At 37.4% G+C, this 72,089-nt stretch overlaps 1 protein-coding gene across 1 annotated transcript; it reads right to left on the bottom strand.

Moving 5' to 3' along the window:
• Positions 1 to 12,550: 12,550 nt before the first annotated feature.
• LOC150084559 (uncharacterized) lies at positions 12,551 to 34,645 on the bottom strand. Its single transcript, XM_090376287.1, has 3 exons — positions 34,615 to 34,645; positions 15,760 to 17,016; positions 12,551 to 12,701 (listed from the first exon to the last, which is right to left on the bottom strand). The coding sequence occupies exons 2-3, from the start codon at positions 17,007 to 17,009 to the stop codon at positions 12,551 to 12,553; spliced, it is 1,401 nt and encodes a 466-aa protein (XP_090232413.1). The 5' UTR covers positions 17,010 to 17,016; positions 34,615 to 34,645.
• Positions 34,646 to 72,089: the final 37,444 nt, after the last annotated feature.

Genomic DNA, 72,089 nt, shown 5'->3' with positions numbered 1-72,089 from the left:
AAACAGGAATAGCCCAAATGCAAAAATCTGATGTCAGCTAAAGTAAATATAGCAACATTGTCAGGTATTTCATCAGGGGACTATACCTGACCATATATCTTGAACTGCGTTTCTATTCTTGTCCATAACAGTGGAAGAGAGGCTAAATAAAGCAAAAAGAATAAAATTACAAGGGATAAAGCAACACATTCTCTTACAGCATGGACAAGGGACTACCTTGTCCATGTGCTGCTTTATCCCTATGTAATTACAGTATGTACAAGGGACCCTTGTAAAGCAAGATGTGCAAGAGAGCTGGTACTACTTCCATCCTTAGAAGAGAAAAGGAACTACCTTGCCCATGCTGTAAGAGAATGTGCTACTTTAATCCTATGTAATTACAGTATGAACAAGGGACCCTTGAAAAGCAAGATGTGCAAGAGAGCTGGTACTACTTCCATCCTTAAAACTGTCACCCTAGATTTAAAAGAGAGTAGCCCTAAGTTGATTCCTCCAACTTTTCCTTACATATTCAAAACAGCGTTCCCCCTTTTACAGCTGAACCATTATAAAATGGAACGCCTAATATTTTTATTTTTTTGGATGGTGCAGCATAATATTATGCTGCACCATCCAAAAAAATATTTCTGAAGTACCCTGAGAGAGAGAGAGAGAGAGAGAGAGAGAGAGAGAGAGAGAGAGAGAGAGAGAGAGAGAGAGAGAGTCAAAACTAGAAGGGAATCGCCAAGAAAGAGAGGAATGATGATATCCAGCTCAGGACCCTGGGTGTGCCAATCCCATACTCACCAGAAGTGAGCCTCTATTTCTATTGGATATAATGAATTTGCATGCCAGGATGTCTATTATATCAAATATTCGTCTTGGACGACACTGTGCACAGTAAAATATTAATGAAAAACATTTTGTTCTGTTAATTTTGTCCAGCAGTACTATATCTGCAGAGTAGCTTCGAATCCCACTATCGCATATGGCAGCTTAAATTACAAGAATGACAAATGTCAAACATTCCAACATTTTTATAAATAAATAAATATTATATTTAATTTATTTTTTATTTTAATGTACAGTATAATATTTGACTAGGTTCATAATTTTATTTGCCAAATCCAAAAAGAAGTGAAAAATTCTCGAAGATAATAATATTACTTTTCTCATTTAATTAAAAATAAAACTATTGAAACTTGATACGTAAAAAGAGTTTACGTATCAAGTACGTAAAACTTGATACGTTCGCAACTTGATAAAAAGAGATATTAATAGATTTTAATGAGCTACATCGTTTGGTGTACGCGGCGCGTGAAATAGTTTCTGAAAACGGAGTAGAGCCACCAATGAGGAATAAGAACAAGACGTGACGTAAGTTCATTAGTGATCTGCACAGCACTTTGCTCGTTAAGCCAACTGACTAGTACTGAAAGTTTGATATTATTCTTCAACTAGAAGAGTGAAAAGAGGGCGGAACGAAAGTGGAAATTTTTATATATCCGGTATTTCCTGATTAAGTAAGCTTTATTATCATTATAGAATTTAATAAAAGTTTAAAAATATATACTGTATATATGTTTTAAAGGTAGCAACAGTTTAAAATATTATTAATAATAGAAATAAAAGTAATAATGGATTATGGACCTGGGAGACACTGCTATAAGCAGAAAGTACCCACGACCATAATTTCTACATAAGTTAGTAGTCGTGAAGGGTAATTGTGCTAACGTTACTGGAATAGTAATGCTGGTTATGGAGAACAAAGGGCGGACGGAACTGTGATCGCAATCACGGTGAACAGAGCCGGGAACTAATATAATGGGAAGTAATAATGATTAATAAAAAATAATAAGCATAACTTTGTGCTGTTCGTCCTGTGATTTCAGTGCCTTTTTCTAGGGCCAGCCGCCGAAATCAAAGGAAGAAACGGCAATAAGTGGGTATAGCCTCTGTTTCTGACATGAAATACAGCCCCACGTGGTGTACTTAAATGGTTTAGATCAATTAAAATAATTAGTTTAAATAAATGGTTTAGGTAAGTTAAAATAATTGTTTAATTCGGTTAAAATAATTTGTTTAACTTTAATATTAATATTGATAATGCAGTTGTATTTCATGGCTGACCCCACAGAGGCTGGAAGTAAAGAATAAAGGAGGCTATACCTACTTATTGCCGTTTCCTCCTTTGATTTCGGCGGCTGGTCCTAGAAAAAGGCGCTGAAATCACAGGATGAATAGCACTAAGTTATGCTTATTATTTCTTATTAATCATTATTACTTCCCATTATATTAGTTCCGGCTTTGTTCACCGTGATTGCGATCACAGTTCCGTTAGCCCTTTGTTCTCCATAACCAGCGTTACCATTCCAGTAACATATTACACTTCACGACTACTAACTTATACTGTATATATAATATACCATGTGAAAATAGAATATTGCTATTATTAATGCAAATAGTTTATTTGTATGAGTACAGGTTATAGTAGTACCTTGTAAGCAAAATTACTTGTATTGTAATAAATATGAGTTATATGACGGCCAAAAGCAAAACTAGCCGAAATATAAATAAAAGAAATAATTAAGAAATGATGACCTGTGAAATAAAATAGATTACATGAAAATAAAGGTAATGGTAACTGGCATCAGATAAGGGCAAATTTGTACATGGTTGAAAAACGGGAAATAAAGCAAAAATGCAATTAAATATGATGTCATCAAAGGTAGTTCGTACATGATCAGGTAATTCATCAGGGGACTACACATGACCATGTATCAAAAAACTGCGTTTCTATACTTGCCCAAAACTGAGTAAGAGAAAAAAAAAATTTAAATAAAGCACATAACATCGTATGGACAAGGTAGTCCCTAAGTAGTGTTTATAAAGCAAGTTACTGTAAAATTAACTGGATACAAAATTATTTTAAGTACAATAAGCATAGAAGCAAACGATGAAAGTCTAACGCCAATACCAAATGCCGACGTAATGAAAGTTAAAAAAAATCTAAAATCGAAATTAAAGCGTTAAAAATTTTAAGTCTATACCTGAGATACAGAGAAGAAAGGGTTGGAAATGACAGTGTAAAAATACTTATGTCATTATGATACCTGCAACCACAGCGGTAACAAACAGGAACAATCCTATGCGTTAATAATCCATAGTAAACAAACTAACGTGAGAGAGAGCTGTTGTTTGTTTGTTATTTGGTTTTTAGGAACATTAGCAACTAAGGCCATATTGCTCCGGGAATATGCGGTGGTCATTTCCTGACCTTTCCGCATCCTCCGAATTTGGTGGTGACGGGCTCGAACCCGAGAGAGAGCTGAAAAAAAAAAAAAAAAAAAAAAAAAAAGAGACACCTAGTGACCTCTATAATCAATTTCGAAAAACAATATACAGTATAATGAATCTACTTTAAAATTAATCTACTTTGAATTTTAGACGAAGAAAAAATGAAGAAATATGGCAGAAATTCAACCAACAGACTATCAAGATAAATAAAACAGAGGTGGAGTATATTAAGCATAGCATCGCGCAAAGCAGCAGATAACTAAAGCTTAAATCGATATAAAATCAAATATAATATTAGTGAGTTGAAACCAAGAGAAAAACGTGGAGTGGTAAATATAGATTGATATAACAAATGCGCAAAGCAGCAGCAATCTATTTTATTTTACAGGTCACCATATTTTAATTATTTCTTTTATTCATATTTCGGCCATCTTTGTTTTTGGCCGTCGTGTAACTCATATATATATATATATATATTATATTTATATTATAAATATTAATTTTATTTGCATTTAGTTTTTGTTATAGTTTCTTTCGAGAACCTTTATAACGTTTGCAGTCGTTTTTACTGTGTGGATAGAACGGTTTCTTTTTATTTTTCTGGCATAGCGAGAATAATAGTTTCAATTGCCTCAGTAAAAAATAATAATTAATAATAAAACAGAGATAAACGAATAAAAAGTAAATACAGTAAGTAATTAAATGAAATGATAAAACTAAAATTCAGTTGTTTTGATGAAATTAAATTTTTTGTTCATATATAAACATTATGTAATTGCGATTTGGACTTGATGACTGAACTGAACGTAAAATTAAATACTTATTACCACGTGAAAATAGAATATTGCTTTTATTCATGCAAATAGTTTATTTGTATGAGTACAGGTTATAGTAGCACCTTGTAAGCAAAACTTGTGTAATAGCAATACTTTCAAGTGTTAATAACGGTTTAATTTTAATTAACTTAGAAGTGAAAAAAGAGAAAAATATAACCACTTGAAAGAGAAAAAGAAAGACAGAGAGAGGGAAAAAAACGTTAAACACGTTGATTTAATGTGACACTGTGTGACACGTTAAGCCAACGTGCTGCCTCAGCCTGCGACTTCCCGGCTTCAAGTCTTCTAACGGCCAGCTATCTCAAAGAACCATCTAAACGACGATGACTTGATATCCCGAGTACTGTAGGTGTGAGTATACACCTGAGCAAGCCAAAAAAAAAAAAAAAAAAACGGGAATGAAGTGATGTGGTTGCAATTCGTGTTTTTAGGCATGAATAATTTCCATAATGTGCAGCTCTCTAAGATGGTAGATCGATTTCTGTTGGATACTCGGAATTTGCATGCCAGGATGCCTATTATATCAAATATTCCCTTCGGCGACACTGCTCACAGTTAAATATTCATGAAAAACATTTGTTCTGTTAATTTTTTCGAGCAGTGTAATACTATACAGGGTGTTTCAGTTAAACGATTCAGAACTTCTAAGAGGGGTAGGGTACATCCTGACAACTCGAAATCATATAGCAATGTGGGGTCGGAAATGCTTTCCTGAAGCGGTATTGTACACAGAAGCACCATAAAGAAAAGAGACCGTAAGTGAGAAATCGTTTTAATAATACATGAAAAGAAGCAAAAGGTACATGGATTAAAGTAAGTGTTCGAAGTTTCTTCCACGGGCTACAATGCACGCCTCACATCTCCGACGCATGGACATCCGAACATTCTGGAATACTTCAGGCGAATTTCGAATTTCTTCGGCAGCTACTGCGATTCCTGCTAAAGTGTTGTTTTCCGATGAGACATCCTTCACAAGGGAAGGAATTTTCAACACGCATAACGACCATATCTGGGTGGTCGAGAACCCGCATGCAATACGACGTCGTGCAGCACAGATTCGATTTTCGGTCAATGTATGGGCCGGTATTATGGGAGATCACCTCATCGGACCTTACCTGTTACCGTGTCGTCTAACCGGACCTATCTACTTGATCTTTCTGCAGCAAGTATTGCCACAACTTTTGAGAGATGAACAGATTTCTGCATCGACGCAACAGACAGTGTGGTTCCAACACGATGGAGCCCCTGCCCATTATAGCGGAGATGTTCGTAACTACCTGGATGTCACATTTGGTCAACAGTGGATCGGACGTGGTGGTCCCGTGCGTTGGCCTGCTCGGTCACCGACCTATCATGTCTTGATTTTTATTTCTGGGGTCATATGAAATCGCTAGTATATGACACCCCTGTTGACAATGCTGAGGAGCTGGTTGCAAGAATCGCAGTAGCTGCCGAAGAAATTCGAAATTCGCCTGGAGTATTCCAGAATGTTCGGATGTCCATGCGTCGGAGATGTGAGGCGTGCATTGTAGCCCGTGGAAGAAACTTCGAACACTTACTTTAATCCATGTACCTTTTTGCTTCTTTTCATGTATTATTAAAACGATTTCTCACTTACGGTCTCTTTTCTTTATGGTGCTTCTGTGTACAACACCGCTTCAGGAAAGCATTTCCGACCCCACATTGCTATATGATTTCGAGTTGTCAGGATGTACCCTACCCCTCTTAGAAGTTCTGAAACGTTTAACTGAAACACCCTGTATATGCAGAGTCGCTTCGAATCCCACTGTTGCAAATGGCAGCTTAAATACAAGAAAGACAAATGTCAAATGGTGAGCACGGTGCATTAGTAAGCTGCATCTTAATTCTGAACAGTACTCCTTAATTCTAGAGGGGATTATTTACTTATTTAACTAAAATATACATAACACGATAAAATTCCGTTTTTATGCATAGCAACCGCAACTGCTACACTGATAGTAGGTAACTGTTGTAAGTAGATCAATAATTTCGTACTGGTTTTAATTTTTAAAGGAGAGCGTCTATTTCCTCTTATTTCTTAAATCATTTCAAATTTAAAAAGGCAGTGCAAATGTTGGGGAAAAAAAAAAAAACTGACGTTCAACTTGTGGATATAAAATAATGATAACACTATGTAACAAAAACGTTCATGTTTATACAAGGTGTGTCCAAAGTGGAAGGATCAAATGCATGAGCGTATCATATATGCTCATGCATTTGCCAAAACTTTGAAAATAAAGTTCCTGTAAATTTGTAAAAGTTCTTGTTTCCAAGATTTTTAAACATTCATCATAAATTACAACACATCATAAATATGAAAAAAAATATATATACAGGGTGTTTCAGTTAAACGTTTCAGAACTTCTAAGAGGGGTAGAGTACATCCTGACAACTGGAAATCATATAGCAATGTGGGGTCGGAAATGCTTTCCTGAAGCGGTGTTGTACACAGAAGCACCATAAAGAAAAGAGACCGTAAGTGAGAAATCGTTTTAATAATACATGAAAAGAAGCAAAAGGTACATGGATTAAACTAAGTGTTCGAAGTTTCTTCCACTTGATCCACCTATCTACTTGATCTTTCTGCAGCACGTATTGCCACAACTTTTGAGAGATGAACAGATTTCTGCATCGACGCAACAGACAATGTGGTTCCAACACGATGGAGCCCCTGCCCATTATAGCGGAGATGTTCGTAACTACCTGGATGTCACATTTGGTCAACAGTGGATCGGACGTGGTGGTCCCGTGCGTTGGCCTGCTCGGTCACCCGACCTATCATGGCTTGATTTTTATTTCTGGGGTCATATGAAATCGCTAGTTTATGACACCCCTGTTGACAATGCTGAGGAGCTGGTTGCAAGAATCGCAGTAGCTGCCGAAGAAATTCGAAATTCGCCTGGAGTATTCCAGAATGTTCGGATGTCCATGCGTCGGAGATGTGAGGCGTGCATTGTAGCCCGTGGAAGAAACTTCGAACACTTACTTTAATCCATGTACCTTTTGCTTCTTTTCATGTATTATTAAAACGATTTCTCACTTACGGTCTCTTTTCTTTATGGTGCTTCTGTGTACAACACCGCTTCAGGAAAGCATTTCCGACCCCACATTGCTGTATGATTTCGAGTTGTCAGGATGTACCCAACCCCTCTTAGAAGTTCTGAAACGTTTAACTGAAACACCCTGTATATATATATTAGTATTAAACCAAGCTTGCGCGAAAAACCGTAAGTGTATAATAATAATAATAATAATAATAATAATAATAATAATAAATTCTTTATTGCTAATAAGTACAGGACATGTACTTTTTGCATCGTACTACTCAACAATAATACTCAACACAGCGACATGGCCAGGAGTTTTACATTATAAATGAAATTATAAATGAAATTAATTGACAAAAAGGAAAAAAAAACATACCGTTACATGGAAATTATGAGTTCCAAACATGTAAATTATAATAATGAAAAATGAGGACTAAACGTCATAGGGAGGAAATTATCCTAGTTCCACAGATGGAATCCACTCGAGCAGCATGTGACGGTATTTGTAGTCGGTAGCTAATTTCTGAAGGTCGACTCCAAGACGGAGCAGTGCCTGAATTTTGGGGAATGCCTGGGCAGGTAGGAACCGACTACAGTTTCAACCGGTTGTATTTGAGGATTAGTGTGGGCTCTGACCTCAAGGATGGCGTAGGATTGTGCCACTGACAGAAATCCCAGATGTTTGGGGCGTTTTTACTCCTGTGTACATTTTTACTGAAGTCATTAAACGCCTGCTGTCAATTAACCTCGGGATCGTGGGTACATTTAGCTGCTCAGCCATGTCAGTTGTTCTCAATTGAGGGGGTCGGCGATGCTTATTTGTGGCCCATTTCAGGGTCCAGTATTCACACGAGAACACCGGTTTTTGAAGTGAAGGCGACGCAGATGCCCAAATTTCAGCAGCATATAAAATAGCCGGATAAACAGTGGCTTGAAGGTATCTGGTAGTGGTTGCGGCATCGTTGGAATGAAATAAGTGTTGTTTCGCTTTCCAGCGTAGGGTGTTAAAACGCTTCCGGAGGTATTCTGTGTGATAATTAAATTTCAGCTTCGGATCAAAATAGACCCCGAGATTTTTATGGCAGGTAACCACTGGAATTAGAGTACCTAAAACTGAAGGTTGAATTATTGTTGGTTGCTGTTTCAATGAGTAAGTCATTATTGCAGATTTTGACGGGTTAAGGTTTAATCCAAACATCTTCAAGTAAGTTGAAAGAGTGGTCAAGTTCTCTGTAGAAGTCTATGTCTGTAGAAGTCTATTTAATAGCCAATTCGGATGTTGTACGGGTAGAAAAACCCGGAATAATTCATGAGGGGAAATCCTACACCTTCCGCTAGAGATCGGCTAACTACGACCTCGAATGAAGATTACAAATTGCTCTAGGCATCGACGGGAATCGAACCCAGACCGTTACAAACGAGTGGCAGACGGTAATGTAGTGTGCCTGGTAGGCTGCTATAGAGGCGGGGGAGATTAAAAAACACATATACGGGGTGTTCTGTAAGTCTCGAACTATAGGAAAAATAACTAATTCATATATTTTAACCTTGCAACCCCAAGATTCTTTGAGTAAGGAAGAACGAGTCCAGATAATTCTTCTCGTAGGACATTGGACTCAGGGAGGTCGCCGCAGAATCGAACAGACTGTATCCAGACCGCGAATAAACAGAGTTCTGTTAGCAAACTTGTTTAGGAAAAACATGATCCATAGAGATAAACCGCGCAGTGGACCTTCGAGAAGGGCCACTACCATCTTTGCTTATTTATGCAAAAGTCTCTTCGAATACTGAGACAAGAGTGTCGAAAAGCAGCATTCCCTACATCCTTAATGCTCACAAATGGCATACATGTAAACTTCAGATCTTGCAGAAATTAAACGGATTATTCAGACCGACGGATGAAATTTTGTGAATGGGCTAGAGAACAATATGCTCAAAACGCAAATTTCCCGTCCACAATTCTGTTGAGTGATGAGACTGTTTTCTTTTTATAGAAACTGTAAGGTAAATCAACACTGCTTTCAAAACAACCCTCAATGGTTTACTCCTTGGATGGGACAAGGTGCAGTGGTATGTGGAAAGATCTACTCGTGTAATGGTATGGTGGTATGTGGAAAGATCTACTCGTGTAATGGTATAGTGATATGTAGAAAGATCACATCATAGGCTCCTTCCTCTTTTTCAAGGAAATGTCACTGCAGGCGCCTCTTTACTTAATTCCGCCTGATTATTGAGAGATACGAAACTTTCGGTCAAAGAACGCATGATTTATCTGGCTGAGAAACTGTTGATCAGGTATATATGCAAAATGAACCACTGACTCAAGTTCAGCTTTTATTTATATCTTGTGGCAGCAATTATTGTACAGGCGTGAAGTGAAATGGATACAATTCTTATTCATGCAATATCTCCGTACACTTGTAGATGAAACGTTTACATGACCTGACAACTTTCTGGTACTTGTGGTAGGAGATATCTGCACAGTACGAAGTATATTTCTATTCAACATTTGTAGTTCGTAGAAATTTTCTACCAGCTTTTGGTCGTAAAAATTTTAGCGTACCTGTTTTTCAAGTAGTCTACTAACAGCCACAAATATTTTATGATTTGGTACTCGTCGAGTTGATAACTTTATCGCTTTATCTGCACACAGTAGCTACGGAATTGTTATGAATCTCGCATTAAATTAAAATCAGATAACATAACTCCACAAAAAATGCAGATATGTGGAGTCTCCTACGGGAGCAGTTTAACCAGTTATTTAATGTACTCAATGCTTTATATTTCAAGCGCGTTAGTATATTGTAATAATTCTTGATTTATAACAAACAAAAAAAAAAAAAAAAAAAAAACACATACACATAGAGAAAGACACTTTTCATGGGCTTATGTTTGTTGAGGTCCCCGACTTCCAGCCTATCTTGGCATAAGCCCATGAAAAGTGTTTCTCTGAGTCAAGAAAAAGAAAATGGAATTTCGTTTTCGCTCTCGGCATTACTTTTCTTCTATTATGTGTGTGTATATGTTAAGCGTTGAAGTAACTAAGGTTATGAGTTATCAGTATTTTGTGGTCGATTTGTCTGTCTGCTGGACGAAAAACTCAAGTTTCCGGATTAAAACCTCGCCAGATACACTGACTAACTCAGCCACGTTGCGTAAAGACATAAAAAATTCCTCACTTCATTGACGGGATTCGAACCGAAGCCTTTTCTAACCGATGTATGTAGGACAGCAGTTATATCTACTGTGCTAGTGCAGTGGTTACTTTCACTGCTTGCACAAATCTCAAATCTACTCTACTTTGGAACATTGTTCTCCTATCTGGAGTAGTTTCCCCGAAATCCCTCTCTCTCTCTCTCTCAGGCTCCTTGACTATTTAAAAGAGGATAATCAAATTAACTAATGACCTGTATCTTATGAAGTCTCTCTGTTCATCTGTCTGGTGCATGGCTTTTTCTACAGATACTTCCATGGGCGCTATTCTTCTGAACTGGCGGTAGAATTATAGATATAATTCTACCGCTCTCATCCAAACAAATCTGATGAATCACTGTTCAAGCTTGTGGAGTTCCTCAAATATTCAATTTGCAACTGCGGTAAGCAGTCGCACGCCTTCATCACCTCATTGGGTGCATTCTATGATAAATCCATACTGTTCTGAGGAATACACATCTAATCTCGAACGTACCTAATAAAGGGGCCGCTAAGTGTATTACGAAATAAAGTTCGTATACTGCCACAAGAAATGTTGCGAAGGTATACTGGCTAGCCCCTTTAGAAGTATGTGGATCATGTGATTCCTTAGCCATATATTGTGTCCTCGTACCATTACTCCATAAACGCCAGTTTTTCAGATCAGATATACTGCCGGTGTTCCATATTTTCTCCTAAAGTTAGGAGCACTGTTAAGATGACATCGCAGCTATCCACCGCACCAAACATCAATTCCATTGACATCTGTGCCTGAATTCCCATCGACTCTTATTGCATGAACTGTAAAGACCTGTTGTCAGCAAAATCCTCTGCTCACTTCACCCCAGAACAGTTTTGTTACACGAGTGGTCCAATATTCCTCTTTTTGCGTTTCAACGCACGCCTTGTCGACTCCATGATGCGTCATGTCGAAGCAATGGTTCGAGCGAAGGGCGGTCCAACACGTCATTAGCTTATCAAGAAAGAAAAATAGAATGTCAGAATGAACAAAGTTTAGAGCAGACATTTTGGCGACAAGAATTTGTACAATTGCCACAAAACCAGTGCATTAAAGTTGTTTTGAGAAACCAACTTAGTGTTATGAATTCTTATGTTAAAACGACTACAATAAGTTTTGTAAGCACAAGTAGACGTAGGATTTGTTTTGATGGGCTATTAAAGCGACTTGGAAATTTGATAATGTAAGATGTACAATACGTGCATTGCTATTTATTACAATAATATTAACTGCCGTTATAAATTAACAAAATTATATACTGTTAATTTTAACTAGCTTTACTAAAAAATTACTTTTTTTAGTAATTTTTTAATTAAAAAATTAAGAAAATTACTTTATAAGAAAACCTGGATAAAAGCTTGACCCGAAATCGTTTTTCGAGACACCCTCAATAAATTTGAAAAGAAAAAACAGGATGTCTGGTCGTTCTGTATTCTTTAAAAGCTGTTATAACAAGTGGTAGATTTAAGTTTATTATAATAAATAAGTTTTGAAAGGATTAGGTCTAAGTAATTTCGCATGAATTTTAATAAAAATATACTGAAAAATATGAAATTTTTGGAAGCTGCAAAAAATTTCCTACAAAATGCCGGTGAAACCTTTAATTTAAATTTAATGGGATGGGGGAGGGGTTCGAAATTTAGTACTGCTATTCTTAACACGCATTAATAATAGCAGTACATAAGTATGCGTAAGAATACTAGTAAATAAAAGTTTTGTTACGTGTTGCCTGTCATCCCCCCCCCGGTTGTGTAATATTAGTAGGAGATTATCAGAAATAAGAGTAAATTCATTTTTATTTTTCATTGATTCACTAATTACATAGATCAAGATAATGAAAATGGTTACCTTCTACGTATTTTTTTCTTTAGAGAATAAATGTTCGTAATGAGCAGATGTGTACTTTATTATTTGCGTTTTGTAGATGGATGATTTCAGTCTTTGCTCCGCGTTTGTAAACAAGGTGCGTCTGCAACTATTTAAAATTATTTCATCACATTTAGAATATGTGAACTGCAAAAACTCGTGCTGTACATCGTTAAATGCAGCTTGCTCATGGCCACCTGAATTTAAAGTAGTGTGGCGACGCATTGCATTCGATTTTAATCAATGTCCATAAATGTACATTTTTTGAAGATTTGCTCCAACAGAGAGCCTTCTCAGCGAACTGTATGCGACTCTCCTTGCTTCTGTTCCGTTTTCTTCCTGTTGTTCTTCACAGAAGGACACTGAAAGGCGTCGCAGTGATCTTGCTTGATGGCCCTTACAAGAAGCTTTAGTCCAATCTTGTCAGCCCACTTTTCGTCCACTCTAGAGGAAAGAAAAAAGATAGTACGTTATAAAGAGCATCTTAGCAATCATTATGTATTACACGTTCCATCAGATGGAGCAACTTTGCTCCAATCATCACTTTAATCGAGATGTTTTTTCGCAAGTTATTCCAATTTAAAGTTAACTGTTATTTAAGACGAATAGCACTTCACTATAATTATTTTAAAATAAATAATCGTCCTTACTTGTGTATTTATTATATACAGAACGTATTCAGGAAAATTCGTATAAAGGAATTTAATGCCAGCAGGGATTCACATTTATAAGAGTATATTATTGAGAATATTCAACATTGAAGTGTGGTACTAAGCATATAACTATATTGCAAGGATTAGCTTGTTTAAATAGAATTAGAAACAATACAGCTCGAAACTTTCACATTCTCTCGGAAACATCTGCACAGTGTTATTTAAGCTGTACATACGTGTATATACTGAATTATATAAAATATCATAAAGATTCTATTGTAAGTGATTATATAACCATAGACTTTATATTTAAGTACCATATTCTGCTGGTCTTAAAAGAACAGTGGAGTACAGTGAATTCACCAATTGTTACTTGTTTGGAGAGGTCTGGATTCGATTTCTCTCTATACCTGGAGGAATTTCTAAAGGGCTTTTCAATCGAGGCTGTAGTTAGCCGATCTCAGGCAGAGGAAGTAATATTTTTCGCCGTTAGTTATGTCGGGTTTATCAGGAGTATAAACAGAAACTTTTTAACACGCACACAGAAGAGATAAAATACAGTACATGCGGTGTCCGTCTACCGGCAACATAAGAACACCCATAGAAGTGTGTGTGTCAAGAGGTCTTTAACAAACGAACTTTCAACCTTAGCTTAATCATTCTGTACGGAAAACACTTTGTACAGCATACAGATTAGCTCGAAAACATTTTATCAGTTTTTTGTTATTATAATTAGTTGGGTTCGGTGTATGTTAAGTGCCGAAACAATTAAGGCTATGAGGCAGCAGTCTGTTGTATCTGTAACGTTCATTCTTCGGTTGGTTTGCTGGGCGACAAACCATACAACCCTCACTTAAGAGCAACTAACTTATCCACGTGCGAAAAAAAAAAAAAAAAACACACACACATAAAATATTGCACGATATTGATGGGCTTCAAACTAATCGCTTTTCCACTGGGTCTAGGAGAGAGGCGAGTATAACCACGGTGTTACATGCAAGGACATAATAAGAGAAAAGAGTTATCTTATCAGTTATATGCAAATATAAAACTGCACCGCTTGCCATTACTTGCAAAACAACCAATTGTTAACTGTCTGCCTTAGAAAGAACATACACAATTCCTGGTTGGCTGTGTAGAGTGGAATAACTTACTTTTACAGTAGTAAGGCTGATTATTGTTCAGTCGTGTTTTTTTTCCTCTCTCGTCGCATTTAAAAAAGAAAAATAGATGAGAATTCTATAACATTAAAAAATCGGATTCATGCCATCGGCATAACGTTATGCTGTAGTTCTTCGATTATTGTGCAATGTAAAAAATACTTTTGCATCAAAGTATACTCATAATTTTAAACAACAAATGGCAATTTCACTCCTACTCGTGAAATTTTATTTGAGGAAAATATTGTACGCCGTATTCTGTTCTTATAGCAGAAAGTAAGTATGCTAAGTTATTGGAACGATTCAAATTTTGGATCGGCAGAATTACCAGTACCCGAGGGACTGTTCTGAAACTGAGCCATCAACTTGGTGATGGACATGTGGACATGCTTTTTTTTAAAACCAAAGATAGGAAAGTTGTGTTCTGCTTCGCATCTAATATGCTGCAATTTAAATTCTATGTATTTCTCAAGGACTAAACATTGCCTGTAATATCTATAACGGGTAATGTTTAGTCCTTGGGAACGCCATATGTAAACGGGGAATTGAGATGACGCTTGTGGATGGCTCAGCACATACCGCAAGATTAAATGGTGCAGATAGAAATAACTGTTACCGTCAAGCATCGCAAGTAGTACTAGAGATAAGGTAAATATTATTTACCAAGAAACGAGTATCGTATGTTGATGTCACTGTTGCTGTCGTATTGCTCAGTTTGTAATTTGCATTTGCGGGATGTTCCATAACCTGGTTATCATAACTGCACAGAACCTTGCAGTGATTTTTTTACACGAGTCCACCTTAAAACGTTAGCGAAGTCTTATTTTTTAACGTCAACGCATGAATATTCATAGCTCAATCATTTTCGGATTTATTCGAACTTAGGGCTGCCAAAATTACACGATTGGTCCGGAATACGTGAACGTCATCGTTCTGGAAATCGGCGGGTTTGTGGAGCCAGGCGAATTAGAATTCTAAATAATGGCCTTTGTCACAAATCCAGGAACACAAACTGTGCCCCAAAATGCTCGTCAACATTATTTACAATTCGAATAATAATTAAAGCAGTCGCCAAACATATAACTTGATTTCAGCGTCTTATGTTTTAAAAAATATATATATATAAAAAAAAAAAAAAAAGATTCCTTCAATCCAACAAATTGCTAAAAAGTTAGGAAAGCTGTGAAAGTTATGATTAGCCTTTTTGAAAGTATAATGATTTCAGCTCCATTATCTGTTTTTTGAATGATTTGGTTCAAAGCTATATTCACTGCTCAGAACGAGCAGATATGTGTTATTTTCAGGGTGGTTATAAAGTCTCCTTCCTCACTTTTAAAAATTAATAACTCTAATACTAACTCATGTTGAAAAACTATTTTTTTTCTTCATTATAATCGGTATACGTGGGAATTTTCAGTTAATAAAAAATTTTTTGTCGAAATGCTAATGCCAAGTTTTATCTATGATGCATAATTTATTTTCTGAAAGTAATTTCTAGAATGTGTGTTGTGTAGCCTAGGGAAAATTTATATTTTTGTTGTTTGTGACCTGCGAAGCTTTTATGGTTTTCTTCGTGTAGTGTGAAAAATTCAGTTAGTTTTTTTTTATCAATCGATATCATTAAGCAGCTTACTACTTCTGAAATTGATATTTTAACAAGCGTTGTACTTAAAGTGCACTGATACTTACACATTAATGAGGCGGAAAAACATCTTTTGGACAATGTTGGAATTCGATTCTCTTCCACTTCTGACAACTTTACAGAATATGTGCTGGAGGCATGTTGGGTCATCCAAGTTTTCAACCCCAAACTTAGCTATTGTTTCTAGTACAGGACTTTTCTGAAAGGTCAAACTTCGTCGCTTTCTTCCCGAAGCAACGGCCGTAGTGACCGGAATGGTTACAACACTGGGCACGAGAGATGCTAAGAGTAAACCAAACGGTAGCAATCCAAGAGCGAAAGCTAAAGGTCCATATCGAGAACTTTTTTTTTTGGAATGACTGAGGCTAATGTACTTCTTAGGGGGAAGGCTGTAAGCGTCGTAGCTCTCGTAAGGGGGATGATAATGATCGTACTCCGGCCCGTAATAATCTGAATCTATGTAGTCGCCGCTGTCGTACTTGCTAGCTCCAGGATTGCTGCCGCTAGTAGCATATACAGGATATATGTTAGATGGGGATGAATAAGTGGATTTAGGTGGCACGCTGACGTGAAGCAGGTCTTTTGCTCTTTCGACAAAACTATCGCTGGTTGTAGTAGAGAAGGCACTGTAGGGATCAGAGAGCTCAGGCGAAGGGAAAGAGAAGTCGCTGGCTGTTTTATATGGCTCGTTAGCTGAAAGATCGCTGTCTTCGTAATCGTATCTCTGACCGCCTGAATTAGGTTTGCCTTTTGGGGTGTAACGGTGACTATACGATTGGTACTTGTCTCTTCGATCCGGCTGCTTGAACTTTTGTCCATTTTTCTCCCTCTGTCCTGCGTACTTGGCATCACTGGCGAAGAATTGGCTGGAATACTTTTGTTTGTTGGTCTTTGCTGTTGGCAATGGAGGGTGGTAGTAAGACACAGGGGTAGGAATAGCTGATTTAGGGCTGGTGGTGGTGGTAGTAGTGGTTGTTGTGGGAGCCGAGGAATAGCCATAATAGGAGTACCCTAGATTCTGTTGGGTTGCTGGCCTCCCATATGCCGGAGGAGAATAAACGGCATGGCTCGTTGAAGCTGCTTCAGGAGTCAGTCTGTGATTACCCATCTCTGGAGATGATGTGTAGTTAGGGTCAAGCAGCATATTCCATGGGATACTACTGACTGGTTCTGAACGGTGGCTGGATGCACTCTGATTATAGCATTGGGCTCCTCCGGCCATGCTCACAGTGAAGAAAACAATCCAAGCACCTGGGTTTCGAGATTTAGTAGTCACACGATACTTACTGGAACCCATCTTGCACCTAAATAAGAAGCAAAGGAAGATTAGAAAGTGTAGAAATATAAATTGGGTGAAAGAAACATTCATCTACTTAACTTAACCTAATATCAAAAGTATTTATTTGTAAGGATCTTTTTATTTCAACTGGTTTGACATTTCATTTGGGAGGATCATTTCAAGGATCAGGAAAGTTATACATTTCATTTGGAAGGATCATTTAAATTGGTTTCAGTGTATGAAACACATGAATTCAAATTTCTTCTTCATTCATAACGATTTTTAGAGGAATAAGTATCAACTTATTTGTCTGCAGAAAGTAGAGGTGTACAAGGAAATCAAGCAGGATGGACGATCTTTTAATTAAGCCTAATAGCTAAACCTAAGTAAAAAAATGTTAAATTGACCTTTTCTGCATCTGCCATCTACCGATACCGATGGTAGATGCAGAAAGAAATTACAAATAGTTTAGTTTAGCAATTACAAATAAATCTGTAATTTCTAAACAGTTTTTATGCATTAGCGAAATTATATGCAAAATTTGAGGGTAAAAATTGAGAGGCTAGCATTAAGAGAATACGAAAAGCAGAATACATTGTAGTCGGTTTTTGAGTTGTGGAACAGAAGAAAACAGTGTGGCGGAGCCATGAGATGTAGAAAATACCCTTCCTTTAGACAACCGTTAAAAGGGGAAGGTGTTCAAAAATATATACACTAGCAAGTTTGAAAGTTGATTGATTTGATCTTTAACAATTGTATAAATAAGGACAAACGGTGCGTGGGGATGTGAGAGAGTCGCAGTAGGGACTGTGATGTCAATGTTCGTTAAGTTTAATGTGATTTTATTTTTTAAATAATAATAATGTTTTGTCCTCTTTTATAAGAAAGAGTTTGATATTTTAGAAAGTTTAAAATTTTTAAGTTGGTGCTTTTATATAATCATTAATATTTTGATCGGTGGGTAATTTTTAATTCTTTCTAAAGGGCGTCTGCTTCAGCGAAAAAAGCTGATTTGTTTTAGTATCCCAATGGTGCTTGCATTTCCTATTATAATTGCATTCTAAACTAGTTTCAATAAAAGAAACTCACGGATCAAAAATACTTTCTTCGCCATTGATAATGATTTTTATATAGCGAATACACAAGAACGACAATAAAAATATTTTTAAAATGCCAACTTCGTTGAAAAAAACAGGCTGTAGATGTATGGAACTCTTCACCTACCAGAGAATACGGAGATCTTTAACCATTTAGTGGAAATGCCTTTCGTTTCTCTGTCATAAATGCAGAATTATTTACAGGCTGAATCCAACAAAAAAAAAACCTTACTTATCATAAATTTATAGGTCTTCTGTTTTTTTGTTTACTTTTTAATCTCTACATCGTATAAACAAAGTGTGAACAAAGCGATTAAGACAAACTATCGGCAAATTGAAAGAGAGAGCGCGAGAGAAAGATTTTGCATTTGTGAAACGGTTTTGTTATGCTGGGCAAAGCAAGATATAGTGACGTACCTGAAAACGAAGACGGACTGATAGAATGACTAACTTGTACTCAAACACTGTACCGCTTACCCCTAAGGCATACAGTTTAGAAAGTTCCGCGTCTAGAGAGAGTTTGTCCTCTTAAATGACAGCTCAAGCCTGTTACCTACATTCGAAGCCATTTTGATTTTAAATTTCCCTTTTTCACGCTTTTCAAAGAGCCGTAGAGAGCATTTTCCAAGACCAGGAACTACACAAAAAGGAGGATGTTTTCACATTTGAAGTAGAGGATTGCGTGCAACGTTTGTGACATTTCTATGATAGTTTCTACTTCTAACTCTACTTACAGGCTGGTGATCACGAGCACAACACAGCCCCTCCCTCCCGCGTATAGATATGGGCACTTTCTTATGTATAATTGAATGTGACATTATGGGTCGGCACTGCTAAAGCTTTCTTTGGATGGTCAGTTCTAAGTTGAACCGTAAAAGAAAGTGAATAGAGGGCGTGGTGTCCATTTCTGAACCCAAGACGGTGCTTATTCGGTTACACTTGCTTTGCTAACTAGAAAAGTACGTTCGGTAGAAATGCGAAAGGGTCGTCGACCGAGCACAGCTTGGCTTTGTTTTTCGCTCAAATTTACTTCACTGTGCTTTCTGTTATTGCTTGGGTTAAACTTTACGCTTATGCGATTAATGCGTATTGAATAAATACAGGCAATTTTTTTATTCTTCATAAAATTTCGACACTGAATGCAGTGTATGGCAAATAACTGGCGTGGTCACTAATGTCACTGATTTAAACCCTTGAGATTTTACTGTCAACATTACTGGTTGAAGTTTGTAATTATCCTCTCAACGTGGTATAATAGTGTTTTAATTTCACAAAAATCAGTTCACACGCGTTTTGTTTTCCTTTTAATTTGTTCTTTCTCTCTCTCTCTCTCTCTCTCTCTCAAGTTGATGACGAGATTCAACTTGAAAACGTTGCCATCTGGTTAAAGGAGTGTATTATGGTTTAAAACTTGCTTTTTATCCTTGAACGAAAACCTCTCGGGAAATTCACAATAATTTTGCAAGCCATAGCCTACAAAGTAATGATAAATATTAAAGAATTAAAGAACATGGAAACGGCACTATTGTCCCAATTAGCCAACTTGTCGAGGAAGCACAGGACGCCAACAATAAGAACTTTAAAAGATACAGAGAATGGGATTACAGAAAAAATTCTAGAATAGCAACAAATGAAGATGCACAATTTAAAAAAAAAATCTGGTTCTATACCCCAGTCAGAGAAGTTAACACAGTCAATTCGACATTGAAGGCAGTAGTTAATCGTATTTAGCAGTCTCTCGAGCTTGAATCACGGTCCATTCAAGCGCGTGTGCTGCTGCTGATGTACTCTCGCGATTGACCTAATAGTATCCAATCCATTCATTTCAAATGCGAGACATTAAATTTGAAACAAAGGGAGAAATTGAAGGAAGCGAGGATGAATAGAGTGAGGTACGGTATTTAAATGTTAATTAGTGTTATGATTAACTCTGGACAAAAATTAGTGCCGTTTTAAGGCGCTCGGATTTTGTAACATCTACTGCTTCAAAATTATAGTATTTACTATTTCGTATATTTAAAATTTTAAAGTATGTTAATTACAAAAAAGTGGCACTTTGACATTTTGATTAGGGACTTTTTCTGTATTTGTGTGGAGAAGTGTGGCTGTTAGCATTTTAATCGCATTGTAATTGCAAATGATATGACATGTTATAATATATTAATTTATTTCTGCTTTTTTTTACTGTAGTATAAGTAATGTGCTAATAGAATATTGAAAAAATAAATATATTTTTTAAACTTTTAGGGGCTGCAAATTTTTGGGCCCTAGGCATGCGCATTTGCTTAAACATGTCACTGATCAATATGTTGTCCAGACTAAAAAGAATAAATCCTGAAAATTTCCTAAAAATACCACCAAAAGATTAGTCACAAATGAGAAATTTCCGGATGGCTTAACGGTTAAGAAATTGGGCAGTCTGGATAAGTGGCACACTGGTGTTTTTTATAAATCCTATTAGCATCAGTTCAACGCCGAAAAACCCTAATTCTAAACCTTTCTTCTTCTTCTTTATATTATTATCTCTCTATACATTAAAAAAAGTTTTCCTCCTAGTGTTATTTATTCGAGCCAATGGGAGAAGAGGGCGAGGCAATTACGTCACTACAAATGCAATTAATTATTAATAACTGCCTCCATAACGGTCACCATAACGTGCACGTGCTTCGCTGTTTAACATTTGACTTTCCATTGTGACGTTTTTTGTATATTAATGAATATTTTATGCTTGTAAATAGTTTAGTATTTTGTAAATATTTTAAATATTTGTATAGTTTGTAAATATTTTAGTCCTGCTCTTTAGGATGCAACAATATTCCTCATGCATTATAAAACCCAAAGCAAGAGGACTTTTCCTAACTGACCTATGTAAACGCAGGTAAATAATTACATACTGATATTTATTCGACCTCGAGAATGCCGCGGACTACAAATGCACAGTTAAATAATTACATAGGTCATTTCCTGATTAGATTTCGATCAGTGCGTTTAGACATGTGTCTTTTACGTAGAAAAGATTTCACTTACTCCGCCATACCTCTACATATTATGTAGCAGAGCATGCGCGGGGTTTGGAGCAAAGCGAGCAGGGGACTAATCCCACTAATTATTGTTATTATTATAAAAAAAGGGGCGCGATGGTCCAGTGGTTACAAAACTGGACTATCACCTTAATGGACCCGGGTTGGAGTCCCGCTTTGGCGGAAGTGAACGCGGTTCCATCATGCTGAGAAACCGGGATAATAATAATAATAATAAATTAGAATAATAATAATAATTAATTAATTAATAATCATAAAAGATAAATAAATAAATAAACATCGCGAAAGTTCGTCCAGTGGACCTACTTTCCCCAAGGTCAGAGTGGCGGATAAGTCAGACAGTGGCGCCATCTGATGTCACTCAGAAGAACTAACACTACCAATGGACATAAGCACAAGCTAAACAAGTCCACCTCCATAGATGGATGATGTCACGAAGAAATAATAATCATACTGCATCGAGTGTGGCGCAGAAAAAATTCACTCGCGTTCAAGCCTTAGGCAGAGGGGTCGGTTCGAAAAGTCAGAGACAGTTTCCAGAGGAAGGAGCAAGTGGCGGTTGAGCAAGTGCGGTGTCCCCGATGGCTACCACAAGAGAAGGGCAAGACCATCCAGCCCCACCACTTGGAAGTGCTTCCTGTGCAACTACGCTAGTGACCACTCAGGAAGGAAGAAAACGCCAACGCATGAATTGGAGCATCGAAATGAATACGTAAATCATGCAAGCATACTACGAAATAACGAAGCTAGAGACCGATATGTAAAAAAAAGAAAATCTTGAACACCTGTAGGATACCAACAGTAACACCAGACATAACAACAATCACCCTGTGCACTTGGTAGCAATACTCACCACTTGGTGGAAACCTCAATCGGAGAAATAACGTAAGAGAAACAATAATAATAAATAATAATAGCCACATCTTTCATCTTGAAATGCTTGGTACACTCGACGTGTACCAAGCATTTCAAAGAATGAACGAAATCAATCAACCGTAGGAACCAGTCAACAATAATAATTAACTGAAATGCTGTCAGTCGAATGCCGGCGTCACCCCTTGAAGGACATTGAGTTGGGATTACTGTGATTACACTCGTAAAATGTTACGAAAACGAAAATACCCAGTCTTGACTAATTTTATGCTGCTGAACACGAAAATCACATTAAAATTTGTCGATTGGCTCTTGTTTTCGAATTACAGTTGGGAGTCTCATATTAGCGAGTTACTCTACATCAGGGGTGGCCAGCGGGTCGATCGCGGATTTAATTTCGGTCGATCACAACGAATTTTAAATACACAGTCATCCCTCGATTTGTGCACCTTGTGCAATATAATTTTTGAGATGAAGGAAAAAAATAGATCGCATCACAAATTAAGTAGGCCACTCCTGCTCTACATTATGAACTATGGCTCTCAGCAAAACGCATGACAACACCGCAGTTTCAGTTTTCTGAACTTCTTCATGTCACTCCTCACGATCATCTCTAATAATCCGTGTTTATTATTTCCCAAAAAAATGCTTACTGCATTTTTAAAGCCAGTCCAAGCATCTCTTTCACTTTTTTTCATGGATTCTTCAAATGTAGATGCAAATAGCGGCGTCCTGCTCTGATTTTTCTTGTATAAGCAATAGAATTTAGTGCAAACATACTTGAACAATTTCCTTTTTATTCAGGGCTTGGACGAACTGCTTCATTAAACCTCGCTCTTTTTCAGAGGAGGTAACAGTACTTTCTTTCGAACTACTATTTAATATTCTTTGAACCTGGTATCAGAGACTGTCTTGGTGCATATGCCTGACTGTCCCACTCGCACAGAAATCACGACAGTGTTGTAACCAAATTGTTGATCGAATAGCAGCAGGCCAATAAATTAAAAATCTCCACACACTACCGTGTGGGAGATTTTAAATTTATGATCCGTGTACTGAAATTTTTTTTTTCCAAAAGAAGCTTAATGTTTTCGTAGTTTTGTCTTAAATCCGCATTATGGGCTACAGGAATGGAGGCATACTTGTTTCCCTTATGAAGGAGAACTGCTTTGAGACCTTTCTTCGATGAGTCAATAAATAACTTCTACTCTCTTGGCTGGTAGAAAATTAAAAAAATATATATAACTGCAGGAATTTTGCAGCAATATATCATTGTGCCTTCTTCGGAAAAATGGGGAACCAGTTCCTTTTCATGATGTCTATATCATGAAAAGACTGTTCCTGGAGACAACTTATTCTTGAATTTCAGTCTTGATACTAAAAGCTTTACAGACCATTTGGGTAGATTTAAATCTCTCACGAAATCGTCGAGTTCACTTTGTGGTCCAGAATGATATAAATATCTTCGTTTATATCATTCTATAGATCGTAAATGTCAGATTCGGGATATGATAGTACAAATTTGTATATGCTCAAGAACAACTGTAGAGGTGGAATCGGTAGTTCGGGTCCATGCGGTACTGGCCTTACAGCCAAAGTAATGTCGTTGGGATGCACAATGCACTGTTTGTTCTTCGCGTTATAACCTGCTACATTTACAGAACAAAAGTAGCAGTCATTAACATGATCCGGTGATTCCCTTCACACCATGGAAATGGCAAATTATGACTTCTTTTTACCACATTTTCACAATCACCAGCCCTCCCACATATGTATAGCACGCTTTATGGGGGATCCAACTTTTATATTCGTCACTCAATTTAATCCCAAATTATGCAGCTTCAAATTTGTTCACGATTGACGTTATATCCTATCTTTGTTTCACCACTACGTAGTTACCGCAAATGCAAACAAAATTACATTGGACTGTTCACAGAACCACGAGTTGCTCAAAGATGTGGAGTATGAAAATCCTTTAGGAGCAGATACTAGTTAATACCACTGCATTATAAAACAGCTGAATGCGAAAGAAACATTTCACAAGTTTCACATAGCTACTTGACTTCTGACTTGCAGGTCTTGACATATTAACCTGTCAGTCGCATATTTTTTTTATTAACCTGTCGCATATATTTTTTTTTATGTAAAACCCAAACACGAAAGGTATCAAAACCTATAGTACCATGCATGGGTTGAAGGAGATGGGGAGGGAGGGGATGCCGGAAACTTTTTTCTGTTGACTAAACTTGGGTTTCACCTCTTCAAGCCTCCAATAAGCAAAGTGGTGATATTGCACCGGTTGATGAGAGTCATCTGCCACTTAGTATTATTATTAGTATGTATTAGTATTATATTATATTATAGTATTTTATTATTAGTGCTATTTTACACCGATGAGCCAAAACATTATGACCAGCGAGTCGTTATGCAAATCGAAGCACTGCAGGTGAACTACTGCGCGTGCACGGTTCCGGACACGGTATAAAAAAAACCTGATAACTGAGCTCCGTTAATCAGTGCTGCTCTTGTTCTTCAGATAGGAAAGGCAGCGGACTTAATCGAGTTTGACAAAGGCCAAACTATAATGGCCAGACGACTGGGTCAGAGCATATCCGAAACGGCACGGCTGGTGGGATGCTCACGGTCAGCCGTGGTTAGTAACTACCAAAAATGGTCCGAGGAGGGGAAACCCACGAACCGCCAGCGAGGTGTTGGACGACCACAGCTCACTGATGTTCGAGGTGAGCGAAGGCTCTCCCGGGTGGTACGTGGCAACAGAAGGGCGACTGTGGCGCAACTTGCCGGTAATTGGAATGCCGGTGACGGAAGTAATGTGTCACAACACACAGTACTTCGAACCCTGCTGAAAATGGGGCTGCATAGCCGCAGGCCGTTCCGATTGTCCATGCCAACCACGGTTCACCGGCGACAGCGCCTGCAATGGGCACGCGAGCATCGAAACTGGACCTTGAGTGATTGGAAGAACGTCGTCTGGTCCGATGTGATTAGAGTGATTGGAAGAAGGTCGTCTGGTCCGATGAATCACGTTTCCTGTTGCACCATTGGACGGCTGGGTACGTGTGCATCGTTTACCTGGGGAAGTGATGGCGCTGGATGCACCGTGGGACGAAAACAAGCCGGTGGCGGCGGTGTCTTGCTTTGGGCAATGTTCTGCTAAGATACCCTGGGTGCAGTCATCCATGTGCCGGGCACTCTGACGCCTACCTAAACATCATTGCTGACCAGGTACAACCTTTCATGGCAACGGTCTTCCCCTCTAGCGGTGCCGTCTTTCAGCAGGATAATGCGCCATGCCACACCGCCCAGATTTTCGAGACTGGTTCGCAGAACACGAGGAAGACTTCCAGGTATTGCCCTGGCCTCCAAATTTCCCAGAGATCAATCCCACCAAGCATCTGCGGTTTGTGTTGGAACAGCAACTCCGATTCGGGGCGTCTCAATCAGGACCTTACAGGAGTTAAAGGATCTGTTGGTTACGTGTTGGTACTAGATACCACAAGACACATTTCGAAATCTTGTAGCATCCATGCCTTGCCGGTTATGAGCTGTTTTGGCTGCTAATTTGGCTGCCTTGCCGGTTATGAGCTGTTTTGGTCATAATGTTTTGGCTCATCGGTGTACATCGAGCAATATGGCCTTAGTCGCTGATTGTCCTAAAACCCTACAACAATAACAACAACTAGCCACTTTTTTTTTTTTTATGAAAACCCTAAACACGAAAGGCATCAAAACCTATAGTACTTAGTACCGTGCATGGGTTGAAGAAGTATGGGGGGAGGGGGATGCCGGAAACTTTGCTCTAGAGACTAAACATGGGTTTCACCACTTCAAGCCTCCAATAAGCAAAGTGGTGCTATTTCACCGGTTGATGAAAGTTATCTACCACCTTTCATTGAATCCGCAATTAAATATCTGTGCTGTGGATATCAGATTAATGCAAGGGTCTATAAAACCTAAAGAGATCTTTGAGAAACGTGGAACAAGCAGCGAGGAAACCAAACTTCAGTTATACCTCCTCGTGAATGAACACATTCCAGCATGGTAGAATGGTGAAGCTGAACTCATTTTTGCAGGTATGTTTGATTGATTTTGTTATTTTTGCATGGGCTATTTTTGTCATATGGGAAACCTCAGAACAGATGGTTATTGTAAAAGGAATAAAGATAAATATATATCTGAAGATATTTGAAACCAATACAGTAAAGAAAAAATATATGTACACAGAAAAAGAATATCGCCGACCGGGCTAGCCGAGTGGGTAAAGTACCTGCCCGGCAACCCAAAGGTCGCGGGTTCGATTCTCGCCTCGGGCTTGGATCAAAGTACTGCAAAAACCTTGGGAGGTGCAATATGGCCACAGAAGCCAATGCGCCAACAACTACCAAATCAAAAAAAAAAAAAGAATATCCAAATAGAAGAAATAAATAAATTCAGGAATAACTAGAAGAAAATGAATAGCATCCCTAAATTTTAGTAGATTGAACAAATTATGGAAAACAATGTAAATATATTTATAAACGAAAATAAAATTGTTTAATACAGTGCTTTTAGTTAGAACAACACTTACCTTTGAAACAGAAAACATGGCCAATGAGCAAACAAAAGAGAGAACAGATAAAAGCAATGGGAGAAAAAGACGTTTAAGGGAAATGATGGGAGCAGACCTAACAGAAAAACCAGCAAAGAAAGAAATAAGACAGAACAGGATAAAAAATACTTCGTAAAACAGAAAAAATGGAAATGGTTGAGACACTTATTGAGAAGACACAGGAACAGTAACATAAGAACAGCATCGAACTGGAGACCTAATCGCAGGATAAAAAAAAAAAAAAAACAGGCAGATCTAAGACAACCTGGCAGAGAATGATCAAAAAAGAGAGAGGACATCGTGGGAGGAGCTAGAAAAGCTGCAGTGGACACACGGAGATGGACAGAGGCGAACTGGGTCAAAAATTCTTACCGTGGCAGCGCCTCCTTAGCCAGGTGGGCAGGAGCAGCAGTGCGTAGCCCACTAGACCGGGGTTCGAGCCAGTGACCACCAAATACGGAGGATGCGGAAAGGTCAGGGAGTGACCACCGCATATCCCCGGAGCAATATGGCCTTAGTTGCTAATGCTCCTAAAAAAAAAAAAAAAAACAAGTAACAATCTTACCTTGGAAAATTTGCAGCGGCGTCATACTAGTGTTTATGGCCAAAATCACACCGGCCTCAAGCCTACCGGGGTTTCCCCAGTAAGTCTTACGTTCCATCTCCAGAGATGGAACGTAAGACTTACTGGGTCATACCTTCGGGCCATAAGACACAGGGGAAATTTTAGGAAAAAAGTACGTCTTATGTCCGGAAAATAGGGTAAGTAATGCGGGAAAAGGGAAAAGTCTTTCATCTATTTAACCAACCACATCAAAGAAGTGTATTTGAAGAAATGCCAGCATCAAGATTTCAATAGCCCTGTTTATTATTAGCTACTCCATATAACCATACATTTTTAGGTTAGTTGTAAAACGAGAGGAGCTTAAATGGCAGATTCATTACTTGTTCTAAACTTCTTATAAGCAGGCATCTCTCTCTTACTACCTTTTTTGCAGCTTATCATCAGTAATTTTTCAGAACTATAATTCTTCCTTTCCTTCCAAACTATCTATTATATATAGCTATCTTTTCGATACTTTGATCCGTCTTTTTTGTCTTAATATTTTTGGTTCGTTTCAGCGAATGCAGCGTTTAAAGGTGAACTAAGTTTGATTATTGGAAAATGGAGTTATTAACAATCAGAAATAATATATTTTTAATTTGGTTTCTTACTGTTTGAATTATGATTTCCTGAGAATGATTACTTCATGCTGCGAGTTCAGTGTTAAAAAGAAGAAAAAAAGTCAACTAAACGACTTGTTTTAATACTAAACAGCTTCCCCATAATAATGTTTATTTGATAGGTTTCCACTAATCATGGCTGACGGCGTTTGTCAGTCAAGCTGTCATTACTGACCACTACTGCAGATCAAACTACGCGACAAGCTTACGTTTTTCTTTAACCTACTTTGGATAAGTTAAGTTGGTTTACTAACGTTACGCTTCCTAAATGCGTCATTAAAAGTTAACCACTATTCATCGTATTTTTGGTAATTTAACCTTATTTCATAAGGTCAAGTCACATTAATAAGGTTAAGTCGTATTTAATAGGTCGTAACTTCCATAATTTGACGCAACTATAACATCCACTTTACATCGTAGTGATATGCATGCAACATTACGTTTCCTGAATCTTTAATTTAGCACTAACTGTTAGTTGTATTTGCTAACCTTATTTAAGTAAGTTTAGTTTACCTAGAATGTTTATTTAAATAAGTTTATTTATATAATTATTTATTTAAATAAGTTTAGTTACGGTTACCTACAGTAAGACATTTAGTGGCTAGTTTCTAATCTATTCATTTAAAAACATAATGCTGTATAATAATGCTGGGTGTTATCTAAATGGTTAAAAGAAAAACAGATTGGAAGTTGGTTACATAACGTTTTATTTGAGGTAGCTATCCGTAATGATAGTTTCACTGGTAATAGTTGTCAGTTTTAACCAGTAGAGACCAATAAGAGACTGTTATCAGAGAGTGAGATTGTCACGCTATCGATCTATCATATTCGAAGTTAAGGGTAAGTCTTCCGAAGCCTTAAAAAAAAAAAAAAAAAAAAACTGTGCGCGCGCCAAGCACGTATAGCGGAAGTTAAGTGAAACTTCTTTAGGCGAACACTTGACCGAGGAATCCGTATTGACCGTATGAATGCCGCAGGCAACGAATCTGCATGAATGGGAGCCTCGAAGATATGAGACGTGCCGTTACCAAATCTAGTTTCAGCAAGTGCTGTGGCATCTGATGATATTTAAACCCATTTGACTTAGATAGAGTACTGTTCTAATCACTTTGTTCTTGAGAGCCACTTCAGCTGTTACAGGCCGACATTTGACTTACATCCTCATTTGGAAATGCTGTTTGAAGAAGAGCGTGATCTCGAGTTGCTACAATCTTCACATCGTTCTTGACCCAAAGCCGATCACACACACGGAACAGACTGAACCGAAATTATTATCCAGGAATGTATGTTTAAACTGTGCGTGGATGCGTCGGTGTTTCTTTAAATCCTGTTGCTGCTCCTGCTGTGTATTACGTGTTGAACGAGTTGATGGAGTACTTCTGGCAGTCGGTTTTGGCTTCTTCGCTTTTCCTTTACGACTGGGCTTCGAGGACTCTTCGTCGTTTCCATATGCAGTATCAACTTCTATGACTCCTCTCAAATTCACATCTAACATTTCTGGGGAGTAATGTTAGAGGAGAAAAATCAAGGAAAAACAATGACAGTCACTCAGCTTTAGACGAGAGCTGCTCCCTGGTGATATATCTTCTGTAGGCTTTGACCTCAAGAATTTCTTGTAGTCAGCATCCATCTCCTGTACGTTTTGGAGCAACTCCATTGGCAGGAATCTGTCGCTCTGTTAATGAAAAGATTGGAAATTCCCCCCGAATTTCCAATTACACATGTACCAAAAGCTCTTGGCGTATTGATTTCACCTGCTATCATTTTATGTTATTAGCCTTCGGCACGCTGAATTATAAATTCTTTTCCGTCGAAATTTTTTATTACATAATGTGGAGAATGACGCAATCAGTATGGGTACTGATTGGGTCATGCGTCGCTCGTGCGTGGTACGGAGTGGTGCAATGGTGGGGGGGGCGAATCATTTCGTGTCGCATTTTCTTAGCAATTTTTGTCAATCGACGGACGTATTGCACGTGTACATACGTTATACACCTTACAACACTCACTACAGTGGACCCCCGCTTTACGATTGTTCCCTGTATGATCAAATCACTTTACGATGGACACTCCATAACAAAATACCGTTCACTTTAAGATATGTAGTAAGCACCGGTCATTGTGATCACGTTTACGAATTGAATTTTAATTGTATTAATGTCGATTCTAATAAGCGAAAATAGGAGGAATATTGTCCACAGGCTATAAAAATAAAGATATAAATAAAGCACAGATTTAGGCTTTATTACTTTACCAATTAACAAAATTAAATGATACGTGAAAATCAGAAGAATATTTTCCACAGGTTAACAAAAAAAAAAGCAATTACATTGGATATTTCCAGGTGGACATCCTCCAATTAATAACCATACTTAACGCTGCTTAACTTCGGCGATCGCATGAGAATTGGGGTAGTGAACCTAGTAACTATAGTTAGTTATTTACCCTCCCTGTAATGCGTTTACTTATATGGCAATAGTTGCATTTTCGTTGCGTTTTTTTATCGATCCACGAACTCAAGTTACTCCCAACTGAAAGCGCGCCTAAAGAAGGTTCACTTCAAAAGTCGTTTAATTAACTCTTTCTAGGTTGTCTTTACATCAGAAGAACTGAAATGAAATGCTATTTCATTTCAGTTCTTCCCAAAGGATGCTGTTGTTATCCACAACATTCCGTCTTCAAATATACCCTTTACTTCTTTACTTCAGGTTTCACTTTTTTGAGATTAACACTTTTGAGATTCACTTTTTAACACCAAATCAAATCAATCAGTTTTCATTCCATCTTTTCTTCGCTGACAAAATCGCACGTAATAAAAATCTTTACATTTTTATTACGCGTGATTCGTTTGAATTTTCATTTCAATATATTTATATTGGACAAACTTAAACTTGGTACTTTATTATTCAACAAACTTACGCACCTTCCTTACAGAACAAATTAAAGAGTAGGGAGTATTGGAAAACAATGTTAGACACGTGGAAATGTGATCGTCAGCAGTGTTAGGTGAAAATTTACCTTTATGTTATTTTTCTAAATTAATAATTTTGCCAGTACCTTGTGGTCAGTTTCGAACATTTTGTCCCAAATATACAGATTACCATTGAAAACATTTGGCAAGTTATTAATTTTTAAAAGTGGGAAAGGACTTCATAACGATCCTATATATATATATATATATATATATATATATATATATATATATATATATATTTATTTTTATTCAATGGATAAAATATATATTTTTATTTTTATTCAGTAAATAAAAAAAGTGTTTTTGGGTGTTAACGACAGCCGTATAAAGGATTTTTTAGCATATTAAAGCTAACCGATTAGGTTGCATAGGCAAAATATCCACGTGGTATTATAAATATCTATGTGATTTTATTTTAAAAATGTAAAAGTTAATGAAAAGATATATGGTAATTACAAATTCAAAGGTAATGTAAAGGTAACATAACGTAGATGCCACAAGTTACCTGTAGATAAAACCCATGAAAATTCATTTTAAGTTGGTATTTAGATTTTATTGGCTGAACAACAAAGGTACATGTACAGGAAACTATTGAAACGTTATAGGTTGCATATATGGATAAACCCAATGTACATTGCACTGAAATAGTGAAATCGGGTGCCATCCTTATGAGATATCGTTTCACATATATCAGCCAGTTACCTATAAGCAAATAATTATAAGATAATATTTAAGCGTAAGATTATTATAAGATAATATTATTATGATAATAGTAATAATAATGATACACATGCAACTATTTATATATAACTGTAAGATAATTACAAGATAATCTTTAAATATAAGATTATTCTAAGGTTTATTAAGCAAGCAACAAAAATACGCGTATATCTGTATACGTGCAACTATTTACTGATTCACTTATCTACAATGTCCAGGGCCGTCACTAGCACGGACGGGAAATTGCGCGCCCTGATAACCCGAGCACTAATTTTGTATTCTTCATTCATATACTGTTCCTCCAACTATTTTTTTTCCACACTCTGGGAAAAAAATTTCTATCCTAATTCCTTATCTTATCTCGCCTCTAGTAAGCTAAACTCTACTACCACGCTCTGGCTTTGTAGCCAGTCTCAAGGTAGGCCAGTAGATATACCCAATCACAAATACCACATATATGCAGAAAAATGTCATAAACAATATATATATATATTTTGTTTTATTATTATTATTATTTTTTTTGTTGTTGTTGTTGATGATGATGACTATATTGCTTATTAAGCCTTCAAGTGACTCCAGCAGTGAGTACCAGCTAAAATGGGATATGGGAAAAGTTTCTTTAATCAAGACTTAACTATAAGGGTTCCACTTTTGAACAGCTAATCAGCTAAAAGCAGTTTTGACCTCTCTCTCTCTCTCTCTCTCTCTCTCTCTCTCTCTCTCTCTCTCTCTCTCTCTCTTTTGTAGTCACCGCCATCCTTTCCAATTTTTCCCTGCCACTTCATCTCCCTGATACTAGTTTAAAAATTTGGAAATGAAATACATAGACAGAAAATTCGATTTTGAAAGAACTTTTTTTAAAGCCACGTTATTCCCAACAATAGTTTGAAAAAAAGAACTGGTAAAACAAAAAAATGGCGTATTTTTGGAGGCCTTTTCGCCCCCCACCCCTTGGGCGTTGCCTCATCCCATGGATAAGAAACCCTCAACTAAAGGGTATATCATGCAATTTCAGTTGCAAGAAGAGGCGAAAAACATGCAAAAATATGACGAACTTTATCGAGGCAATACATTTATGCATAGACATGAATCACAAACAAGTGGAATATAGTTTATTATTGTTTAGTTTTAGAGTTTGCTAATTTTAGAGACTTTAGGGTGTTGTCATTAAAGTTACGTAGATAATTTAACTGAGTGGGCATATAGTCAGGTGGTTAATCGCGAGATTACAAAAATGCATGCATTTTGAATGGATGTGGTTCATGGCTGCATGACGGCTAACTACTGTTAACGTTCTCGTATTCTGTCTGTTTTTTTTTTTTATTTCTCCCACCTTAAAAAAAAGGTAAAGTGCAGCCATTATCAACCCACTGCAGGATGGAAGCCTCCTCAACAATTCATGCTGGGGGAAATGAACCATAATCTGCCACGCTGATCCGCATTCAGCAGTCAAGGGCTTGAACGCCGGTCTACTCAAAGAGTGTGTGCTACTGCACTCCCGCTCCTGACCACTCGGCTACGCGACCTTATGGGATTATAAGCAGAAAATGTATTTTTTTTTATCTTAGACTTTTAAAAAGAGCACGTACGTTTTCGGGTGAGGATGTAAAAATTGCATAGAAGGTTGCTTCTCAAAGGTAAGAAGGAAGGGGTTGTCATTGTTTCTCCTCTCGTCTCATAATAATGACACAAACTCTCGAAATATGGGAAGAGTCATTCTTCTTTGTTAATAGGTTTGCCTTTTTTTTAAGGTTATTCAGAAAAATCTGTCTTAAATTTGAACTGCGTTATCATACAAGGCTTAAAAGTACCAGTAATGAAAGAGAGAGTTCCATTTTAAGAAGTAATTATTTTTGATTTTGTTGAAATGCGAAAGTTATTTATTGATTCTGTTATTATCATTTTAATTACTTCTTTCTGTGACGTTTATATTTTGATTTTCTAAATCTAGCAGAAATAAATGGTTTTCCTATTAGTTGTGTATATTGGTTTCCCCTGTATTAGGCAAGTGATGTTCAGGATAATTTAAGTGGAGTACCAGCATAACTTGCTGTACTAGAATTCTAATTGTTGCATTGTGTTCATCATATTACCACCCCTTAAGCTTTATAAGCTGATATCCCAAGATTCCTCCTCTTCCTCCTTGCCTCAGAAGGACTAGTGCTAACCTTTCCAATAAGTTGATCCAACTTCGCCATGCTACAGTTCACCTTTAGGCAATAAAAATAAGCGTCGTTAAAAAGGATTAAATCTTATTTCGTGTTTTTTAAAGAAAAAACTCGAGTCGAGCTTCCTGTGGTAAGGACAATGCAAACCTCTTCCAAAACAGATATCTAACCGACAGTGTGTGTAAAAAAAGAAAGAAGAAAAAAAAAAAGGTATTAAAGTTTCTCCTGCCCAAAAGAAATTTGAACCTAGACTTTTCCCATGAAGTATTTAAAATGCAGCAGCAGTTATAGGCACGAGAGCTGGGTTGATAAAAGTTTCATATTATATTATAATGACACGCCAACCAGTAAATAAAAAACATCTTTACTCTTAGTAATGACCACTCTTATACCACGTGAATATTAAGGTAGTTTATTCAGTTAATAACTAAATTCCTGTATATTAAGGCGACTTTTCAGGAACCTTGCGGATATCCATCATCAGATCATATATTAGCTGTTGTCAGCTCCTGCTTGCCCAGTGTCTCGATAGAATGCATAGTTCATATTTTTAACCATACTAATAAACAAAAAAAAACAGGCAAAGCAAATCAACATAAGTTTTTCTAGTCAGAGCAATCACACTTCATCAATGAAACACTTGTTATCCAGACTCTTCTTTTTCCTGTTTTTTTATAATTGTAAAATACCTTTTCTGCTTTCTAGTACTATCCTCTAAATTTTATTAGTTAGACTGCGATTAGAATACAGCATGCTAACAAATTTGTTATACTCTGTTGCCACAACAAAGTTCGCCTCATATAATTGTAACTTACTACTAGCAATAGGAATTTTGATTTTATAAAAGCAAAGTGCAATTCTTTCACTACCTGGGATCTGGGAAATATAAGAAGAGAAAAGTGACAAGTTCTACTTACGCTGTCTTGAAATTGCGAAAGACTTCCTGTGGCTGAATTACATAGTTGAAATAGACAGACAAGAGAAGGACGGATTGTATTTTATACGGACATGCTCGACTTGTTTTCCTCTTCGAAGTAGGAGGGGGGGGACAGAACACATGGTATTCTGTGAATCATTCTTACAGGTTCACATTTTCCGGTCATATGCCACCTTCAGTTTGTTGCTTCGTTGGGCCCGTGCTAAACCAGTGTCTTCCGGCTTGTGAACATGTGATGTGGTAAACCACAGCGAGATTTCTTTGTGGTGGGGCAGTAGCGTGGAGAAACGCTTGATTTCCGGTGTTCGGTTGCTAGAAGTTGTGGAACACTTTATGTAATCTTGAGTTGTGGTTCACTAGGTGACAAAGGGTCAGGTCAGTGTTACTGTGACACTCAAGTGGCTTCTTGTAGACAGAGTTGTGAATAGGTCACCGAGTCGTCATTGTGCATTAATGGAATCAGACAACATCCTTCCTCTAATTTTATACAGGAAGATGTCTCCCGCCCATGTCATCTTAATACTATACGCCCTGTGAAAAATTCCGCTTGGAGAGACAAAAACCAGAACTTCCCAATCAGCGAAAAGTTGATTTTGTAGTGGGAAAAACTCTTTCTCTTCTCAATAAGTAAGCGATGCAATCGTTTGGCAATTGTCATTCTTTTGGATAAAGATATTTTTGGCACGATATTCTGTGGTGTATCCAAGTGGTTTCGTGTGTATTATTCTAATAGTTAATACATCACATTAAACTTTCAAATGCAATATCTATGTTGTCTGTTTTTATACGACCAAAAAGTATAAGATATATAATATACATGTACAATTTTTTTTTACCTGACCCATCATAAACAGCATAACTGTTTATGATGGGTCAGGTTGTTTAGGTTAGCATCAAGCCTCTAAATCGAATGTATTCTTAAGCTGATTTTTTTTTGGATAAAAAATTAAAAACAAAAGGGGAAAATTCCGGGAGAGACTCTACATTTCCATATTTCAGTGGGAAATGAAGGTGGAAATATTTCAGGTGTAATTTTTTTAAACTTAACACAGCTTTAAAGTCTTGAATGAGATTCGAATCAAGAATGACTAATAGAACTGCAGATTGTAAACTTCATTCCAGAAAGACGGAGAAATTTTATTCCACTGCATGCACTTCTTCATGAACATTCCCCCTTCCCCCAAAAAACAGGTCTAGGCATTTAATTCGTGAGCTGTGAGTGTCAGCATATCTGGTTGCTTCCATCTACATAACTGCCCTTTTATGTCCATTGCATCTGTTGGGTAACTTTTTGGATAACTACTGTGTTCTTATTGCTGCAGATTTTCCAGTCGATAGCCACTATTTATAACCCTTGATGTAGTTTGTGACGATACATATGTATCACCTCCGTGCTGCCCTAAGGGATTTTCCACTACACAGGCACTGATTATCGCGCCTCTCGTTTATATTTCATATCCTGCCTTTCCCACAGGAAAGCATTAATGACGACACCGGGTCTACGTAGCTCTGTATATTCATTTCTGTATTTACTAAGTGACCAGCTGCGCTACTGGCTGATGCTTGAAGACTGAGTTGCTTTAGAGATTAGTTTAGCGATAAGGAAGGAATATATATATATAGGTTCCGTTTATATTGCGGCACGACGACTAGGTCAGAGGAATTTAATGAATACAACAATTAACCGTGTCTAGTAGTCACGCTGGTTTAGAACGTTATATTTAGCTATTTTAGAAAGATTTGTCGGGCCATCCCAAATTTCATTTAAATTGGACAAAGATAAATCCGGCAAATATTGTTATTATTTTTTCATACATTACCACATAGACTACCCATATAGCTTATATTGTAGCCGAAGCAACAATATTATGTATAGCTCCGTCTTCCTGACTACGTTCTCCTTCCATCTACTGACAGTTCGCCGAAGCTTCAATGGTTGTACGGTGGCGCTGCCATTCTATAAATTAAATGATCAGAGGGTATTTATTTAAACTACAATTTGACCCATGAAAATTATTTTCTCACTCTGTATTACGACTATGGCGACAATATACGTATTACATGTGCCATACTGTTAGGCCCTCGTGGGGAGCACAGTTGGTAGGCACGCCGCCCTTCCGCCCTTCCCCACACCGGGTGGAAAAGACCTGAGTTCGATGACGGAAGGAAATTTTTATGGGCCTTTCACAACGTGGCTGAGTTAGTCGGTCTCCGGCGAGGTTAGCAAGGTTTTTTTTTTTTTATCCCGGAAACTCGGGTGTTTTGTTTGGCAAACAGAAAATCGACCTCAGAATATACGCAGTTTACAGATAGTGTACACGGAGCAATGTGGCCTTAGTCGCTGATGCTCCTAAAACCCAAAAATAACAATTCATACTGTTAATAATATCTGTTTACATTAGGTTGTAGAATAGGATAATAGACAAAAAAATAATAATTCATTGATACTTAAATATGATCATAAAGATTTCATGCAGAAAGTTGATTTTAACTGTTTGGATAAATCTTGTTTTGATTTTCGAAATGTCATCGAATAGAAGCAAAACATAAGCATAAATGTAATTCAGACATTTTCATTTTATTACCGATGACAACACTGAAGTCTCATACCAGCTGTAACATATGAATATTTCATTATTATTAACCTTGAACAGTTAGGTGTGGCCAGAAGAAGTAATTCACGTGATTGCATTGCAGAATGCAGCGTGACTCTGGAATTAAACTGTATTGGCATCGCTAGCACATCCATTTCTTCACTAATGGGAACCCTATCTTTATTTATTTTTACTAATAAACGTTGCGTGCCATTAAACCGAGACATTCAACTGAGATAGGTGTGTGAGATAAGCGCCAAAACAATCATGTTATGAGGTGTCAGTTATTGGGTCTTTAATTCGTGTGTTCTTCGGTGGGATTTTGTTTGGTGAACCAAAAGCCAAGTTTCCAGGAAGATAAAACCATGCAACCGAGGCTATAGGCAGCAATGTATTGAATTTGTCACTGCGTGTGTTCTTTTAGTCGGTTGCTGTTTGTTGGAAGAAAATCCATAGTTTCCGGCAGAAAAAGCAAGGCGACCCTCGACTGAGACTGATTAACTCACCCACGTTATGATAAAAGTCCATAAAAATTCCTCCCGTCATTGCGGGATTCAAACTCAAGTTTTTTTAGCACGCTGTGGGAGGAGGGTGTTATATTCACTGTGCTACTGCGAGAACTGACACTGATTTAAACGAATCAAGAAATAATTTTAATGCAGAAATTAAACTGCAAATGGCACGGAGGTTCCAACTGAGGATATCTTGGAGCTTTTCCAATGTGAAAATGGCTTACGGGTTTCGGATCCCACAATTCTTGACAGAAAAAAAAATATATAATGGGCTTTTTTTTACACCGAGGTCGAGTTTGGTTTCGGGCGAGGAGAGAGCATGATCGTCACCTTCACAAACCCTTGTTTTTCTTCCGGGAAAACAGGCAAACCGATCACAGAATACACACAGTTTACAAGCTAAATACAAAAATTAAAAAATTTCATCCCCAAACTTTAGTTGTTTTGGCGAAAAAAGAAATAAGAATACCAGTATTGCGACTTCTTGACCTTTGTACTGAATTTTTTAAACTTTTGAAATTAACCCCCCCCCCAAAAAAAAAACCTTACAACCTACTGATGTCATTTGTGTTATACGTAGTATCTCTGCAGAGCTGTTGTTGTTGATAGGTTTTAAGTGCAGTGGCTACTTAAGCCATATTGCACTTCCTCTGCAGAGCCAGTCATGTCTGTGTTTTGTGAGTTTGTGTGTTTAGTATTGTGTTGTGTTTATATAATTGGCCTTTTTAGCAGCCAGTTAGCAGAAATTCACCCCGAAATTCGCTGGCTATATTTCATCCCATGCCAGGCGGATGCAGATTTTCTTCCCTATTAGCGGAAGCTCTATATAGGGCTGCTTCCAGAACTGTGTGAAAGGATGGGCTGATGCCTTTTGAAAGCTTTCGCTTGGCAGGCGTTGAGTACGGAGGATGAGGGAAAGAGAACAATGATGCTTTTAACCAGAAATCACTGCTTGGGTTAAGTTAGGTTAGGTCATGTTAAAAAGCAAAGCAATTAAGGCTGTGATGTGTCAGTAGTCAATATACTCTGCCTGTAAATGCGTGTATTTTTTAGTTTGTTGGATGAAATATCCGAGTTTCCAGGAAGAAAACAATGAAACCCTCGCCTCAGACCGACACTAACTCAGCCACGTTGTGAAAAAAAAGGAAAGAAAGAAAGAAATTCATCAAAATTCCTCTCGTCATTGACAAGATTCGAACTCCGTCTTTTCCATATGGTGGGGGAGGACGGTGATTATAACCACTGTATTACTCACGATGGCAAAATCATTGTAGATGGCAGGCGGTGTAAGCGGGTTCGTATGTCATAAAATTAGTAGACGACAAAACCGTAATAAGAGTGTGGTAGGGGTTTGATTACCAGTTCGATGTTTGCCGAGTCGCGCACGAATTCCAAAAAAAAACTACTTCAGTTGTAAATTAAACTTTTGAGTTCTATTATCTCTTTAGGCACTATACCGTTCATAGGAAATAATGAACGGTAATAAACATACACACAAAATAAATTATGGATGAATTTGAATCCTAGCTCACAAAATGAAATAAGAATGTACAATTCCACATTTCCTTTTTTTCACCTAAAAGTGGTAAAATCATATTTCCCCCATGAATTTCCAGTCTGCGATTCGTACTACTGTATAAAGTGATTGGTTAAATTGGGAAATTTTTGCTTTTGCTATACTCTTAATTTGATTCACTATACGTACATGGCGGATGCCATTTACCCTAGCCAAGAATTACAAATATTTGGTGTTTTGACCATTTGAATTTGTGTCGAAGGAACTAAGGCTTGTCTGTAAGCTGCGTGATCTACTTGCCTATTTGGTGGGATGAATAACATGAGTCACCAGGAAAAAGAAACAAAAAGAAAAAAAAAATTCTCTCGTCCAGACGGAACCTGGGCCTTTTGCACAAGGGTGAAATGAGAGCAATTATATCACTGTGCTAACAGTGATGCGTTTAAATTTTGCCGACGTCATTATTATCCAAAATTATGTGTACTGTAGTGGAAAATTAAAAAAATATATATCTTGAAATACACAGAATTTATAAATTATAATACATTGAAAGGAATATATATGCATTTTTACGTTTGGATAGATCAGTAGATGGCACTGTTAAGAGCCTATTGGATAAAACGATTCGCTGATATAATCACTCTCCTGCGATGGGTAAGGTATGGTCTTAAGAAAATCTTTTTCCTCAAATGGCCAGAACCCGAACTTGGTGAGATTCAAGTGAGTTTTTCTATTTTAGGATCAGTCCAAATACTTTCAAGAGTAAAGTTTTCAGTGCTAGTGTTCGGTGTTTGTAATTATCTTCTCATTATAATGATATGTTAAACCCCCTAGCATTATTGCTGTTATGGGTATTGCAGTAGTCCTATGTAATCCATTTATTTCTATTCACTGATTGCAATAAAGATACATACAGTACTTACCATGTTTTTATAGCTCTGTTTCAAAAAATGAACGAAATAGCTTTTTTCGTTCCGAAGGACGTTCGAATATGGATTTATTATTTAGCCATTTTTCATCTTTTGAAAGGACCAATTACATAATCTTCCTTAGACTTAGAAGTTAATTATGCTCTTTTATTCTGCCTTTTAGAAGCATTTCTTAGATGTGGTTAAAATGCAAAGATGTTTCTCCCCCCGCTTTTGCATTAGAGACAAATGAAACACCATCTATCACTTTTGACAGGAGAGAGAGAGAAATAATAGATGTTAAGAGATTGCATTCTTTTAATTACGTTGATAATGGGTGTTACTAAATATTCTGCTTTAATATTTTAATTTTGCTTTTTGACAATTACTGATTTTTGAAAACAAAAAGTTGATTAGAATTTGAACAGTCATGAGCATGGTTTTTAATCTGTAGTTAAGTTTTTTTTAAAAATGTTTTCTCAGTTTTGTTCAATTCATATGAGGTGTGATAGCCGACCGGGCTAGCCAGGTAGGTAAAGTGCCTGCCTGGCAACCCAAAGGTTGCGAATTCGATTCCCGCCTTGGGCTTGGATCACAGTAAAATGCAAAATTTTGGGAGGTGTATTATGGCCCTAGAAGCTGATGCACTAACAACGGAGAAAAAAAAAAAAAAAAAAATGAGCTGTGATCTCATTCGAAAATTTGGAATCTCATAGTGTAACTTTATTTTTTTGTTTATTTATTTCTCTTAGTATTTTTAATTTTAAATTATTTTATTAGCATTGTCTAAATAAAATAATATATAAAAATGCTTTTTCTGCATTTCTTTTATATGGGAAACGAATGACAAAGAACCAGGAAAAACAGCCGAACTTCTTAGTCGTTGAAAACAAAGTTTTATTTAAAGTGACATTTTGAACTTCAAATATGAAGTTATACATATATATATATATATATATATATATATATATATATATATATACACACACACCACTTTAATTAAAACTTTTGTGAAGTTTTACTAACTTTAAATAAAACTTTTGATAACTTGTGATAACAAAATTAAATGTCTTCGTGTCAGTCTGGTGTTTTTGCCCGAACCAAAGCGCTAAACAATCTGGGTGACTGGTTTCATAACTTGGACTTCCTTCTGCATAAAAATCATAACTGAGAAATTTCTGAATCACTTTGAATTTGTGTGCAATTGCTTCTTATTAACGTATTAAAATAAAAGTACTGTAAAATGCATTTTCTGTTTATTCCGTGCGGCCATATATTTTCAGAGGAATTTCCAAGATAGAGAACAGAAGAAAATCGCCGTATTTAGCGGTCACATGAGTTTTAACCACGGCCAATTCAACGCGTGTACTATTGTACTCTGGAATTAACCACTCGGTTTTGTTAGGCCTTGTTAGTAATTTATGTAGATCTGTGCGACGTGTATTTCCCTAACCCAGAAACTGATTAGCAAAATCCTGACTTGCATACCAGTCGTACTTCTTAATCTGTACTATTTATTGCTTGAATTCCATGAACTGTCTTGAACACAGTTCTGCTCAGGACAGCTGACTCATCTTGATCTGATAATTATGAAGGTTGTCTCACCCTACCTCTTCTACATAAGAAGAGACGTTCGTGAAAACCACTGTTTTCCAGCAGCTAGTTGGCGCCTCCGTAGCCAGGTGGGCAGGAGCAGCAGCAGCAGCAGTAGTAACACACGCTTCTTGATTAGACCGGCGTTCGAGCCCGTGACCACCGGATGCGGAAAGGTCAGGGAATGACCACCGCATATCCCCGGAGCAATATGGCCCTAGTTCCTAATGCTCCTACAAACCAACAACAACCAGCTAGTTAAAAGATATTTATTTTATGCTAATAGTTGAGTCGGGAGCCTTTGTTGCTGATGTCCTCGAATTTGTCTCCAAGTTCAGTGCTGTGGTTCGCACCTCCTTAAACTGCATAGAGCTCTGTTTATAGAAAAAAAGTATTTTTCTCTGATAGGTAGGGGCTTTCACTCGGACCCAATAAGTAACACAATAAATCGAATCGCCTCTACGTGTAAATTGTTTTTTATCGTTTATAGAAGTGTTTGTTCACGTGCCGAGTTGTATGTTGTGTTCGCGGAAAAATCTCGAATACCTTACGGGGAAGCTCTACTCCCCGCCTGAGATCAAATAAGGACAGCTTTAATTGAAGAGGCATTTATGAATATTACAAGTCTTTGACGTGATCTGAACCCAGGTCTCTCCAAACTTCCTCTCGAAACGAGCACAAGTGTCCAGGTTAGCTAACAGTAAAGCGATCTAGTCCCATCAGTACCTCATTAGCTAAGTTGTTAACTGAACTAGTCCTAGAACACTTTACCGCTATCGAACTCCTAAAAGGGTTTGAGAGTCAGAAGGTGAGAAGGTGTGTTAACGCACATTTCTGTAAGTTAGTGTACGGTTTAAATATAATTTAAGTGTAACATTCCTACTGTAGATGTAGCCACATTTACTTCTATGGCTCCCCGACGTGAAATAGGTTTGCAATAATAGAAATTTGCGGAATATATTTTTTTGTATTTTGTTTTTTCATTTTTATATGTAATATAAAATAGGAGTGCGTAAATTCTGCTCAAGTTATTTTCAACGAATTTTTGTATTTTCTTGCTTTAACCGTTATATTGCGTGGCCATTCCTTCTAAATGCGAGTTGCTACCTAGGTTTCACTTACCGGATATCGAATGATATCCCCTTCGAATCGGTTCCTTTGCGAGATAATTCTCGTTATTCAGCGATTCTGTCATTGCTAAAAGTACAGACTCGTTATGTCATATAGTGCCTCTTTCGATTTTTGGTCGATCTCCAAAATATCATTAAATTTCCTCCATTTCAGTTTCAATTTTAGTCTCGGAAACAAATAAACAACAGAAATAATAATAAATAAATACAAAGCTAGATTGCTAAGTATGGAGGGTGGGAGACCACTACCATTTTGCTCTTGACCAGAAATCATTGTAGAGAGAGGGTCACCACATTGTGGTTTGCTAATTTTATTGATGGGTTTTATTGGTGAATTTGCTCATTTTATTTAATTTCCCTGAACCAATTCCCTGAGCACTATATTAAAAATGCTCATTAAAACTGTAACTCCTGGACCTCATTGTTATTTCGAATCAATCAATCATTCTACTAAAATACAGAAATAGTAAATTATGCTGAACAATCTTACTCTGAGGCGCTTAAAAACCATTTCACCCAGTCACCGCAGCAAGCTAGATTGGAGTCGACACCAAACTGTTGACAAAAAGCGTACATTAGGTTTCAGCAACTTGTGGCGTATATCAAAGATGCTTTCTGAAATTTTCCAGAATGGTATCATAGGATTTCATTTTCATTCTAACAAGGCATTGCCATGAAAATCTCCAAGACAGAGCTGTGTTCGTGTTCCGATTTGGCATCAAAATGTACTAAAACCATTTCAGACTCGCTCTCAATCGTTTTTTTTTTTTTTTGGCAGCTTTCTTTCACGTGTCCCCTATCCTAACTTAGCCAAAAAAAGTTCATCACTTGTATTGAAGACCTTCAATTTCACGGAATTGGGAATCCAAGTTCCCCACACCTCAGTGAACTTGGCATGCTATTCCTGAAAGATTGCCGATCCCTGATTTACGCTGTCACTATCTAGCGGCATCATTTGCGTAGCCACGAAGGATAGCACTAGATAGTGTGCTTTTTGGTGGACTGGAATTCAGAAAGCTCCACTGGTACAATTTTACAAATGCATTTACACGTTCATAAAACAGATTTCAATGGTGTGCATTTATACAGAATAATTTCTTGTTCATGGTCATTCATTAGTAGGGTTTTATTTTCTCCTTATATAGATTGTCTACTTTTTTCTTCCTTTTTCGTAGGGCATTGCACTTTGAAATGAAAGCGTAGTCCCCTGAAAAATCGAAATCGTTTTCTTACGGAAATGTTCCTTAACCTCGTGAGGTGTATGAGCTGATATTTTTTGCTTTCACGTTGACCATAACTTAAGTAATGATACATTATTCAACATTTCTTTCCATGCGAAGGTTGTAAATTGCACCGCTTCCGCATATTCTTTCACAGGGAAATATAAAACTATCCACTATAAGGATGCCTTTAAATCTGCATATATATGTATACTTTTCTCGCTTCTGGAGAAACAGCGTGTATGCTACACCCATCTCCTTTTAATATGAATATTTTTGTGTAATTATTAATAGTCCTTTTGTTTAGGGGTTAAGACTTTTCAGCGCCTAGATGCAAAACAAGACATTGCCCCCCTCCCCTAGCACATGAAAAGGTTCCTGTAACGCTGTATTCATTTTTCCATTAATGCTGTTAATTTTTCTGCCCCTGAAATTTGGCGGATGGATGCGGTTAAGACTTCTTCCGCATCCAAACACCAAACTGCGGTTAAGATTCTGTGTTAGGACAGAATCTTGGAAGCCAAATGCAGGATTCTGTATTTGGTTCATACTGTATGTGAGATTAAGTATTTCTTTAAAATGAACTAGTCTTAGTGTTAGTTGCCTTTCTGGAGTTCGTAATAGTTTAATGGGAGTACCATAATGTGAATTGTGATGTTTGTTTAATGGCCGTTGTCACTCTACTTAATCATCCATAGATTCTTCACCTTTCCAACGCTACGAACCACTTTTCAGTCGAAGAGATTTAACAAAGATCACGTCGTAAAATGTTTTGCGCACCTATTGGTTGTATTGAAATAATGGAAATAGAAATAATCTTAATTTATGATTAGCATGAATATTGACTTGAAATTGATCAAGAAAGTACCTTATAAATAAAAATATATTATATTAAATAAAACTTTGTTATTATTATTATTTTTTTGTGTATGATTTGATCAGTATTATGAACCATCTTGTTAAGTGCTTGAGTACCGCACTTCAGAATCATTGTCTTTAACCCATGAAGTATTGCAATTGTCAGTCATCTTGATTTTGAGATTTCATGGTCAAAATAATTATCAGTCATACTTGATGGAGGTTTTATAATGCTTTCCTTTGTTTTTTCCACTCTTTCGGAAATTGCTTCTACGGGCTATTTTATTTGTAATGAGAAAGTCGTAGTACCGGGAGAAAACACTCTAAGAATCTACTGACCTAGTATTGTGTTGTGAAAAATGTTCAGAAAGATTTATTGAGGCGAATTTGAATTACCCATTCACTTTTTTTATTTTTATTAAATAAGCCAGAAAATTTTGCTCACTAGGTTATCAAGTTTCTGTCTCTAATATATTCGCTGTTTATTTTCAAAATATGTGTTGTAGTTTTATCTAAAAACACACTAAACACATTAATATAATCATTTAATTTTAGGAGCGAATTTATTAACTGCATTAACAAATTAAAGGCATTTATGTAAACGGTCTTCGTCTATAGTCTAGAGCAAGGTTAGGAAAGCAAACACTGCAGCGGGAATAAATAAAAACACAGTTTCCAAAACTGTAGCCTGCACCATTGCCATTGGGATATGCGGCCTTGGTAGGATTCGGTTGGGTTTTAGTGCTATCTGAGGCCGCGAGATGGCGATGCTTGCGTTTTCCACTTGTGCTGCAGGACTTGACTGAAGTGAAATGTTGGCTGACAATAGAGATGCGCTGTCTACGGAAAGATTAGTTCCAGTAGAAAACAAGGGCGAAACTGTAATGCTGGTATGATCAATATTCTCGCCGACAGTAGTAAAATTTGATAAACTCGAGTGGATATTGCTGGCATTTACAAATGGAGCAGAAAACTCAGGATTGTGAGAAGTGGAAAGTGAAGAGAATTCATTGTTATTTGGCTTAGAAGACTGGCTTGACGAGTCTAAATGCGACATAACGGAGGAAGGATTACTGGCATGGTTATTGCTGAGTGTGGCCAATAATCCAGGAAAGTTGGAGAAAGTGGAAGTTTCGGAATAACTCTCACTCAATTCCTCTGCATTGTGGGTTACGTCAGTAATGACCACTGGAAGATGATTAGGGACTTTAATCTCGTTTTCATGGTCGTGGCTTTGTGACACTTCAATCAAACTTTCGTTCGTGGCTAAAACTTGAGCATCAGATATAGGAAACTGATTAGAAACTGCTGGTGGAGTGATCGCTTCATATTGTCTTAAAGGTTTGATGTGGAGAGTGTGTTTCAAAATAGATGAAGAAGACGTATCGTTGGAGTTCCAGGGTGTGTGATGCGATGACTCAGAACTCGAAAGATAAGAAAAATTCGGAGGGCGTGGATACAGATCGTGATTTAATTTTGTTGGTACGGAGTGTTGATGAGATTTTCTTGTGTTTTGCAGCTCACTGGACGTGGATGAATTAGATTTTTCTAGCGAATGGTTTGCTGACTGGTAATGTCCATCTGATGTCAGTGATAAGGATCCATTAGGAGTCTGATAGTGTTGAAGAGTCGTTACAACGTATCGTCTACGTCGACTTTCTAAATGAGAAAGTATTGGCGATACGGACCTTTTTACAGTATTGCTTGCCACACCTTGAAAAGATTTCTTGTAACTGTTATTGACTAATGGCTCCACTGTGTCTGTTAGATGACTATGTTGGTCTATATAAGGCTGTAACTTCTGCGTACTGGACATTTTAGCTTTGTAGTTGCGGTTTAAGTAAGGTTCTAAATTAAGATATATATTAATAGTAGGATTAGATCCAGAACTATATAAATATTGGGGTAATCTATTTGGTATCCATCCGTCAGAGTGTACTTTGCCACAATTTAGCTTGGATATTGCAAGCATCATAAAAATTGGCAGTACCGAGAGGTGTGTCTTCAAGATATGAAGTAGCATGGTTCCTTATGGAGTCTCACCAGGCAAAAGGTATCCTGAAAAAAAAAAAAAAAAAGATCAGATTATTCAGATCAATATTCAAAATAGTGAAGTTTTATACATGAACGATAAGTGCATATATAATATACAGTAAAGTAACGTTATAATACTGTTTAATGCTGTTATTTATCACAATTCCTCATTGCTATACAAGCATGAGTACTTTAAAATGTAACATAATTTACAAATATAATTTAAACTTATTGCAAATTAATGTTATCCGGATTTAAAGTTAAACTGGACAGAACAGAGCTAACTCAGACCATATGGCTGTGATAACAAAACAAAACTACTTAACTGTATTTTTTAACTCGAAATTTCTTTACTTAGTTAAGTTCTGAGTGGAACAAAGATATACACAAATATTGACTTATAGATTCATCACTCACGATTATAAGCTCATCTAATTAAAAAACATGAGTGTACAATTTATTTCAACGTTATTTAAGTATATTGCAAAAATATTAATTCAGATATCAAGCATAGCTTACTTCTCAGTAAAATTAAATTGAAGCAGTGAAACAATGGGCAGTCTTGCTCAATTTTATGCAAAAAAGTTGAGCAGTGTGCACCCACTTAATTTGCTTTGTGCCGAAGGACAGTTTAAAAAGATTCAAAACTAACTGCGGAATGATTTAGCCCCTGTAGAAATATGAAGAAAAGTTTCAAATTACTTGCATTCAAACTTGATATTTCGGCTAACTTGTTTATTCTACCATAAGCTTAATTGAAAGAAACAGAAAACTTAAGCTAAGCTACTGAAAGAGATGAATGTGAGTGTCCCGCATTTAGAGAGTGGTTGATATTTATGAACTGATTTATCTATAGTGGGGAAGTGATTTAGGAGTGGAGCTCTGGCAGATAGAAACTCAAGTGCAGGGAAACTTTTGTTTAATATTAATTCTAAGATATTAAATGGTGCTGTTTATCATTTAAAACATAAATTTTGCCCATCGAAGGAGCGAACAGAGAATCGCCATCGACATGCATTGTATTAAAGTAATGGTGCTGTGAGAGTGGCTTGCATAACTGAGGATGTAAACATGACAATTTAATATACACCAAGCCTGTACTAGGGATAAGATGGGAATCCTCCGACATAAGTGAAGCAAGTTTAACCTTCCGTACCTAAAGCATCTAGACATCACTCAGTTTACTGAGTTTAAAATACGCTTCATTGTCGGATTCCAAATTTAGAAATTATTGAGACCGTTCATAAAGGGAAAAAAAAACGTAAAAGAACAAAGAGATTAAAATGTTTCACAAGCAAATCAAAACGAAATTAAAGTTAAAAAGAAGAAGGGAAAATGGGCCAAAGTCATTTTGGAACACCCCAGATCGGTGAGTAATTTTTCGGAAGCCATAATGCAAATACCAGTTAGTTATGCAGGAAATATTGATTTTTTTTTTCCCGGCTAACTCCGGTACTTGAATTATAAAATAAAAAGAACAACTAAAAACACTGTAATTGATTTCACTTCCAGTCGAAGTGAACAGACGTGCAGCCCACTTCTCGTGTTTGCAAAGAAGCTATTACAACGCAGACACGTGTGGTTGCGATGTATGCACTTATATAAATAAAAATTATAACTTTGGTTGGATATTATGTACGACATAACACGCTTTAAGAGGTTGAAATTTTTACCAAACTATTACTATTTATGAATGATTCTAATATCTTCATCAATATAAGAAGATATTCTGCAATCATATCAAAATATATATCACTGCAATGTAGAATTATATAAAAATATATAGCATTACAAAGCTGTTAAATATAATTTTTGAGTTTATGCATTTCGACTTCATAGTTATTAAAAAAAATAACTATATTGCTGCTCTGTTTAGATCCAATCTGTGAAAGCAACATTAAAATTGCTGTGTTTAGGCAGTTCCAGCGAACATTTTGTCAGTGCACCGTCTATCGTACAGATAATTTACATCATTGTACTCTAATATATACTCTTTCCAGCTGTTTATGTCCAATTACAAAATGGGATGATGCTCTCACGCCAGGCAGTCACTGGAATCAGCCTCCTATCCCAATAGGGGTTAGAAAAGCTCTCTAAGACGATACAAATCTAGATCATTTAGAAATCTGAAAAAGCCCAGAGTCCAGTTTAAAGTGGCCAAACGAAAGTTGCTCCAGATACAGGTTATTAGTAATTGTCAGCTAATTTTAAAATCCTCAGAGTTATCATTTAAGATGACCAATGGAAAATCAAACCTCAGACCAATGGCAGACTGCACTAAAAACACACACACACAAAAAAGAAAAAAAAAACACACATCTTCCAAAATTGAAACGTGTCTTCTCAGTCTAATTCTGTTTATCTCAGCAGCGCAAGGAACTGCTTTCTAAAGACGCCGAGCAGAGACATCAATAAAATCTTCGCGAATAGAAATGTCAGTGAAATGTTCATGTCACAGAACGAACCCATTATTAATCAGCATGTATTATACACAGGTGTACGATGATTTTTGGGTTTGTCTAATGTTTAGTAATTCGCTTACTCCGAGTTCAAAAGGGCATATAGCGTTTTGGTAAAATATCATACTCTGTTTTTATATTTTTGAATGAAATGTGTATAAATGATTTTGCATTTTTGTTTGTACAAGGTTGGCGACAACTGGTAACTGATTATTTTAGTATGATCACGGACAGAGAACCTGCTAGAAGTGTTGAGAATGCACAGCAATATGGCCTTAATATAGAAGTATTTTTGAGGAGGGATGGGCATTCCTTCCCCTACCACTTTACTATTCACTAGTAACCACCCAACTCTGTCTATCACCCCCTACGCTCCCCCTTAATTTTTTGTTTCAGTCGGCCCTCCCCCAAAAAGCTCTGGCGACTTCGGAATTGGCCCGCTACAGTTGACTGCCCTACTTTCCTGGGCCAGCTTTCCGTGCCGGCACTCACACACACACACACAAAACCACACATTGCTCACATTTTGGGCTTTACAGAGTATTCTATACGTAACAATGATGCTATCGTGAAGGGGAAACTCCAGGACCGCCAGACAAGATACGCTATACAGTATTATATAAGTAGGCAGTCCTCCGTGACAGTATAGTGGTTTCTTCGATCGTTTGGATAGGTCTGGTTTTATTTCCAATCGATGACAGGGAGAATTTCTCAAGTCCTCACCAATAGAGGCAGTTAAAAATTTGTCTTATTTGGTTGATTCCCTCGTATTCATAATTTTTTCTATATGTATATTTATCGAGATAATTATCGATATACTGCTTATTTACAGCACATTACGATGTACACTGAGTACCATGATTCATCGGTACATAAGTAAAAATTAGAAAAAAAAAATAGGTTTATTCTTAAACCTAGAAACAGGAATCTTATATTATAACGAATTATAAAAGATTTTATTTAATAAAACATAATTATTGAGATACTAAACTTCACTGGCGCGTAATTAAAAGTTGTGTAAAGAAAAGAAGTTGTGCAGAGACTTCATATGGATGCTAACTAGGATAATGATGTGTTAAAATCAAACATACTATTGCAAATGGCTAAATAAGCCTGCTCCTGATTATTACGAAAATGTTTAAGATTTATTTAAACCCAGTAGATAATCATTGTTAATATTCTATACAGTATATTCATAACATTTTTGACAAGAGTTTGTACTAGAAAAACTGAGAATGGGCCTAAGGTAATCTTAACGTGATGTAAAAGACACTCCCCTCTTTTACGTTAGTAAATGCCACACACACTTGTGCCGTCTGTTCTGACCATGTAATAAATTTAGTCCTTCAACACACTTTTAGTTATCGCGCATTTACATCGCAAATGTATTGACCCACACTGAGAAGGTGAGCATGGAAGATTAACACGCCAACTTTAGCATATCTGAAACAATTCGGAGGAATAACGGACTCCAAAGTCGTTGGAGAACGTAAGTTAAATTGTCTTATTGCTAGGGAATACTCCAGATTTGCGTGCCAGTCGTCCGCTGGCTCGCATGTTGGATCTTTGAAATTGCTTGCTGGAATTATGTTCTTGTTGTCACGTGTACGTTCAAATTAATTAAACGTTCCGCTTACGAATGCATTTTGCAGTGTTACTAAGATATTTCGAAAATTTAAACTCATAACTCAAAAGTTAAAATTGTTGATGAAATTATCGAAGATAAGCATAACTGCGTCCGTCCAAGGAAGTTTATGGTGTTATTTGGCACAATTGTTAATTTACTGTGCAAACCATAAAATCTTCTCCTCAAGGCAGGAATAGCCCACCGCGAAAAGTAAATTAAAGATATTAAAACTTCCTAGGGAATGAGATAAGGAACTGCGAACAAGAGCTGTAAATCACTTCAGAGAGAGGGGGTTCAGCCGTTTAGTGAACATAACCTTCACTGGGGATTGTTTCTGCAGCCAAAGAATAGTTGTCCTCATTCTTCCAGTTTCTCCCGTGAGCAATCGGACGACATGAGTAATGTTCTCCCCGCAGCATAAAACAGTACTTGACACTTGAAAATTACTATGGCAAGATTGAACTGGAAGATGATCTACCGAGTTTATAAATTCTTCTGTTGCTGCTGCACATATTGATGTATGTGTTGCTTTTTTTTTTTTTTTTTTTTTTTTTCTGTTCAATATTAATTGAAAACACGTTAATTAATCTACACAGTGCGTTAATAAACCTCATACAGAGAAGAAAAGAAGAACAACATTAGAGCTTAGTGACAAACTTGATATAATCCATACTATTACATTAAGTGTATTGTGCCTGTAAATTGCCTCTTTTCTCTGGTCGATTTGGCTGTTTTGCTGGACGAAAAACCCCAGTTTCTGGGGGGAGGGGAGCCTTCCTATCTACGCTCGAGACCGACTAACTCAGCCACGGAGTGAAAAAACCCATAAAAGTTCCTCGTTACATCGACGGGATTCGAACCCGTGCCTTGTCCATTCGGTGTGGGGAGAACGGTGCTACCGCGCAGACTAAGCTTGACATATAAAGAAAATAGAATGGGGCATAAGCAGGAGTGTATTAATGGCAGAATATAAATTAGATCGTCAACATTGTATGTGCAATTAATAAAATTGCACTCTTAATCTCTCTATTTCTTATTTAGCCTCATTATTTCTGCATTAAATATATTAAAAGAAAGCGGAGCAATGTGGCCTTAGTTGCTAATGCTCCTAAAAACCAAATAACAAACAACAATATTAAAAATAAACTTTCTAGATAACGGAAAAATCGAAATAACACCTTGAATCTCCGAAAGTGCCGTTATTCTGAAAGTCTACTGTAATTAATTGCTAAGATTATAACTTTATACAACACTTAATAATACTGTAAAGTTTTACATTCTCTAAACTTCGCCGTTCAGTTTAATTGCGATTGTATAGTGTTTACTACTCTTCTCCCATATACTTTTGTCTCTTTATTCTCTCTACATATGTATCTCTTCACAAGTGGCACCACTTTCGCGAGTTTTACATAACAATACACGCGAAGCGTGCACGGACTGTCTACAGTTAACAATGCTGCATTACAACTACATTTAATCTATGAATTCTTTTTTTCATACAATTTGCATGGAAAACAGAAATATATTAAACTATATTTTTAAAAGGCCCAAATATAAAAAATTCATAAAAATCTGCCCACTGGGAGCCTCCCGTTACTTTCTGATAGACAAACGGATAGATGGACGGACATTGTAAGAAGTAGATCTTACAAATATAATAGAAATATATTTAGCTAAAATAAATCGAGGAAGGGCAATGGAAAATGAGAATTAGCATTATTGCCCGAATATTAAACTAAAGATAGTAAGTATTAAGATTGGATATTTAGTTTTACTGTAAATAAGGTTAAAGTTTGAAGAAACACTGGATTTGTGTTCTATACAGTATATTGTTAAATAGCGGCTAAATGAAAACAAGTAATTTCAAGTAATATAAGAGAGCAAATAGGGACAGCGGTCAGCACTAGGGAGGGGATGCCATTTGCGAACAGGGGTGAAAGGGTTGCTGAGGGTAAGAACAATATGACCGTGAAACTGTTTTAGGAAGCGTCTCTTTTGATCTAAGCCACCGTTAGGAAGTAAACAGGATATTAGTGGACGTCCAGTGTTCGCCTAAAAAGAAAACTGCGTCAGGGTGATTGATATTTGGGTAGTTTGATATATTTGGCAGAGGTGTGAACACAAAAATGAATGTTTTGGAGGTGACCGGCAAACGTGAAAAGGTCATACTGCCGTGTGAAAAAAATAAGAAATTTCTAGAAAAGGGTTGGTTTGTGCGCTAGGGAGACGGGTGTGGTGAGATGTTTTAGCAAATAGGGAAGAATGAAAAATTAAACTGAGTATGGGGATTGGTTGCGAGTCCTTGGGGGAGGCGTTCCAAACTTGAGGATAGCCGACCGGGCTAGCCGAGTGGGTAAAGTACCTGCCCGGCAACCCAAAGGTCGCGGGTTCGATTCCCGCCTCGGGCTTGGATCAAAGTACTGCAAAAAAAACCTTGGTAGGTGCAATATGGCCACAGAAGCCGATGCGCCAACAACTAACAAATCAAATCAAATCAAATCAACCAAAATTGAGGGAAAAAGAAAAGTTCGGGGGGAGTAATTGAGCAAGTGCCCACTCTGTATCTGACTTCTCTGTAGTCGAAGGGAAGACAGTTGTTGATTTGATCACCAATATAGCCATCGATCTGGATAAATTCTGCGAGCAGCATATGTACAGACGCCAGAAGCTAACGGACACATATATAAACTTACAGTTATGACAGACCACCAGAAGGAAAATTGCTACGACAATGCTTCTCATGACACGATGAACTTAAAATAAAAGAAAGTGGAGACATCACTGGTCCCCTCTCTTGGCATCTTTTACTCCAAAGACAACTGACTGTGAGCACTAAGACAGTGAACATTGAAGAGATACCACGGGCAACAATCGGTGATGGACTGTTTCAATCGTTTATATTTTTGTACAGATTTCCCATATTTTGTAATTTACAGCACTTTTGATAAATTAATATCCTTTAATTTGGGACACTTCGGTATTCCACAACTTTAAATTTGTAAAATAATAAACACTGTAAACCCTGTACCATTTCAGGTTAAGCATACATGTGGTCCATGTAACCACCGGACACATGTTCCTGCCTTAACCTCTGAATGTATATATCACCCCCCCCCCCTAGCTTACCGCTGTCCAGGGGGTTGCTGTTGAGCAGAGCAACAAGCAGATTTAATAAAAAAAAAATAAATAAAAGTCGTGAGTTTGCGGGTTGAAGTGGAAGTAGATTTTTTGGTGGTCGGAGTTCACATCTCGTGGTAGCAAGATGAAAACGAAAAAAAGTGGGGGGGGGAGAAAGGGGTAATGAGGCATAGAGGACGCGGGTACGTGTGGACTGAAAGAGATGATGTTTTCTTTTTGGAGGTATGGAAGAGTTGGAAATATGTGCGTTGAAAGTTGTGCAGATAAGTGAGATAAGAAGAGAAAGAAAGCCTGGTCTGGCATTGGAGGGCAGTGATAGGGTGATCAGCGTCCCTGGCAACCTAATCGCCAGCTGAACCTCCGAAGTTATGTCGTGTAAGAGTTTACACTTGTGTCTAGGGTCCGGCCCGTTGAGAAATAGCCAGTTGTGCAGATATGTGAGCCAAGAAAAGAAAGAAAACCTGTCCGCCCCTAAGGAAAGCAGAGTGCCCAAGAAATGGAAGAAAGCCTGTCTGCCACGAAAGAAGCCTGAACGCAAGGAAATTAGATGTAGTGGTTATTCCAGAACGTAAATCTGTTCCTGTTTTTTTTTTTTTTTTTTTTTTTTTTCGAATCCTGAACTCAAGGACTCGTTGAGTGAATCGAAGGCTGAGAAGCTAAAAAAATGCTGTTGATACTATACACGAATTGTAGTTTCTGGGCGATACGTGTGAAGGAAGGTTGTTCCAGTAAACAGAAGTATAGGTATAGACGAGGAAGAGAAGAAGTTCTGAGGTTTAAAGTTGGGCGGTGAATGCATGTTGACTAGTTGAGGCACGTGTTCGGACTGGTTTTGAAAATTCTTTTAACGGTCTTTAAATTGACTATCATTTTTGATTGTATTAAAATAATAATGAATTTTAAAGAGGGCTACATACTTTAATATTTTTTCGGTTAATCGAAGGTAATGTTTTTTCAGGATCCATCGGTATGAGTCTATCCAGAAAATTTTCTATTAAGCTAGAAAGTTGTTCTGAAACATTCATCAGAACAGTTCGGTAAATTTATTTGATTACGACTATACAGAACAGGGAAACCCTAACTAACAATATAAAGAATTGATACAAGAGTTCATCAATAGTGTGGGCGAAATGAGAAGTGTGGCAAAAATGTTAAGGCATATGTGAAATTTCAAGATCATTATTTATTAAACTTGCATATCATGCCAGAGGACTTAATTTAGCTTATTTTCAAGTTGGGGGAATTTACATACTTTTTAAATACTCTGTATATATTCTCTTCGTGTCAGAATTTGGAAGTGTCCACCTCAAGAACAGTGTGTGTGTCAAGTTCCTGTTGACAATCGCCATTGCTTTGAGACATGGCTTACCACATCAGCATCGTGTTTAAATGTGTTGAAGTAGACATTTCTATCCTTGACACCACTTCTTTTACGTATCCCCACAAGTAAAGATCAAATAAACCGAACTTCACGATTAATTTCTTTCTGAAGAAAGTTTTCTTTGGTCAAGTCCTTAAGAGGAGTATTGCCTTAGGAGCGCTGCTTTTTGAAAGGCAAAATTGGATTCATGGGTTGAAAGTCTTTTTGTTCGAGTGTAATTCTTTTATTAATTTCACTTCAAGTTACCTTTGGTGGTGCTAATGAATGATTATTAATTTTTGATTGATGCATATCAGTTTGATTTTATTTGTTAGATTTGTGGAATTTATTGTGTACAGCTTAGTAAATGTCACATTATTAAACTTGATTAGATTTTTTTCGACATATTCCATTGAGATTTTATTGAAATTACATTAAGCAATGCCAAACTAGGGGGGGGGGGGGTGCGCCTACAGTAAGTGCAATTCCTTATCCGCGAAGTAAGTTTCTTAAATCATCCATTTCTTCCAACAGTTACAGGCAGCTTGTCACATCTTTCCATTTCTGTTTAGTCCCCTCCCTTTAAACAAGGTAGCGCATTTTTCTAAACCCCTTGTTTCTAAATGTCCCTTGAAACTTTTCTTCTTAATGAGAATATCGCAATTTTCTCATTTTTGATTTCATGCATCTTGTTAGGGTTGTTTAGAATACCTCTTCAAGAATTGCGAAAGAGAGGAAAGAATTCTTTAGCTTCATTATGAAGATAATAATGTCACGTGTTTACTGAATTTGAGCACAAATTAGAATGTATTGAATAAAATATATTGAAAAAAGAATATCAACGTTCAGAATATTGAAAACTTAAAACAATCTTTTTAAGTTTTTAATGAATTGAACGTTTCTTTGATATCTGTTTGAAGTATGTTACACTAACATTGAATAACTAAAAAGAAAATGTTATTAAAACCAGTCCTGTATTTTGTGCTTAGAGATTTTGCGGCTTTAAGAGTATTTAACGCATTGTTAGGACAGGCGTATACAGGCTGAAGTGTTGCTGTCATAATTAAGTTTCTCATGGAGGCATAGTGAGCATGCGCTCAGTGTAACAGAAGCGTTGATAATACTTGTGATTTTTTTATCTTCCGGTTAAATAATGGAAGAAAAAATCTTTTGCTTCGTACATCGATGAGGGAAGTGTCACGAAAAAAAAAAAAAAAAAAAAAAAAAAAAAAAACAACCAATATTGGGTACATCCAATAGTTGTCAAGTTATCCAGGAAATTTTTTCGTTTATTTCTGAATGAGTATCTGCAGCTTCGATAATTAGTTTCTGCTTGTTTGGCACATTTTTAATACAGCGCTTGTGTTCTTTTCACCTCCCAGATTAGCTTTTCTACGTTATAAGTTACTTTACTTTCTGACAAGAACGCCACTATTGCCTATTCAGGGAGCAATTGTCTCATCACCAGTCCGCGTGAACATACTCAAAATGCACATCCCATTCATACAGGTTTAGGGGCATGGTGCCGCAACAAGAATTGCTTGTACGAGTACTCGCACATAAAGCAAAAAAGCATCGGCAACTAACCGCCCCTAGCTTAAGAAATTTATTGCATGATAAGTTCCCTAGAAAGAACTGACTTTTGGAAGAAACTACCACTTACCTTAACAAAGAAACGCCACAACAAAAGCGGACGAAACCCTGTATGTTAGTTTGGTAACTGCTTAGCACCTTCGTTTATCAATAAAAACCTGTTAACATTTACGAGCCTTGTTCTGACCTTAAACCATTTGTTGTAGTGCATTTCCAGATGACTGGGTGCTGTACTTCCCTTTGAACTGAGAGTCGGAAGTTCAATAAACAGAAAGTAATAAACGTTTTGCCTCATTTATTTCAGGTGTTGCCAGAAACAGTGGTGTCAAGAGGATACGTACATCCAGAGACCGACACAGTTGTTGTTGCACATCCAATATAGTACGTGTAAACATAAAAAGAAGCTGCTCATTCCTTTTAACCCTTCGCTCATTATTTTCATAGATAAATAATCATTTATTTAATTTTTACAGTTAAGCCCTTCAAAACATACGGCTATGAACAGGTGTGTAGTACATTCGTGAGATAAAATTGAGTGTCATGAATCAAAATTCAACTTGAATGAAACTCAACGTGAATCAAAATTTTCCTTAATTCAACTTCTGTGTTACCACAACAGTTGAATTAAGTAAACTAAACGAGCGTGTCTCAAGGCGCTGCCTGGAGGGTCCGTGGACACAACGCAACTGGGCGTATTAGACCCGCGCACGCGCCTATTTGTTTTCAAGATACTAGGCGGATTACTAGTGATCTGCACAGGCCTACATTTTTTATATTTATCCGGCCCGGCTCGAAGTCTAGACAGCCCAACCCGAGCCCGAATTTGTTTTTCAAATTCATTTCTCCCCCAGTACTGATTTTTATCCCATCCCGATTGAAACTTTTTATATAAATAAAATAGCATTACTTTGAAGTTTCATAATAATAAAAAAATAAACTTTCAGATTCAATATTAATAATTATCAGTATTATTTATATAAAAAAGAAAATGTAATAAATTTTCAATTTATCATATTTAATATAATTTCAAAACGAATATCGATATCCACCTCTACTTAAATTAAAAAATTAAAACTGATTGTCACTTCTGTCTCTGGCAATTCTCACTGTATGAATGAAATGTAAGATTCCCCTTACCAGTATTTCTAAATTATTGGTCAGTATTGCGTATAGTAACGAGGCGGTTAGAAAATGTGAATTTTCTTAGAATTGAAAGTAGGCCAATCCAAAATCTCGGATGTAATAAAACTAGGATTAAAGGTATCACACTTTTAATAAATACTGTATACTATACACATACAAATAAAAAGGAGCCCATTGCCGGGGAACATAGTGACTTATATCATACTCCTGATGTAATGTAAATTGCATTAGGAGTGCCCGCTTGGGTAAAGGCGATTACTGAGCTCAATTTTTACTGAGCAAAAACACAGACCGGGTCATTTACACGAAAGTACAAATTTCGGTGAATTTTGGAGACGTTGGCGAAGTGCGCCTTATTGGTCAATTAAATAAAAGTGCCAACAGACAACTAGTACATATTTTTTCTAAAAAAACTTTTAAAAATTGAAATACATAAAAAAATATTTAAAAAAAAATATATGTAGGAAATAGCCCGAAAAGTCCGAAATGTTAGGAAATAATTCATTACGATTATTTGTGCCCGAACATCGTTCTTGTTACCCGGCCCTCGGGCCGGGTAACAAGAACGCTTACTTACAGACTTACAGTAACCCCACTTACAGTCTTACGTACAAATGGGTTATATCCTTATATAACCCATTTGTACGGTCTAGCTGTTCTTGTCTGATGTTCAGACAAGAACAGATCAGATCACTAGAAATGGCTCGTGTAATTTACCTGTTGTGGTCATCGCCGCTGAATTCGACAAACACCTTACTAAAAATAAAGCTGAATAACTGTTTGGGCTTTTTTCACACACTAGCAGATTCTGATTTTATTCGGTCTCGAATGAGGATTGCATGGTTTGTAGGTTCGCGTCTATTATTATCTTCACCAATATATGATTAACGTGTCCGCATGTAAAAAGTTGATATCTCGCCTCCCAGTGGACGGATTTTTCATGAAACTTTATATTTCGATCTTTTAGAAAGATTTGTTGAGCTGTTTCAAATTTCATTAAAATCGGACCAATAAAAATTAAGCATTTTTTTTTTTATCCATAAAATTTCAAGTTCTCTGAGTGGAGTTATGTTTCGAATGTTTGGACATTACTCGATATCGATAAGGAAAAGCATGATGGTCACCAATTTTAAGCATAAGTTCTGTTAGTCCATGAGGCAGTTTTAGGATCAATTCCGATTCGACTTATCCCCCCCTGAAATTCATATTAGTTTCCTAATGCTTTCCAAATTTCAGCCTGTTTCGTGGGTCACTGGGAAGTTTTTTAGATCAATTGTGATTCTACAGCCCCCAGCTCTTTCCTCCCCACAGAAATCTATATGAATATAAAAACGAAAGGATATTTTGTGCGTTACTCAAGAAAAAAAAATCGGTTCATTGCCAGATTTTCAGTGTTTGCTTTGTTGGTCCCTGGAGTGGTTCCAGGTTCAACTGGTACCAGTTCCAGAACTGGGGAGGGAACTGGCTTCATACTACCAGTTCCCTCCCCAAATTTATAAATGAATATAAACATAAGGTTGAAAATAAATACATTTCGGATGTTCAGAAATTACTCGAAATGGAAAAAGTCTGATGGATACCAAATTTTCAATGCATGTTATGGTCCCGAACAAGTTTTTCCAACTTTTGATTTACCTCCCAATTCTGCTCCATCTTACAGATAAACATTATGATACATTTGGAACAGCAGCTTCGATCTTCCAAAAGTTTATATTTGTTTAGAATATTCTTAGGGACCTTTTCTAGCAAATTTCATGTCAATAGGTTAACCCCACTTACAATCTTATTCTCCCTTTTCCTTAAAAATAACTGCCGCACTTCATGGCTACTCATCACGGGAACTTCAGATGGTAGTAAGCAGTTGTAGAGTACGGTATAGTTCTTAACCCCTTAGATACTTTATTTGAAAATTGAATGCGCTTGAAATGTAACGTACTGCGTATATTACCTAACTTCTTTTTTTTCTCTCGGAAACTCGTTTTTCGTCCTTCAAAAATATCACCCCGTCATAGAATACACTCAGTTTACAGACATGATATACCTCGTGTCTTTAAATACCTCGCCACAAATTCTAACGAACCCTAACGAATAACTTTAATAACAAATACGTAAATGTAAACTTTGCAGGATTCTACTGTGTGTGTGTGTGTTTTTTTTTTTTTTTTTGTTTTTTTTTTACTTTGTTGTCCTTGTTGATTCTCCTGTCGTGATAAATAATGGATTTGCCCTCCTTAGAAAGTATTTTGCGGACGCTGCTAAATAGCACAGAAAGATTAACAAATAACCTCGAAGAATTGGTGATTTGAGGATACTGTATTTTGCAAATGGGTTTGCATGTTAAAATGCGATTGGCGTAATCTCTGACAACTCATCGGATGCACTTTCCATTGTAGTAAACCTTTTCACAACATTCTTATTGCAGATCCACAAGGCGTGCGCGTATAGCACACCTTAAATCGATATTAAGTATCTTCGAGAAAAGTTGGTCATCCTTCTACGTTTCGCGCTAGCCATTGATTTATTGTCTGCTTACAAAGGTGTGTCGTTATTCGGTTGTCAAGCGACTGTTCAATGGTGACATATTGTGGCCATGTGACCTATGTTGAGGTCATCACCTACATGATCGCATCGGTTTCACGCTCCGTTTCCCCGTACTTGGCCGGTTTTATTTGTTGTACAGTCTGTGTCACACGTCGTTTGTCCTGCGAATTCTTCGCTTGTTTAAGAGTATTTACTCGTTCAGTAAGGATTAAAGAAGCAAATTTACAGATTTAGGAAAAAAGAAATTACATTTTGTCTCGTGTCAGTTTCTATTGAGGGCGGATCCGGGTAATCTCCCAAGCGGGAGGAGTGACACAATTCTAGTGATTATCCATTTCCATTATTATGGCTGTTCCTGTTATTACTTTTATATTATTATAAATGCAGTCTGAGGAATAAGAAAGACACTTAAAATAAAAGGTTTGACTCGAAAATGAACTGTCATGGAAGGAAGTGGGAGGAGAAATTTTTGCAGTGACACATATCAATAAACGAGACATATTATAGCTTTGCTAAGACATTCAGATTAAATAATAAAAAAAAAAAAAAACAATCACTGCACCGTGAGGATGTATCACTTCGGTATTAAAAAAAAAAAAAAAAAATCTATGACCGCTGATAGTTTTCGATGGTACTGACTTCTAATCAGAGGTAATATGTGGACATCAGATAGCGGACCTGAACGGTTGGTCCACAGACAATCGACAGGAGGACACTTGGTTGTCCACTCCCCTCGTTGTATTACAGATATAATGAAAACTTCACTTAATTTATTTATAAGAAAATGAACAGTCAATGCCTGAATATTTCATTACTGCCTGACATAAAAATAAAGGTCCAATCAAGAATTTGCCAGAAATCCACTCACATTTAAATTAAGCCAGAGAACAAGCAAAGGAGAAAATAGAACCCCCCCCTCCTTAATTTTTTTATTGCATTTAATAGACCATTACAAAATGGATCTGTTTATAATATTTCTATCTACAGCAATACCTCGCTTAGCACGGCTTCAAACAGCACGGGTTTCACTATAACACGGTTTTCAATTAAGTTTAAGTCGAAAATTTACTTTACATATTAAAACTCATTCAATAGCCTAGACAGGTACTATACATATATGCTGTGGTGCCAACTCTATTGTCTACCATGCACATGTGACAATAGCTCCCTTCAGGCAGTCAGCTGAAACATTCAACAGTGTTCAGTATTCTTAATTTCATCATGATAGTTTTTCAAGCTTTTCATTTCAAAATTTATTATTCACTCCTTTAAATACGATCGAAAATATATCTGCATCTTGGCTAGAAATCACTGCCAACAACATGCGTTCTGTTTGGCAGCACGTTTTGCCCCATTTGGTAAATGATTTCACTGGTTTTGAATCGCAAGTTCAGATAATTTCCGAAGACATTGTGAAGGTCGGAAAAGACTTGGGATTCGAATCTTTGGACACTGCTAATGTAGGTGACTGCATTAACTCACATTCAAATGACTTAGATGATGCAACTCTCCTTGAAATTAACGAGCAAACTGTATATGCAGAAGAGAAAAACAATTCTGAAGTGGATAACACTGAAGTGCCACCAAAACAACTTTGAACAGAAGAACTGGAGAAAGTTTTTTGGGGAGTTGACATGGCCTGCGAGGCGATTAAGAATGAAGATCCGAATGTTGAACGTAGCATCAAGATACGGCAAATTTTACAAGATGGGATTCGATGCTACAAAGACGTGTACGCTGAGAAAAAGAAGAGACGGCTTCACCAGACTTCATTATTGAAATGCCTAAATAAACAACTGCTTTTTTCTCATCCCTCATGATGTTACCTTTTCATTAATAAAATTTTTGCAATTTTTAAAAAATTTCAAATCCTTTTAATTGGCTATCAAGTGCAAATTGTTTATAGATTTATTATAATTTGTTTGTAGACTGTTTTTCTGGTACGCATTCAATTAAAATCCCATTATAATTATACCTCAATCAGCACGGTTTCACATAACACGGAATAATTTCGGTGCCAATTATCAGTGCTATGCGGGGTATTGCTGTATTTATATAATTAAAACATTTATTCATCTTTGAACAAGCTTATTATCATAAAAATCGCAATACGGTCTACTTCATTTTTTGCTGCTTGTATGCAGTTTTGTATTACTTATTGTTAAATCATAATCGCAGTTGCAAAATACTTCTGTTTTTATTAATTTATTCTCCTTTTTAGAGTTCAAATGAATTTCCTACTCCACTGCCTAAAGTTTTTTTTTTAGATGCAGTATATGATAAATAACTGAATTCATTGTATTATTTCTGTATTTTTATGTAAAAAAAAGAATTAATAGTGGTCTGGGAAGAAGTGTCGATTACAAATTCTCACAATTTTCACTACAGTGAACTATCGCATACTGAAAGCTGTATTGCGGGGACGAGTGCTGTGCATTATAGTTGCAAGTTGTAAGCAATGATGTTGTCTAATCGTCTGTGAAACTTATCAGTTCTCTTAAGGTCTTCCCCTGATCATAAAAATGATCCTAAATCTTGCAATCTGTCGCGGCTGCGAATCCTACACTACGCCGCTCCTCTGTTCCGTATTTCCCCAAATACAATAACATATTAACCGTTTTTGTACCATTATTTGCTCGACTGTAATTAATTTCTTTGCTTTATTTTTTACTCTGAGGATGAGATTTAATAGTTTTAAAATGTAGTCAATTTGTATTCAGGTGATCAACTTATATTGTATTCTTACATTTTAATAATTACCAGGAGTGAACAGTTATTAGGTACACCTATCCGTTTTTTTTTATGAAATGGAGCACTCATTCAGTAACAGAATCATTTGTTCGTACTATGCAATATAAAACTGGTGGGCAGATATGTAGGGATCGCTTTAGGGTCAGGCGCCACCTGTGGTTTCCCACATCTGCGCCATATGTACGCTGTGAAGAAATACGGTACTACTGTAAATGCCAGAAAGGTGTTGTGTGTTGTAATGATATATTGCATTAGGTTGTGTTGTAGTGTATAGTGTGTTCGTGTCTAACGGCACCAGGGGTTTACCCCATCTCCGCGTTGCTTTCATTGTAGGTGTACCAGTTCACTGGGAAGGCCAGAGATTTAAAAGTGTTTGGATTTTGTAAGTGTAGTGTTGTTTTCGTTGTTCTTCTGGCCATTTAGCCGCTGGACCCCTGCTGGGGCCCAACGTTGTCCACACTATGCCTCGTTGAGGCAGACCAGGTACCCAGTAATTTTAAATTTTCACTCTGGCAGGTCCTGCCACCTAATTTCCTGAGATTTCAGTGGCAAGGACCTAAAAAAAAAAAAATAAATAAATAATAATAAATAAATAAAATAATTTAATAGTATTGGGAAGTAGTCGCTGAAAGGTAGGCCGAAAGGGGTTTTCGTATGCATTTGGAATTTTGACAATTTTTTTTTTAAATTTTGACATCGTATGGGGCATTCGCTAGTGTTTAGGCAGAGTAGGGGGGGGAGACTGAAGACAGGGGGAAAGCCAGAAATATGGAGCCAATAGGGAAGGTGACCCCAGGTCAAAGATTTCAATTTAGACTATGTGGGGTTATGCTGTGAAAGTGAACAGACTAGGGAAGAGACTGAAGGCTAGGGGGAGGAAATAGGAAGTAAGGGGTCGATAGAGGAGGTGACCCCTGTGGTCAGTGGGGCAGGCCCATGTCCCATCAGGAGGAAACGGAGGGCGAGGAGGGGAAGAGACAGTGAAACCATCTCCTTCCCTCCCCAGGGAAGTGGAAAGAAAGTATCGTGCAAGAGAGCCTGTGCAATGAGGTCAAGTCCATGGTAGGTCTTCTATTTGAGTTCTACTTCTTCTAAAGAGATGTCAACTTCTAGGGTTGTAGGTCATTCCTGGGACAAGTCCTGTATTTGCAGTTCAGGTTGAGGTTGTGCTTGCAGTCTATCATCAAGTTTTTCGGTTTTAATCTTCTTTCATTTAAAGAGGAGAAATGCTGGTTGGTGATAAGTTTTGTCTTTGCGTTGTCATGGTTGAGTGGCATTTCCTCTTTTCCTCAGTGCATGGCAATTTGCACCCTTCTTCTCGCGAAGAGGTCCTGGGCGAATCGTGACAATGTTTATAATCCTCTCCGATTTCAAGGAGGAGAAATTCTAGTCCTCTTGGAAGATATCTCACTTTTGCAATTAGAATACATCTTAGGTCTTCATATATGGGACAGTCAAATATAAGATGGTTCCAGTCTTCTATTTCTCCACAAGTGCAATGTGGGTTGTCTGTGAGTCTGAAGCCAGCGAGCTTTGCATTGAAGGGGCCATGCCCTGTTATTAAGTACGTTGTATGAAGTCCTGGGAAGAACCATGATGGTGATTTCGGGTATACTCTATTTGTGTGTGGAAAAAACTTGCGGGTGATCTCTCCTTTGGTGGTACCAGCCCATCTGTTTTGCTACTCCTGTAGCAGGTGGTTCTGTAAGCGTACTTTTTCTGCCTTCCTATTATTAGTGGGATCAGTTGTAAAATTCAGGAAGGTAACTGGGACTCCTTTGGAAAGGTAATAGAGCATTCCAGTTCTAACGATTTCTAGGTCTAATGGGAGCGTTCCTGCTATTACTTGTAAGGCTGGTGTACTCACTATACTGTAGACGCGGGTTATGGCGCGGAGGATGGATCGCTGGGTAGAATACAGCGTTCTTCTATTCACTACTAGCGTGGTCTTATCGTACCATATGGCCGAAACATATGAGATTGCTGGGATGAAAACTGTCTTATAATAGAGTGCCAGCGTTCTCTTGTTGAGGCCCCAGTCTCTACGTGAGACCCTGGCCACCAGGGCCGAGTAGTTCCTCATCTTCGTTCTGATGTATTTAAGGTGTGGCTGAAAGGATAGTTTATTGTCTAGGAGAATACCTAAATATTTGAGCTGTGGTGCCAATTTTATCGTGCTCTCATCAATTTTAATTTGGGGTGGTCCACGCAGGTCGAGAGAGCCTTTAAGGAGAATGGATGAGGTTTTCGCAGGCGATATTGTGAGAAAGTTCTTTACTGCCCAAGTTTGAAGCAGTCGAAGGGCATGGTTGGCCAGGGTCTCAAGCTGAGCTCTTGAGTTTGCCTCCACTGTAAGGACGAGTTCGTCTGCAAAAGCGTGGGATTTGACTTCTCCCAGGTCCATTCTCAAGAACTCATTGAAGACAATGTTCCAGAGAGGTTCTGTTGTGTGTGTCCTAGCATTTGGCCGCCGTGCCCCGCACACACCGCTATGTTGTAGCCAGGCTGTCCATTATTCTCTTGCTGGTGTCCGCCAGGGTCACTCCAGCTTACTGGACGAAGACAAAGTTAATAGAAAAAAAAATTGAAGAGAAGATGTGAGGAACGAGAGGAAAGGAGGTCCGAATGTGGGGGAAAAGCTAAGGTGGACAGATAGAGAAGGCAGTCCACCCGAGTAAGGCGAAATAGTTGTTGGGGAGAGGGATCAAAAGTCACATGACAGGCACCCCTGTGTGAGCGCCAAAGGCCAAGCACCCTCTGGGAGTCGGCATTCCAACGAGTGCCAACCATGATGATGCCAGCATAGTATCTTAATCTTTAGTACAATCTTTTGTCTTAATCTTTTATCAGTAGGGAAAATGCTATCCGACCCCAGTTTGTGTTTGCACTTGAGGGTCGTTGTTCTGAGCAGCTCTCAGTTCAACAAGCATTGCCCGTCTGATGGTAAAGACAGCTTGTGTGTAACCCATTACGGCTTTGTATGTTGTTTCACCTTCAATTTCTGCTGAAAGCGTCCATATCCTATGATCAGGAATGTAACGCAGACCAGGCGAAAACCAGGGAGGGGGCTTTGGGAAAGTCATGTCAATGTATGGGAGAATTTTTCTGGTAATATCTCCTTTTGGTGTGATTTCCCATGAATGCTGCCAAAGTCCTTGAAGGCGTTTGAAAATACGTTTTCTTTCTTGTTTCAGATCGTTGGTAAGGTCCAGTTGAAGATTTAACAACTGCGTCGGAATTCCCTTTTTTAATAGATGGTAAAGGCCCATTTTAAACAACTCAAGAGCGGCAAGCATCCAGTGATAACCTGTAGGTCAGGGATGCTGACAGTGTGCAGCATGTCCTGCAGATAGACAACAGCATGAATCTCTGAATCTAGTTTACGCTTGTTCGGATACTGTGTGTGTGTGTGTGTGTGTGTGTGTGTGTGTGTGTGTGTGTGTGTGTGTGTGTGTGTGTGTGTGTGTGTGTGTGTGCAATACAGGGTGTGAATGAACAAAACGAAAGGTTTAAGTGATCTTCAATATAGCATGGTAGTTGGCGCCAGGTGCGCCAGTATGAATATGTCGAAACTTACAATTCTGCTGGGGTTTTCACACATGACTGTATCTCGGGTGTATCGAAATTGGCGTAATACCCAACCGTTATTGCATATGCCGCACCGATCTGGTACAAAAAAACCACAGTGACAGTAAATAGAAGACAACTAGACTCAATCCTCACATGGCAGGATAGGTGGGCAAACTCCACCGAGGGAGAAATTCTTTCCACATATTGACAGGATGCACCCAAAATCCCCCCTCCTGGTTCTTCCCAGGACCGAACACGACATTCTTAATTACAGGACACGGCCCATTCCAAGCCAGACTAATGACTTTTGGACTGTTGGATAGCCCAACCTACGATGCTTAATCATAATGAAGATCAGATACTCCCTAGTTAACCAAGAGGCACATCTTTTTGATACCGAGGAGAAATACAGAGCGCTCACGAGCTTCGCTCTACAATTGTTTTCCAGAAGATGAACACTCAATGCTATCTATAATCGAAATTGAGACTGGCCCGACCCAGAAATTATCCAGATTAGGAAATGGAACACTAAATATTGGACGGGATTTCATCTTATGAATCAACCCACAACTGGCCAGATTTCTGCTAGGATTTGACTGAGACCACCAAACCGCAGCTCTGCTGCTAAACGCCATTTAGCAATCTGAATATTATTATTATTATTATTATTATTATTATTACAATTATTATAATTATTATTATATTAGGGTTACCCGTAATTTAATACATTAACCTGTATTTGTGTCTGTAAATTGCGTGTGTTCTCTGAATCGATTTCTGTTTTTCTGGACGAAAAAAAACCCCAATTTCTGGTAAAAAAAAAAACCTCGCTACCTACGCCTGACACCGACTAACTCAGCCATGGAGTGTAAAAAAACCCATTAAAGTTTCTCGCGGCATCGATGGGATTCGAACCCGGGCCTTTTCCACCCATGTATGGGGAGGACGGTGATGATACCACTGCGCTACAGCGCAAACTGGTAACCTGAATAGGGTACCCTGACCCTAATCACTTTTATTCTATATCACTGGCGGGGGAAGGGGGAGACAGTCTTCTCATCTCCCCGTCCCACTCGACCCCCTTCTTCCTTTCGTCTGGTGAGGCATGGGGCTGCGTCACAGCTGTCCTGCGGCTGCCTTCCCTATTGATCCCATACTTCTGTTTTTTCCCATCAGTCTTTAGTCTCTCCTCTCCTTTGTCTATCCTGCAATGTGCAAGACCCACACACAGCTTACCAAAATTAAAAACTCCTAAATTTAAACAAATTATAAAAACAACTTTCGGCTTTCCTACTTCTAGTACCCCCTCCCCCTTTTTTTTCTTTTTTTTTTACGTAGGCCCTAGCCACTGAAATCTCAGGAAACTAGGTGGCAGGGCCTGCCAGAGTAAATCTTTCAGACTATTGTGTACCTGTTCTGCCTCCACGAGGCCAAGTGTGGGCAGTTGGGCCCCAGTAGGGGTCCAGCGGCTAAATGGCCAGATGAACAACGATACATAACACTACACTTACAAAATCCATACATTTTTAAATCTCTTGCCTTTTACAGTGAACTGTTACGCCCACAATGAAAGAAATGCGGAGATGGGGGAAACCCCTGGTGCCGTTTGACATCAATATACTTTACACTTGCCCAAATAACATCCAGCCACCGGCGAATCTTGGTATGAAACAATTCTTCATGCCAGAGAAGGCTGACAAGACCTATGCAAGTTAATAGAAAGGCTACAATCAGTCAATACAACAGTTTTAACTCGATATAACCAAAGAGCATTTCCAAACGCACAAATCGTCGTATCTTGTGTCTTGTGAAGGATAGATTTCGAAGCAGACGACCGAATTGGGTTTTACTCCTGTCAGCAAAAAAAAAAAAGAAGAATCGTGTACAACGGACTCAGCAATATCGACGCCGGACAGTGAAGAATTGGAATATATTGTCTGATCTGAAGAATTCCAGTTCTTGCTGTTTAACGCTGAGCAGAAGACCAGAATATGGTGAAAACCGTATGAGTCCATTGAACTATCCTACCAGGCGTTAGCAATGCAGGTGGGCTGCTTCATACCAGTGAAGCAGCATTTGGATGCCACAATCTAGCTGGAAACCTTTTCCTAGTAGGAAAAGGTTTCCACAAAAGATTACGTAACCTTTCATGGCTACAGTATTCATTTACGAACGGTTTCTTCGAAAAGGGTAACGCGCCATGTCACAAGGTAAGAACTGTGAACTGGTCCGAGGAACACGAGAATGAATTCTGCCTACTAATGCGCCTTCGGAGTTACAGATCTCAATCCAATTGAGCATCCAGTTGCGATGGCATGGAACGAACCCTCAGAACTAGAGCTCCGCAACCATCCAACATGCAATAACTGTGAGAATTTGAATTGACATGAACTAGCGTCTATGTGGCATACTTTTTAAACCTCGTTGAGCTCATATCACGACGAATCCAGGCTGTGTTAAGAGTTAAATGGAGACAGACTCGCTATTAGGTAGGTGTACCTAATAAAGTGATTACTCAATGTATTTTAATCCAAAAATTACGTGAAATAATAGTGTTTTATTTCATTCTTTAATGAATAATAATAAATAAATATAATTAATAAGTAGGAAGCAGGAATTCCTCTTCCAACTTATTTACAGCCAATATCCTTGAAATTGAGGATATTTACAGTTCACTATTGCGTTTCCCGAGATGCAGGTTGATCAACTGTCCCATGGACTAGATATATTTCGACCAATTGTTTGTCGATCAGCTGTCATTGGAACCCATTTTATGATAAGATAAGATATAATATAATTATAATACTATTCAGATAAATTAACAGCGGATTTTACGGTATAAATATAGTTATTTATTTTTTTTACGTTAAAAACGTTTCTACTGGCGTTATTCCAAAAATTTTGTAATGAAAAACCGTCATGCGAAAAGCGTTACAAAAATTTATTCCAGTTTAATTTATCTTCTACTGAACCAAATTTAATGAAAATTTTCACAGAGCTTCATCTTTGCTCTATACTAGAGGAAAAACTTTCAAACATACGAAAATTGCAGTAGTTTTTCCAGGATAGTGGAAAATATGAACATGTGATCAAAGAAATTTTCTCACGAAATAAACGGGATAATGTGGACGTATAAGTATATCGTTGGAAAGCTAAGACATTTAGAAACAGAAATATTAAGTTAAGATAAAAAAAATCGAAATGCGTTAATTAGAAAACGCATCTGGTTTCAAGTGATCTGATGTTTTCAGATTGAATGTAATTCTTTTCTTTACAATTAAACTCTGAGGCTGGAAAAGAGTTCTGCACATTTATGAAAACATTCTTCAACTTGGACATGTCATCAGATCTTTCGATAAATACTACACGTAATGGAACAACTATAGACGGTGTATTTAGTCGTGAACTCTTTAATGTGAAAATTATATATTTTACTTCAGTCATCACAGACCAGTACTTTCACTAACCGATGTGTAATTATTATTAATAGAACAAAAACATTGTTATACATATTATTATGCATGAATTTTATTAATATCTGAAAATTAAAACGTTTTTAATGCTTGCCGATGGCTCTTAAATGTAAAACACGTTAAATGTGCTAGCGGCAGGACACATTATGTACCTGCTACAGAATTTTCCTTTTTTTTTCTTTTTTCTTTTTTTTTTTTTGTTATTTTAAGTGCATGAGCATTTTTTGGAAAAAAAATTATCAATATAGTTTCAGCATATTATCTTGGGAATTTTCGGTATATATTCCGTTATAACTGGTAAGAAATAGAATTGCTCATTTTAAAGAGAAGAAATATTGCTTCTTATATCAAAGATATCGACCTTCTTGGACGGATGACCGGCCACGATCGATTTCTGTTGCTGTCTTGAAAAAAAAATAAATTGATGACCATGGATAGAATCATTATTTCACTTCTTTTATTGGCATGTAGGATACACTTACTTTGGGAAAGGAGAATAACAGCACCGAGCACATGTAGTTCAAGGGCCTTGTATCAGTGATCTCTAAATATCGAATTTACTCAAATAACACGGGAAGATTTTTATCCAAAAACTTAATAAAAATCCTGGCGTGCGTATAATTGGGAGAGTTGTATTTCACAATACAAAACTAGCTTTAAAGCCCATAAAGGTTCCATTAAAGCACCAGTGTGGTAATTGGGTGGATGGATGGTATCTCATAATTACAAACTAATTCTAGCTCACATAATAAAATAGCCAGGCATCGAACAGTTGCATCAATGTACTCTGAGTTTTATAAACTGGTCTCCATAAATGTATACTGGATGAAATACTAACGAACGAGACGAACGTGTACAGAAAAAATTGAGTAAAGGCATGTTTTGAATGGGTTAGAAGCTACAGAAAATGATCTTCGGGGCAACACTGTTAATTTCTTCAGTTCAGACGATTGTTGTTGTTGTTGTTGTTGTAGGGATTTAGGAGCATCAGTGACTAAGTCCATATTGCTCCATGTATACTGTTTTTAAATTGAGCGTTTACGAGATCGATTTATTTTCTGTTTTGTTGGACGAAAAACCCGAGTTTCTGCGTGAAAAAACCACGCTACCCTCGCCTGACCGACTAACTCAGCCACGTTGTGAAAAAGATCCATAAAAATTCCTCCCGTCATCGACAGGACTCGAACTCTGGTCTTTTCCACCCGGTGTGTGGAGAACGGCGATCGTACAAACCCACAAGGGCAGTTCAGACGGTAACGAGAGTATTGATAAAGAAGAATGGTACGTAGATCCCATCAGTCCTCATCGAATCTTGTCAACCAGCAGTTCAGGGGGACGCCAGGAACAAATTCGGTAAAGAAACATTAAAGCGCTTTCGAAGGGAACGGATAAAAAGAGCACTGTAAGCGGGAAAGTGTATAAACGGGATCCCCCA

The sequence above is a fragment of the Mastigoproctus giganteus genome, chromosome 6 (genome assembly GCF_048544385.1).
Source record: "Mastigoproctus giganteus isolate SK-2022 chromosome 6, ASM4854438v1, whole genome shotgun sequence".
In the NCBI taxonomy this organism is placed as follows: domain Eukaryota; kingdom Metazoa; phylum Arthropoda; class Arachnida; order Uropygi; family Thelyphonidae; genus Mastigoproctus; species Mastigoproctus giganteus.
The sequence above is the reverse complement of the archived record's forward strand: the minus strand, read 5'-3'. Positions and strand labels throughout refer to the sequence as shown.

Bases quoted from the DNA above. Each gene is read 5' to 3' on its own strand.
- LOC150084559 (XM_090376287.1), bottom strand. From the start codon at position 17,009: ATGGGTTCCAGTAAGTATCGTGTGACTACTAAATCTCGAAACCCAGGT. The intron at 12,702-15,759 runs GTAAGTATCAGT...TCTTTCCTCTAG, and splicing joins TTTTTCCGCCTCATTAATGT to AGTGGACGAAAAGTGGGCTG.